The sequence below is a fragment of the Thunnus maccoyii genome, chromosome 7 (assembly GCF_910596095.1).
Source record: "Thunnus maccoyii chromosome 7, fThuMac1.1, whole genome shotgun sequence".
NCBI lineage: Eukaryota > Metazoa > Chordata > Actinopteri > Scombriformes > Scombridae > Thunnus > Thunnus maccoyii.
Window position 1 is genome coordinate 16,684,241 of NC_056539.1, and position 59,481 is coordinate 16,743,721.

General features: G+C 41.3%; 6 protein-coding genes across 9 annotated transcripts; 2 read left to right on the top strand and 4 right to left on the bottom strand.

Moving 5' to 3' along the window:
* Positions 1–5,190: 5,190 nt before the first annotated feature.
* On the bottom strand, positions 5,191–17,346 carry enc3 (ectodermal-neural cortex 3). Its single transcript, XM_042417428.1, has 4 exons — positions 17,043–17,346; positions 14,754–15,788; positions 13,869–14,644; positions 5,191–6,738 (listed from the first exon to the last, which is right to left on the bottom strand). Exons 2-3 carry the CDS (start codon positions 15,774–15,776, stop codon positions 13,898–13,900), a joined length of 1,770 nt encoding a protein of 589 aa, XP_042273362.1. The 5' UTR covers positions 15,777–15,788; positions 17,043–17,346; the 3' UTR covers positions 5,191–6,738; positions 13,869–13,897.
* A 3,954-nt stretch (positions 17,347–21,300) lies between these two features.
* timm13 (translocase of inner mitochondrial membrane 13 homolog (yeast)) lies at positions 21,301–23,711 on the top strand. The gene is made up of 3 exons (XM_042417578.1): positions 21,301–21,553; positions 21,939–22,007; positions 22,372–23,711. Exons 1-3 carry the CDS (start codon positions 21,434–21,436, stop codon positions 22,468–22,470), a joined length of 288 nt encoding a protein of 95 aa, XP_042273512.1. The 5' UTR covers positions 21,301–21,433; the 3' UTR covers positions 22,471–23,711.
* On the bottom strand, positions 23,571–31,940 carry tmprss9 (transmembrane serine protease 9). Of its 2 annotated transcripts, none has more exons than XM_042417577.1 (16): positions 31,838–31,940; positions 30,379–30,605; positions 30,064–30,191; positions 29,915–29,982; positions 29,649–29,824; positions 29,453–29,497; positions 29,085–29,198; positions 28,828–28,993; positions 28,376–28,650; positions 27,629–27,771; positions 26,863–27,148; positions 26,639–26,752; positions 26,395–26,563; positions 25,936–26,201; positions 25,137–25,273; positions 23,571–24,488 (listed from the first exon to the last, which is right to left on the bottom strand). In XM_042417577.1, exons 2-16 carry the CDS (start codon positions 30,521–30,523, stop codon positions 24,327–24,329), a joined length of 2,394 nt encoding a protein of 797 aa, XP_042273511.1. In that variant the 5' UTR covers positions 30,524–30,605; positions 31,838–31,940; the 3' UTR covers positions 23,571–24,326. The 2 variants fall into 2 exon arrangements, with proteins under 2 accessions (XP_042273511.1, XP_042273510.1); XM_042417576.1 differs by lacking the exon at positions 31,838–31,940 and adding an exon at positions 31,413–31,807.
* A 1,294-nt stretch (positions 31,941–33,234) lies between these two features.
* lsm7 (LSM7 homolog, U6 small nuclear RNA and mRNA degradation associated) lies at positions 33,235–35,042 on the bottom strand. Its single transcript, XM_042417468.1, has 4 exons — positions 34,950–35,042; positions 34,600–34,690; positions 34,411–34,482; positions 33,235–33,438 (listed from the first exon to the last, which is right to left on the bottom strand). The coding sequence occupies exons 1-4, from the start codon at positions 34,953–34,955 to the stop codon at positions 33,296–33,298; spliced, it is 312 nt and encodes a 103-aa protein (XP_042273402.1). The 5' UTR covers positions 34,956–35,042; the 3' UTR covers positions 33,235–33,295.
* Positions 35,043–35,154: 112 nt separating this feature from the next.
* Positions 35,155–39,243, top strand: LOC121900885 (kelch-like protein 23). Of its 2 annotated transcripts, XM_042417465.1 has the most exons (4): positions 35,155–36,265; positions 36,405–36,816; positions 36,991–37,153; positions 37,462–39,243. In XM_042417465.1, exons 1-4 carry the CDS (start codon positions 35,296–35,298, stop codon positions 37,570–37,572), a joined length of 1,656 nt encoding a protein of 551 aa, XP_042273399.1. In that variant the 5' UTR covers positions 35,155–35,295; the 3' UTR covers positions 37,573–39,243. The 2 variants fall into 2 exon arrangements, with proteins under 2 accessions (XP_042273399.1, XP_042273398.1); XM_042417464.1 differs by having other exon boundaries at positions 36,991–37,554.
* Positions 39,214–52,783, bottom strand: cers4a (ceramide synthase 4a). 2 transcript variants are annotated; one of them, XM_042417466.1, is made up of 11 exons: positions 52,703–52,783; positions 51,719–51,895; positions 48,869–48,986; positions 47,139–47,257; positions 45,728–45,785; positions 45,471–45,521; positions 43,628–43,720; positions 42,672–42,800; positions 40,277–40,383; positions 39,712–39,868; positions 39,214–39,624 (listed from the first exon to the last, which is right to left on the bottom strand). In XM_042417466.1, the coding sequence occupies exons 2-11, from the start codon at positions 51,892–51,894 to the stop codon at positions 39,424–39,426; spliced, it is 1,209 nt and encodes a 402-aa protein (XP_042273400.1). In that variant the 5' UTR covers position 51,895; positions 52,703–52,783; the 3' UTR covers positions 39,214–39,423. The 2 variants fall into 2 exon arrangements, with proteins under 2 accessions (XP_042273400.1, XP_042273401.1); XM_042417467.1 differs by lacking the exon at positions 52,703–52,783 and adding an exon at positions 52,606–52,694.
* Positions 52,784–59,481: the final 6,698 nt, after the last annotated feature.

Consider the following 59,481-nt stretch of genomic DNA (forward strand, 5'->3'; position numbering starts at 1 on the left):
ATCCCAACCTTCATCAACCCCCTCGTTCAGCCTCACTCCAACCCAACTGGGAATTCATCTCTGTTTTATTAATGAGAATAAGAGGAAGTGTCAATTATGTTAAAAAAAAATCTCAGTTCCTGCAAAAAAACAAAGGGCTTTGTGGTGGCTTTGTGTTGAAGAGGAGGAGAAATGTATCTATTTGTACCACATGAATCCAAATATGTCAGGCTTGCCTGGAATGTCCGCTGGCTCGTCTCTGTTTTGCCCACAGTGCTGCTCATCGGCTCGGTCAGCGGACGAAGCTTTTGTGTGCTTTTCCTGTGAATGAAGCTGTCCTCGTGTTGGGTGATCACAATGGCTCTTCTATCAAACAAAATATTTCAGATAGTCCCTCCCACCTCTGTTTGCGAGAGAGAGAACACATGGGAGGGAATTTAAAAATGCCATTTGTCGGAGAGGTATGTGACTACACATTCACAAAATCGTTGGCTGCTTACATCAACAGGAAGAGCTTTTCTTGTTGTTAAATCGCAAGGCAAATAGCTGTAAAATAGCTCGATGTGTGGTTGCATGTTTGTGCCTGAGTGTGAGTACAAAGCAGATAACACACACAGAACTGACTGAACAGTGGCTCATCAAAGGCCTGAACGCTGAACAATCAACTCTCTGACTGTCAGATCCATTGTACGCCTGCCAGACCCAAATACTAAGTCTCCTCTCTTCTGTTCTTCCCCCTGCAATTTACTGGGTAATTATTCCATTGTGTAAACAGCTATTACTGCGGCTGAATCCTGGCAAGTCTGAGAGCACTCTCCTGTCACAATGCTCATGTTTCTCACTCTCTCTCTTTTCTTTGTACAAAGCCACAGGTCTTCACTGCACAGACACTCGAAAATGAAGCCGTGAAATTAATCTGGTGAAGAGAGAGAGAGAGTCTGTGTCAAGTTATAATGGTAAAACGCTATATTTAATCATAAGGCTGCTTGAAAGAATGGGGCTGTATTTTTAGAGGTGAATTCCATAGCAGCTAATAACTTAAAGTTACCTATCCACCATCTGTTTGCTATTCTGTTATGTTGTCTGCCAAAGCAGGATCAATGCATGTCCTTAATTTAGGATCATGTTATCAAACTGTATGATCAACAGGAAAAATCCAATACAAAATCAAATCCCAGCTTTGCAAGGACACACAGTGTCAACTGGACTGAGCATGCAGCATCTGTAGTCATATGAAGCTTAAAAGTTAAATTTATTGTACAAATACCGTTGAGGGTATAGATACTACAATAGATATTTGGCTATAATACCACACAGAACTAGCATAGTTACTCTCTCATGTGTAGAGGGTGCAATTAAATGTCACCTGATGAAGGTTTAAATTATAAGGCTGCATCAAACTTTTATCAACATATTCATGGTCTTAAAAGGTGGAAAGTGTGAGTGCAGATTCAATATGGACACTTCAGGTCTCCTTTTTCTTCTTGGTGCTCCCCCTCCCCCCCACAAACACACACACACACACACACACACCTCCTGCTTAGACAGCAGAGACGAGACAAACTCTGCATTCGCTCCAATGGTTAGGCTGTCTGACTGGCTGTCTCTCTGTCTCACACTCTGTTTACTCCTCATTTGCTTACCCAGTCAGCTCTGAAACCTCAGAGTTGCTGCCAGCAGAGATGCCCACAGTCGGAGAGAAAGAGGAGAGAGATGCCACAACCAGCATAGACACAAAGGAGGGCAACAACATTGTTCAATAAGGCTTGCAGTGTCTTTCTTAGTATTCACAGAGAGAAGACAGAGAGAAGATTGATGTTTGCTGACAAGAGCTTTGCAACACGGGAGACTAATGTAACATTGAGAGTCCACTCTCAGACAGTCTACTGTTTTTTTAGATATGGCTCCTGGTGGTATTTCAATCCTAACACACGCAAAAAACTCAAATTTCAGAATTGAATTGCTCATCTCATCTTTCTATTTGTGATCACAATCCCACATATTCTATGTTTGTAGTTACAGTGGTATAACCAAACATAATATTTCAAGATTTTGTTGGTTTATTTCTCCTTGCATAGTGTTTTAAGTTCAATAGCAGTTTTTTGCTGTCTGGTCTGATCTGATTTGGCCAGAAGGTGCATATTGATCTTCCCCTTTGCTGTGAGGTTTCCTGGCCTGAAGGGGAGTCCTCCAGGCCCCCCGGGGAAGGTGAGAGGAGGTCGATTCTGGCCTCATCCAGGAGTCTTTGTCCCAGTCCAGAGCAGGCGGAGGCCCCAGCTGGGGGTCTCAGGCCAGCAGACACACGCCTATATTTGGGTGGAGAGGCAGCGTGCATCGTCCCTGTCCCTGTTCCACCTCGCTGCCTCCTTTCTTATGGGTTAACAAGAAGCCTTACTGCCCCCCCACCCCCGACACACACACACAAACACACAACCGCACCACCACAGACACACATGCACATCAAGCATAAATTCACATGGGCGCAGAAACCACACACACACACACAACCGCACCACCACAGACACACATGCACATCAAGCATAAATTCATATGTATACAGAAACCACACAAACACACACACACACACACACACACACATGCGTGCACGCACACACACAAACATGCACAGAGACCCCACATATCCTTCAATCCAGGATCCAGATTGTTATGGCGGTTTGTCCTCTTTCGCTCCCTTTATTCTCCTCCCTCCCTCCTTTTTTTTTTGTTTTGGCGGCCTCTGAAGTTCTTTTGTCTCCAGCCGACTTTCAAATGACTATTTATTCGCTGTGGTTTAATTGTGTTGTCGGCAAGATCTGTTTGAAATTACTCGGTTTGCACATTTTGCATTACAATAGGAGCCATTGACCAGCCTGCTCATCCCGCTGTCCAGTGCCAGGTCCCCTTTCAGAGAGGCGTGTTTCATCTTTTTATGCACTTCTGCATTGTATTTAAAAATCCATAAATTAACCTTTGATGAATCTCTGTACTCATACTGGCACAAACATGTCCACATGCTTGACTGGACATAGCCTGTTACAGGCATGATGTCATGGCTGCAGAAGGGGATTTTTGGAGCCGCGTCTTGTTTACATCCAATTAACGGCATCCTTTGAAGTTTTTTTGCGGTTGGATTTGAAAAGATTCAATAACGCCGTCGCATTATGTCACTCAAGTGTTTGTTTTAGGGCATCTCTCTCAAGATTTTTATGTAATTTGTTTCACAAATCCTGTAATTTATAGACAAATCAGTTTGTGTGTGTGAGGCACTTTTGAGTGGGATATTTTCTGTTTATCAAACATGTAGATGTTTAGATCATTGTACCCCATGTTTAAATATTGAGAACACGATGTTACAGCTGCCAACTGAAATGTTAATTTGATATTCAGATCACTCAGAGCACAACTTGCAAACAGCTTGCAAAACATTCAGCAGGCTGTTTCCCTCGAGTCACTCAGTCTACATTTTATTTTGCTCCCTCCTTCTTGCCATCACACACACACACACACACACACACACACACACACACTGATGTAGGTAACTCATCTTCTTCTTCATCTTTTCCGACCAAAGCACAGTGGTGAGTGGAGATGGAGATGAGTGGTGAGGAAAAACTGAACAAGAGGTTCAAAATGTTAGTGATGGCCTAAAAGGACAGTTAGTACGCACACAGTAACCTTTAGTAAAGGTTAAACTTTATTTTTAATCCTGTAATAAAAAACAAGTGTAGGTCTACCAGAGCAGATGTTTCAGTGTTTTTCATGAGCGTTCAGTCATATTGTCAGATTTCTCCTCCTCTTCCCTCATCTTTTTTTAAACCACACTTTGCCCAAAGTCACTCAAAACAGCCACATAACATGTTTTCAAATCAACCATTTAAGGTCCATTTACTAGCTTTTTTTGGAGCTCTCAACTGAGCTTTTAAACTTTCTCAATCTGCTGAGGAAAGATTGCCGAAAAGAAAGTAAACGGACCCTGAGTTAAGATGTTTTTGTTGTTTTTTGGTCAATTTAATGTTTCCAAGGTCAAGAATGAAAATCCAAACTGAAAGAACAGTCTGTATTTCATCAAACCATGACAGTAAACGATGTTACATTACATTTACTGGGCAGACGCTTTTGTCCAAAGCGACTTACAATAAGTGGTTACAGTGTAATATATTCAAACTCAAAAGGCACAAGAACCTTAAAACTTGAAGTGCAAACCTCCTAAATAAACAGTTAAAAGTACATTAGAGAGCTACAACTCACTGTTCAAACACCAAAATAGATTTATAACATGTGCAGGGCCTCCATTAACATAAGAAGACTGGTGATGGACTTTTTTTAGTAATAATTTTTTGGCACTTTATATCCATGTGGATTTCTCTTTTGATTAGTAAAACAATAATTTCACTTATAGCCACTTCACCAGACCTTTAAAGATTCCTCTACTTGGTGTTTAAATAATCTGTTGTCAGATCCTCTGAGGGACAAATGCTCTGACCAAAACAGCAGTTTGCTTTGCTTTCCAGAAACTCAAATTTAATGAAAAGTGAGAGAAAGAGCCGTCAAGTGATGCCCGATTTCAGACTGGAAGTGGCTTGTTTAAACACTGCAAGCAAAGATGGCTCAGTAGCAGCTCAGACGTCACAAACATCTCCCAAACTATGAGCCTGCAGGCAGCACATCCAGAACCACCTCCCTGAACCTGAGTGTGGGTACATTCCTCTCTGGCTTTCCTCCCTGCCAGTCTGTACAAATACGCCAACCAGACTTCTTCCCATCCAACGCCCAGTCTGGACTTCAGCGGTTTCTCACGTAAACCTGCAGCTGCGGAGTGAGAGGTATGAAGGCGCATCACCTGACTTAACACTGTGTGGCATTATCACATTCTTCAAGCTTTGAGGGTTATAATGTGTGTGCACATCTTAAAATGGTGAGCAGCAGAGGCTTGCACTTCACATACCACATAACCATGATGTGTGATATTGCTACGACAAGGGGGTATTATAAGATAGAGCGTGGACTGTTCATCTGACTGAGTCCTCAGCTCACAGACAGACAGGAGGAAAGAGACGGGTGTTCCTGGTAAAAAACCACTCCTAACCTGCGTTTGGAAACTATTCAGGGCACGTTAAGAGTACCTGTGATTATATGGCTGCCCACGCTGTTTTAATGACACAGCTGCCAAATTCCAATCATTCCCTGGAAAACAGAGGAAAAACAACGGAGTACGTTTTCAACAAGATGCCATTTATTGACACGATGAACTGTAGAAACATGGACAAGACGTGAACTAACAGATGGTCTATCAGTAATAGCTTAATATATCAGAATGTTTGATACATCGGAGACTTGCACACAGAGCAAATGAAGTCTGTTGAAAGAGAAATAACTCAATTATTTGCTACAAAAAGGCTTTGATTATTCACACTACCCGTGCTGGGCTAAGACAAAGATACAAAATTAAGACCATTAAGAGATTTCTTTGTACAAATTGTGCAAATCAAAGGCTTCTAGAAATTAATTACAAAGCAAATATACAAACTACACACAAGAGACTTCTATTTAAAAAAAAAGGTACTCAAATATGAAATGAAGCTACAAATTATTTTTTAACTACTTTGGGCACACTTAACTTGTGTTATTTCAGTCCAGAATAACACTAAGGTTAGCTATTCAGCTTTTGGCAATATTTGTGTTTTAAATATGACCGCTGCAGTGAAGCGCAATCATACAACGTACGGATGTCTTCTAAAATAAGAGTTCTCAAAAATAGTATATTCACAAAAACATTTAAAAACAGAAAACTAAGAGATTACCTTTCCTTGAACAAATACAGGCAATGCCCATCTATACAGAAAACAAACTATACATAACCCTGAGACACAAAACACAGAAAGAAAAAATGACACGACTGGCAAAAATCATCTCTTGAAATAACATCTTGAAACAAAAAAGTAACTTCTTCAACCGTAATCGGCCACATTCTCTCTCTTGCGAGCGTGTATTTTAAGTGGAGGAGGAAGATACAAATTTAGCTCACCAAAATTGAGGGAAGCCCAAGTCCAAAAGTTTAAAAATACAGACAGGAAGATTGTTTCTGTGCACAAAATCATACACTTCCCCAAATGTCTTCTCTCCTTCCTTGTACGCCTGGCAGAGCAAAGGTCTAATTCAGTCTATCAGCAGTCCAAATAAATTACACCTGAGTACACGCCCTGTGTCGGGAGGCCAGCTGACTTTCCTTTTTAGTTAACTGTAAAACATCGTGTCGTTAAACTGCTAATCTAGTGGCGGGATGATGTTTGATGTTGGGAGTGAGTCAGTTGAGCAGTACAGGGCTGACACACAGTCACAGTAGCTTATTCGCCCCAGGAAGTGGAAAAAGAGAAAGTTTCTGTGCAGAGATCACTCCAAGGCAGACCAAACATTCCTAATGCCCAGAGCACACATCTCTGCTATCGCTGTGTCTCCCGGCTGTGCTTGGCATGTTATACAGAGACGACCGTGAAGGCCCCGCAGTGGCTACATGGGAAAGTTACACAAGAAGTATGAGTAAACAGATCAGGTGGAAAGAGGCCGGGGGCGGGCAGGCGAGGAGACTTCCAGTCTCTGGGCTGTTTCCAGGAATCAAGCCTTCAGTCCACTGAAGATACTGTGAATCAGGCTGGATAGACCCACAGCAGGAACACACAGACCCTTCCTCTTCTTCCTCCTCCTCCTCGCTGCAGCCAGTGTAGGGAGACACATGCCTGCATACCAGACACCACGGCTGATCTAGGAAAAGAGACAGGGTGACAGAGATAGATTAATGCTCCAGTCCTTAATGTTCAAGTCCTGTGAACTGCTGTATGAGGACCCTGTGAAGGCCGATCACATGACCAGAGGGGCGGCCTGGATATTCTCAGGGAACAGAAAAAGGAATGCAGAGACTTCTGTCCTCCGGGCTACACATCAGCTTATCACCATGCCATTTTATCAGGCTTACCCACATAGCGTTAATAATGCCCCAGGACGGCCCGTTATTTAACCAAAGTCCTCCTGGCATGTGGGATTAAGCTGCTCAAGCCATTTATGTCGCTTGGTAATAAATATCTGAGGGTGGCAGTGGAGAGGACTCCTCTCTGTAGAAATAAGCTTCTCTGGATTCAGAAGAGGCGGTGATAAAAAACACAGACATTCCTAAACCATCTGCTTCATCCGGATATAATTCATACAGAATGAGGCCTTCTTATGGTTCAATTTTCAAATTCCTGCATGTGTTAAGCACCTTTTTTTTTTTACTACAAACACTCCTGAATTCTTTGGAATCTCTCGTCTCCGGCTTTCTCTGCAACCTCAGATACTTCGGTGTCTAATTTGGTGGATATTTGGAAAGAAATGTGATGTTTATCTCTGATTTGCATGTTTTTGATGATAACTCAGGGTGTGTGTGTGTGTGTGTGTGTGTGTGTGTGTGTGTGTAGAGCAGAGGGGAAGAGAGTTGACAGTTACAGGCAGCCTCTGCTCGGGGCTTGTTTGGATAACCTAATGAGCTCTAATTTCCATGGCTGACAAAGCCGGCCGATACTACAGAAGCCTTCACTGATCCATATGCATCTGCTGCTGTTGTGAATACACCGCCCGAGGCTTAACAGTAGGACACAGCCAGAGCACCACACTACAGGAACCACAACAGGGAGGCAACAAACAAGCTTCATATTGAGCAGCAGAAGTGAAATATTGTCATATAGGTTGAATTAAATATAGGATCTTGCATTAAACCAGCTTGCTAAGCTTTGCATGACTTGTTTGTACATAGTAAATGCAAAGAAGGTTGCACATTTTCAGTTGAAAGGCCTTACGGCAGAAACAGACTAGGGCTGGATATAATCTGTAGTTTTTTGAACTAGGGCCGATGCATTACTCCAGTTTTGGTACTAATACTAAAAGTTTTCATGACAAAATCCCATCATTTACCTCCTTGAACTCCCCAACCAAACCCCATTCCTTTAACAAAAGACTCCAAGTCCCAAATTGTCTTAACAAAAGCAGATGCACAAGAACTTTGCCTAAATTCAATCGTCAAAATTTGGAAACATTTTTATTTAAAGCAGGAACTGGCTGATGAAGGTAAACAAAACAAATAAACAAACTTATAAATCTGACCATTCAGTGTCATATTTCAGTACTTAACAGTTCAGAAAAGGTATTTGAGTTTGATACTCGGCCCTAAAACCGACCGGTTAGCGTACATTCACTGCAAGACAAACTCTGCTCACCCTTTCTGATCAAAGCCCGAGTGAGGCAGCAGCACTTATCACGTGCAACTGCAAGCCTGATGGAAGTTTCCACTGCTGCTCTGTGTGTACATAAGCATGGGTCACTGCCTGCTCTTCTCCAGTTCTGCTGCTGCTGCTGCTGCTGGTCTAATCTCTCTGAAGTGCAGATAATGAGGAACATGCCTCTGAATCTTAAATACTCTCTGCTGAGCTCCAACCATCGCAATATCACTCATAAGAGTTGCAGCTTTACCTTTCAGTCGTCTATCTCTGTCTACATCTATGCCGTCGAGCCAGCTGCATGATCTGAACTCAGGTCAACGATGTGAAGAAGGTGCAGAGTTTATTACAGTCAGTATTGCACAGATTAAAAAGACTTCTTCTGTAATTTCTTGTGCATTACTGAACTTCTTCAACATGAATAGCAGTCCAGAGAGGTCAAAAAGTTGGACTGTCAAAAAGTATTCCACAGAGATACACTTTGACCTACAAAGGTTATATGTCTGTCATCACTAGTGCATCCATCAAACAACACCATCCCTGTCTAACATCATCATACTTCAGCTCTGTCAGCCACAACAAGGCTCCTGTTGTCACCAGAAATGATCTCCGGCCCGTCTCACCGTTCCTTCATTACTACCCGTCATGTCAACATCAGTTATACACTGGACACACTGTTCACCTTTCACCCATATTAGTGACGACGGTCGTTTGTATAGACGTCTCATCCTGATTCACATTGAAACTTTGTGTTTTTACATTCTCGCTGTAGCAAAGTAAGTAAACTGACCTTCACAAATTAAATGTTTTGAGTGAATAAGAGTTGGATGTGAACAGGTGGCGGGGTTAATAACTGTCACCCAGATGCCCTGTGTGCTTCTTCGGTCTGGCCCGCTGCAGGAACCACAGTGTGCTGCTGGGAGGGACGGAGGGAGTCCATGTGTCCTTCAGCAGACTGAACAGATGGTCTGGGAATGAAGTGATTGGATCTGGTTCTCTGAGATTTAACCTGACTCACTCTTGTCTGCTCCCATCATATATCTTTCTCCTCAAATATTAAGCTTTTGTACGACTTAAAAATTACACACCGTCCAGCTGAGATGGCACACAGACCATGACATTAGATCACATTTATCAAATGAATGACACGTGTATCGCGCCATTCATCTCCATTTTCTTTCAGCTCGGTCGCGGCGTGGACTGCATCTGCGTCTTCCAGAGACCCAATTACCCACGATACACAGAACCAAAGCTAACTCCCCTTTTCTTAATCTGTCCCTTGTGTCCAACATGGCCTGTGCCATGTTTACTAATGACCACCTAGAATTCCACTGTATTGATTCATGTGTGAATAACAGTCACTTCATTTACATGAGCTTGTATTATTTTCAGGGACAAATAAAAGACTCTGAGATGAGCTCAGAGAGAGAGACACACACACACAAGCGTCTTGGTACAGCTGCAAAGCCTAATGAGCCACGTCTTGATGAATTCTCGCAGAAACGTTAGTCTCCGGTTTTAAGACTGGAACAAAGAGGGCCTCTGTAACTGAATACGCGCCACTTCAGTACTACTTCAGAGGCGCAAATATTACGTAATTCAGATTAATTACCAGGCAGACACACTCTGTCCCATCCCAGCTGGCTTCCTGAAGAGGCCCCTGTAACTGTATGACAGCTCGTCTCTTTTTGAGAGTGTAATCAAATTAGTCTGGGTGATTATTCAGCCATTTTAAGCATCTTTCCCCCTTTTCCTTTTTGTTACTCGCAGCATGGAGAAAAGACCAATAAAAACTCCATTAAGTTTATGCATATTCAAGGAGTCGCGCCGAGGGCTGTAATGTGGCAGATTGATTACTCGAGGGACTGGAGACGAAGTGTGTGTGTGCACGTGCTACCTCTAACGGTGTATGTGTGTGTGTGTCGTTGTTGTACACAGATGCCACAATAAAAGCTTCATTCAGCTTGTGTTCCTGGTGGCCCTCACAGTGAGGCATTAATAAAACATTAGTATTGAGTGACTGGGGCCTCTGCACTCCTCCTCCATGATCCCACCGTGACCTTTTCATTTTACAGCAGCTGTCTGGGGATGCAGAGAGCCCGCCAAGGACTCCCTCGGTGACCCATGCCCTCTCCAGGTGTACCCTATCACACAGAGCCGTGCCCACCTCGTGAGGGCTTCGGTTGAAGCCGTTAAAAAAAGGAGAATGCTGCTTATGTCTGTGAGTGGAGAGAGGTGACGAGGAGGGAGGGATGGAGAAGGAGAAGGGAGGAGGAGGAGGGGGCGCTGAGAAAACAAAGGCTCAAGCATATATAATAGTCATTTCTGGGGCCGCCACAGTTCAGTGGTTTAAAGAGAGAGACTGTGCTGAACTTTGTGCAGGGATCTCCGGTTACATCCTGGTACCAACAACTGACCAGATTACACCCTGACGCTACTCTGCCAACTACCTCCAAAACACACACTGAAATATAATTTGAAGCCTTGCTGGCAACTGTCAAGACTGTAAAGGAAAAAGTCAAAATATGGAAATTAAATCCGCATGTTTTTAGTGCGTTTGAGAATGTTAAAAGTTTATTTGCCTCTCCCCCTCCTGACCATAACAAATACGAGCCATAATGCTTTTACTTTTACAAATACTTTTCCATCAACAGCGGGTTCTGGCTTGGCCCTGGAGTCTGTGGTTAGTCACATCTGGTGGAATAGCACAGCAGGGCTACAAACTACAGTAGGTGGTGACAAAAAGACCAGAAAGGCTGGTAATCCCATACAGGATTGAAATGCCTCAACCGCAAGGCAACATTAACAAATCTTTACTAATGGGAATGCAGGCCACACCTTCATTCCTCCCAAATTAGAGTAAGGATGGCTGGCTGTTTAAAGGACAAGCAATGCCAGCAATGCAACTGCCTGTGTGTGTGTGTGTGTGTGTGAGCGTGTGTGAGAGAGACTAAATAGTATGCGTGGAAAACGAGTGGTTTCACAACTGTGTAAAAACTCAAAACACTACTAGTGAATACTTGAACAGCTGACTGGTGGTTTTCGGCCCTGTACACGTAAAAGGAGTGCATGCACACACATAAACACACACACACACACACACACTCGCAATTATTTTTCCTCTCTGACCCCAGCTGAAAGTTGACAGCCTCAGGAGCAAAGTATTTTTAGGCAGGCGTTAGTCTCGGCTGCCAAATGGTGCAAAATATAGCTTAGCTTCTTCTGGTCTTACTCGCCCTCCACTTCTTCTCCTTCTCTCTCTCTCTCTTTCTGTGTGTGGGTGTGTGCGCACGTCTTGTTGTTCCCTAGATTTTTGCCACTTCAGCCCTCCTCTCAAGTCCCACTGTTGCGGGCGAGAGAGAAACAAGCAGCGTCAGGGTAGGACGCCTGCTTAACAAGCGAGACTTGTGGAAATCTGAGCTTTTTCCATCTCTGCTGTAATTAAACATAAAGGCAGTCGGCAGTGGGATGGGAGCTACGGTAACTGCAAGCGTTCATAGGGATGCAGCGCCTTGATCTTTCATAGCCAGCCTGTCTGTCTCCATCCCAGCCCCAAAAACCTTGGCTACCATGGAGACAGTGGTCCATACCAGCAGCCTCGTAACACTAAGTCCCCAGCTCCATCAGATCCAGCTGTTTACTGTAGACACAAGTCACACATAAGCCCTCAGCTTCTCACTTGCTTCCGCTCAGCTTCAGAGTTCTTGGCAGCATAACAAAGAGCTCATTTGGAGACACTTCCCTGTTTGCCAGACAGAAAAAGCAGTTGTTTTGCAATATAGAGGACAGTGATCTATTCAAATCTCAGTCACGGACGCTGACCAATCTACCAAACTGAAAATAACTAAGTATGGATCAATATAGATATATATATTCATATTTACATCAGCGTCACTGATGGAGTTTATTTCTTGATAACTAAAAAGCCTTTGAAAGTCAACTGTTAAGGGGGCACTGAAATAAATGCAAACACCACAAGTTTTTATAATATGATCATGAATTTGCAAGCCAGATGTTTTCATGAGTGTATGATTCACATTCATGATTTGTATTCATGTTGTTGAGAACATTTGCTAACAAAGGTTGTTCCAGTCTAGTTTAAAGCAACACTTTGACATTTTGGGAAATTCACTTCTTTGCTTTCTTGGTGAGTTATTGATACTCTAAACTTCTCAACTCTCAGTAGAAAAGTGAACAGACTGGAGCTTTATGTCAAATAGACTGCATTAGACCAGTGACCCTATTAGACAAAATAATAGGACAGACGTGCATTGTGAAAGCTCAGTGAATCTAGTTGGTGTAATAAAACCCTGCCCTGTTCTTTCTTTGAAATTTCATTGCTCTAATAAAGATAAAACCATAAACCAACAATAAAGATGCAACAGAGTCTGAGCTTTTAAAAGCAAATCCAATGACTGGCGCAGCAATGAATTATTTTCCATTGATTGCATCAGGGCTATAAGATAATATAAATACGATCAAAGGACGGGCTTTGTGCCATGAAACTTAAAACTTCCTCTAACACCATCGGGCTCACTCAAAAACAACCAGCAAATCTTCGAAATATCAGTGAATTTCCAGTTCCTTTTTAATCTCCTAGCCCCTCCGTCCCTCTGGCCGAGCTCACCCTGTGAAAACACCTCAGGAAAAATGTATCATCTCTTATCTAACAAGAAGCTGTGAAAACTGCCACCTGTCGTTCCTTCGGGCAGATTAGGCTGAGCATTTATTCACTGTTATGGCATGTTGCATTTCAGTCAATCATATTTTCATACCCCCCCCTCCATACCTCCCCCCTAAAATTCTTGATAAGATCTGATCTAACTTTTTTTACTTCAAGCAGATTACTCTTCCATCTGAACATATGGTACTGAAATAAGTTTTTATTATCCTGTAAAGCACTGTGTAAACATAATTTAAGAACAGGTGCTCTTAGTGTAAAAGTATATTATTTTTATTGAGAAAAATGGGTTAGGATTAGTTAAGTCTTTAGAAGTGCATCTATCTTTTTGTGGATACATATAAAAAGCCAATTAAACGTATTTTTAGGTTCTTTCTTTCTCACCAAAACCTCCTCGCCCTCCTCTGGCTCCAAGCTCCTTCATATGTCAAACACCATGTGTCACATCCCCTTATATACCTTGCAACTGTTTCAAGGTACTGACTGACTCATTACAGTTAACCCTGCGGAGCGTCCTTCCCTCTCGCCTTCCCCGTGCTACAAGCACAGACCTGATCCCCGCCTCTCCACCTCGCTCCCCTCAGTGACAGAGGTCTTATGTTGTAGCTCTCGCTCTGTAATTACCAGCACCGCTGACATTCCTCTTGTGCTCTAAACCAGGACTCCACCATGTTTATCCAACACCCAGCCGTCACAGCAGCTAGATAATGTGTAACTGTAACCACTAGCAACGCTGAAAACAGTCGGGGGTTTCAAACTGGCCTCGTCCAGTTTGGATTGACCTTCGTCTGGGTCTGTTAACTAACTGACAGCCTGGTTTGAATTAATTGAAAATATTCTGTTGTTTTTCATAAAGTGAGCTCCCATATATAGTATTATCTGAAAATAGGAGGGACACTATGAATAGCACGTATAATTGACATCTTGTTTGTTTGCGTCAGTTTAAAGAAACTGAAATTACTCACCGATGAAGCCTTGAAGAGTCAGTGTCTCTCTAGGCTGGGAGGTACTTCCATGTGCTGACGAATGCGGTGGGAATGAGTGAGTAGGGCACACTGGTCACACTGTCCCAAGAGTCCGATGATGGATCATAACAGTCTAATGTCTTACACCTCTGAGCCCCAAAGTAACCTCCAACCACATATAGTCTGTTTCCTGACGCCACTGCATGACAGCTGATCCGTTTGGCCGTTACGTCACCAAACTTTGACCACTGGTATGTCTCGCTGTTGAACCGGTACGCAGAGCTGGCTGAGAACTCTGTGTCACCCCCGATCACAACAACATGATTGCCGACCACGGCCGCTGCTGTGTAGCGCCACAGCTGTGGACAGGCAGCCGGTACTGACCACCGGTTCTGGCAAGGGTCAAAGCACTGGACCTTGGGATATTTGTCTCTGTTTACGCTGGTCCCTCCAAAGGCAAAGAGTTTGTTTTTCGCACCAACGACGGCAGCGTTGCTCACGCCTTCTCTGAGCGGAGCCACGAGGGTCCATTTATTTGTCTGAGGGTCGTACTGCTCCACCTGTTTGAGAGACACAGATGGAGAGGCAGGGAAGGATCCTGCAAGAGAAGTGTGTCCTCCCACAACAAACAGCATGTGGTCGAGCTCCGCAGACCCATGACCGAACCTGGCTACTAACATGGGTGCAGCTTTGGACCACTCATCGTGTAACGTGTCATAGACCCAGACATCTTTGGAGGCCCCATTCTCTGAGCCACGCCCTCCAGTAACATATACCTGAGACACAGGGAGAAAAAAAAAAATCACATTATAAGTACAACTGTAATATATATTTTTTAATTTTCATATAATCATTTTCATATCCAGATGTACATCACATGCGTACCTTGCAGCCAATGGCACAGGCGCTGCATTCTTTTCTGGGGCTGGGGATGTCTGTTTTGGGGGTGATCTCCTTGGTCTTGTTGTCGATCACGTAGACTTTGTCACACATGAACGTCTGTCCTCCCAGCAGCAGCAGGGCCTGGCTGACCTTTCTCGGTCGGGCACAGAACCCTGTTACGATACCGTCGTTCTGGAGGATCCTCATCTTACACCGCACAGCATCTTCAACGATCTCCCGGCCCACTTTGTGACACATGACCAGCTCCTCTGAAGCAACGTTCTTCAGCAGGTACGTCTCGGGGAGCAGCGCCAGACGGACACAGCGCAGCAGCTCAGGCAGCTCGCTGTGCCTCTGCTCCATGTCTGCCTTGACCCAGTCGATAACCGCCTCGTACACCAGGCTCTCATCCTCCACCTCCAGTTCCTCACTGAGGATCAGCTCCTGGACTTTATCTCTGGGCAGGTTCAGGAAGTCCTCTGTCTTGTAGAGGGTAGCAAAGTTTGCCAGGCACATTCGCCATGACAGCTCATACAGTCTCTGGCACTGGTGGGCATCTGACAGCAGCATCATCCCCAGACAGTTGGACTGGTGGAGGTTCTTTTCTAGAAAGTCTGCCGCTGCGTCCCTGATGTCGTGGAACTGAAGCATGTCACCGGCCTCGAGGAGTGACTCTGCGTTTTCCTCGTTAATGATGATTCGTGCTGAGTAGGCATAGTCAAGCAAGAGCTCCAGCACCTCCGGATGGAGAGAGTCGTGGAAGTTGACTTCAGCATCACGGCTCTCCCTGAGTCCGCCACTGAACATGGCCTCAAAATATCGACTACAGGAGGCCAGGACGGCCCGGTGGCAAGGGAAAGCCCGGTTCCCGGCTTTCAGCAAAACATCCGTGAAGACTTTTCGTTTGCGCAGCAGGTTGAGTTGGGTCAACAGGCTGTCAGCATGGGACGTCTTGTGGAAGAGATGGATATTCATGGAGCCGGAGCTAGAGCGAGACTTTCGGTTTTCGTGGTTACTGACGGACATCTTGACTTTGACCTGGGGAAGGTAATACAAAAGAATATATTTAAAAACAAGTGGGAAGAGCCACTGCTTCATATTTGTTTTATGATGGTGGAACCTGAGGAAGACATTTTATGAACGTCACACACCCTTCTTTTGATGTGAACACTCAAACAACACATTAGCAACACAGTATGCCAACAGCTGGCGAATGGTCTGCTCACAAATAAAACACTCATATCAGTCCGCTGTTTTACAACGGAAATGATCTTCGGACTTTCGGGAGATGAAAGGCGATCAGATGAGGAGCACACCCACAGAAAGCCACTGGGTGTACACTGTGTGGCACAGCCATTTCGAACTATAAAACATACATCAATGTCAGTATTCAAGCATGTGAGAACAAATCAGCTACATTCATACAAGCTCACTGTTATTAATGACAAGCGAAGAAGCAACACCTGGGTGTGTTGCCCCATATCACATCTTTCCACCCCTATAAACATTTCAGGGTTGTGAGTCACCTCCAACCACAGCGAGAGCTAATAAATTCTTGCCAGCTTGTTCTGTTCCCTTGCTGGATCTCATACAAGATGGTGCCAAAGGCAAAGCTTTCAAGCCCACATAAGATCTGACACCTCAGACCATCTCCTTAAGGATAAAAATTATGTAACCACTGTGCAACAGATTAAAAAAAAAATCTTTCTTTTGATCATCTGCAGTGGGGTTTGACAGGCTGTGTGGGATGCTAATCTGGGGGTAGAAACATTCATGCTACATTTACAATAAGATTAACTTTATTGCATCTTGAAGATAAATACTGTGCACAACTTGAAAACGACCAAATAAATATATTCGCTTAAAGGCTTCCATTGTTTCATAGCAGATAAATGTAAGTCGGCTATTCAATCCCACTGAAAAGGGGGGGTTGGGGTTTAGGGGGGGACTTCCGTGGAGGGACTCAGCGTGAAATCCAATTCGTTTTGTGCAGTAAATGTGAAACTACGGTCAGCACTTCAGCATGCGCTCAGCTTTCCTCCCAAGTTAGCAGCAGCCTGCAAACATCATCCAGGCTGCTACAACACACACACACACACACACACACACACACACACACACACACACACACACACACACACACACACACACACACACACATCAAAGGATCCCGTGTTTCAGTCTGTAACCAAACTTCTCACATTTCGGGAAGTTGCACAAATGTCAAACAAGCGTCGTTGATCGATGCTTCAGCAGGATTAATTAACATGTAATTAATTAATTAACGCTTACCTTGATAGGAGCAAAGCCGATCCGGATTCTTTATCTCGGCTTCAACTTGTTCAGCCGTTGGTTTTTGTTTGAAGTTGTGGCACAATTTAGACCAAATCCGCCTCCCGAGTTTAAAACTGTCCTAACCTAAACCGCTGGAAAACCGACGAGCCATTTGTCTCCGTGGCGAGTTTTGAGTTTACGCGATCAAAACAATGTAACAAAAGAAAAAAAAAGTTGGTGAGCTGTGTTTGCTCTCTGGAAGCCACGCAGCCTGCAGCAGAGCAACGAGCTGAGCGGAGCGCATAGAGAGAGAGAGAGAGAGAGAGAGAGAGAGAGAGAGAGAGAGAGAGAGCACAGAGCTCAGTGTGGCTCCTCCTACTCCTGCTGCTGCTGCCCAATGAGCTCAAACACATAAACATTGCTTTATTCTTTATCCCACTGCAGAGCCAGTAGTGTCACATATTACTGCCATAAAAACACAAAAACACCTGTCACCATGTTTCACCTGTTTCTCTTTTGAAAGAGCTCACAGAAGAAATTGTCTCATTTGTCACCATGGTGTCAAGGCAACAGGAAGGTAATTTACAGAGCTTTGACATTAAAAAGACTACATATAAAGGAAAAGAAATGTATATAAAGGCACATATAAATAGAATTAGTTTGTATAATAGAAAATAAGCTAAATGGTAATGAGATAAAATAGAAAGAATAAAAAAAGTCCAGTGGGAGATATGAATGAAAAGCCCCAAATTAGAAACAGAATATATTTCCTTATATTCAGAATACATAACATTGTCACGACCTTGTCTCGGGTCTGAGCCCCCACAATGCAGGCGAGCATCTACTGTGTCGAACACTGATTGAATCTCTAACAGTCTGCTCTGTAGCTGTGTGCAGGGTCGTGGTCAGGATTTTAGAAATACAGAGGTCATGAGTCCCTCCAACAAAGTGATCAGCATCTCTGCTCTGCCAAGCACCAGGATCAGCGCTGCCCCTGCTCAGCTCAGGGTGCCAGCTCCACATAACAAACAGTCTTAATGATCATATGATGGCAGGTTAAAGTCCATCTGAGGGACCATGAGATTGTTTCTTCAGCTGAATTCTTCACATTTTCTGTAGGATTTATGTACTCGTGAGGTTTACAGGAATTTATCAAGAATGCTCCTCGCTTCAGAATAAGAATCAGCCAAGTCAGCCTGCACAAACAATGAACTTCATGGGCTGCTTAAAAAAAGGTATAACACAGAAGATATGAACAGCAGGATAACAATAGTGAAGTAGAAACTTGAGAAAATAGTTGTGTATGTAACTTTTATCTGAGTAATAGATAAAAGTTAGTAATGGAAGTAGAATTTAAAGAAGTAGAGACTCAAGAAATAAATGTCTTCTCTGTGAAAGATACAGCAAAGAGTTCTTTGTTGAGACATGTCCAAACATGTCAACATGTCTTGCAGGGATAATTAATAACATTAATGATGGCTGTATTCCATTTAGATGTGCCAATTGCACAAAACCAGTTTCTGGTAATGTCTGTGCAGGCTGCTTTTTGGGGTACTAGGACACTTAAATGGAGCAGAGCAATGGTTAATGTTATTGGTTGCACCTGTGCTTTTCCTGCTGTGACAAGTTAAGCGTCTCTGCTGTTAAAAAGCAAACAAGAAAGAATTGTAGTCAGAGATGTCACAGATCTACTTATATAATTTAATGGATCACAGATATTTGTAATGTTGTAAGTCTCATTTTTATTCAAACAATAGAGACTCTGAGGACATTTGGGGGTGGCGGGGTTTGATGGGGTCATGAACAGCTGCTTTTGAAGATTAAAAGGTGCTGCTGTGTGTGTGTGAGTGCAAAAGAGACAGTCAGGGTTCCTTTTTATCTACTATTTGCTCTTTTTTCCTTAAAAGAGATTTAAATCTGAGAGCTTCTTATATCTCAAGTTATCAAATGTCTTTTCTTACACTTGAACTAACCACTCAACTCAACCAACCTCCAAATTTGACACCGATAAACACACTCATGGGTAATTCACCTTCTCGTAACCATTGTTGCCGGTGCTCATTTAAGCCTCCCATGAAGCTGATGGGGCCAAATGCTTTCATACACACAAGTGTGCCTAAAGGAGATTAAGAATTTAAGAAGATTAGATTAATGAACTCATGATTGTAATCTAGGGTTAATTCATTTTACTGCACTTTAACCCAACCCCTCCCCTCCCTCCTTTCAAGCCCTGTGGCTTGAAGCCAAACTGGTCAAAGGACTTATGTGTATGTGTGTGTGTTTGCATGTGAGTGGGTGCGAGCATTGTGTAACCGGTCATTAATTACTCTTAGGCCGGCACGCCACTAATCAGACCCCCCACAATTATTCCTCAGTGCCCCCCTGCATCGCAACAAGCCACTCACAGTGTCTGTTTAGATGACGGTAACCGTCACTCCATTGTTGCCTGCAGACTCACTGTACCACATATTTTTTTTACTCAAGGCAGGTGGTCTTCTCAGTGAGGTCATCCTATCTGAAACATAAGGAGAGGGGTCCTCAGAGGGGGTCATCCTCATGCCTCCTCATGGCCTCATGACTAAAAACAATGCAGAGGTTCTTATGTCTTTCTATTTCTGTAGTCAACTCCTGCTCTTCTTGTTATGTTAGTTTGAGGTAAATGTTTTATTTATTTACCCTTTCACCCAGAGCTAGTAGACAAGTTTAGTCTCTACTGAAATTTTAACTAATTCATCCATTTAAACAGAGCAATCGTACAATAACAAACTTGGAATGACTGACTATGAAAGTATAGATTTAAAATGAATTAAAGAAAATATGTCATATTTTAAATTATGTACTGTCTCTGCATGTATTATTTAATTTATCTTCAAATAGCCTGCCATGGAGAATCAGAATATAATACATGCTTGCTGCAGATTTATTTATTAATTTTATTATAACAAAAATTCAGCCAAAATAAACAAGACACAAAAAGATGGGTCGAAAACATAAAAATTTGAACGGCTAACCTCTGGCTGTAAAGAATGTATTAGAGGTAATTTATCACAAAGGCAATTAGCTTGCTCAATTCCTAGAGACTCAATCTCAATCTGTAATCCTAATCTCTCTTTTTTTTAATATAATTTGTATATTGTATTTTATTACTGTACTTGGAGTATTCATAATGTCAGTGTTGTTCTGTGGTTGTTCTGTTTTCCACTTTTGCGGACAATCAAGTCTATTCTATTCTATTGGAAGACAGAAAACAAACAAAATAGTCTATCCAGTAATTTCACTAAAATAATGCAATCTAATTTTAAAGGGTAATTGAATAATAAGTGCTGGACATAACCAAATGCTATTGTTGCTACAATGAAATGACTGAATATGCTAAGACTACTTGTTGAAACTGTTAATGGAAGATGGATGAATGATGGATGGATGATCATATGTATTGAAAATATACTTTCATCATTTGTTATATGTATCTGTTGGTTGCACATTTCAAGAAAAGTCTCCATTAGAAAACTTGAGTGGAGTGATTAAGTAGAGCATATCGCCACCTTGTGGCAACACGTGTACACGCAGGTTTTTGTAAAGGAGGGTGTGTGTGTGTGTGTGCTGACCATAAATGCTGACAAGCCATATATGTCTCTTAAAGTCCCCTTCCACTCAAATATATGTTTCTCTTCACGTTCCTACAGTTGAAGGTTTGAGCTTCACTGTGCAGAATGATGTATGTGCAGAGTTTGACCCATGAAGTCTGTTTCCACATTCATCTCCTGAAAGTGGAAAATTTCTCTGTGCTCATTGGAAATCAGATTTTTAGGGGTGGGCCTACAAGCAAGATGTGTGACATCACAACTAGTTTGGAGCCAATCCTGGTCCAATATTCAGCTTGGAAACCTGAGGCCTCTAGTGCACATACACTGAGAATGGACATCACAGTGAAATACGAGACCTCTTGGGTCCAGCAGTTAAACTTTAGAAATGAAAAAGATTAACATATTCATAGTTTCTGGAATTGTTAATGAGGAGATGCCGTTTTAAGGATTTTAACATTTTAGTATTTTTTTGTGGAAAAAGCATATCAGACAAACATTATTGTTCCAAGAAGAGTATTTTCATATGTATCAATATATGTCTGGAGGGGATCTTTAAGTATTATAAACACATGAGTTCAAAACATATATATCCCAGAAAGTGTTTTTGGCTGTAGTATATTGACTGCACTGTATCCACTCACCAAAAAAACTACATTTCCCATGTCGGGATCCTGCATACGGAAATGACGTATGCACCCTTCCGCCGCTCTCAAGGGCACAGACCACTAACGTAACGTTAGCTAAAGCTAGCAGCGGCGCACCACACGTGTGTTTACAGAGGATCGTCTAATCTTAAGAGTTTAGTTAACGACTCCGGTAGAAATGGACGGATTTGGTTCTGACTTCTCAGCAGGAGGATCGGGCGGCAAAATGGACACCGGCACGATTATGGAGCAGGTCAAGGTCCAGATCGCGGTAGCTAATGCTCAGGAGCTGCTGCAGGTAAATCAATGGACACGGCTGCTAAACTAGCAGCACTAACCTGACACTCAGACCATGTTAGAGTTAACTGGAGTGGCGTTTATTAGGGATGATATGACCTTTATTAATCCTGTCATAGCGTTACACGCAGATATGGTTATTGATTTATTCCCACATTTATGAAACGTGACTCGTACAAACACAACATTAGTCACTGAAGTGCTGTTGATACTAAACCTTGACTTTTCAAACAGCTGCAACTTGGTGTTTTGAGTTTTTCTTACTCGCAAATTGTCATATAAATGTGCACACGATGATGTTGTGAACTTGTGGTTGTAACTAGAAATTAGCTGTCAGTTATAAGTTAGTTATAATAAATTTAATTATCTCTTCATTCATGTTCCAGAGGATGACGGATAAATGCTTCAAGAAGTGCATAGGTAAACCTGGAAGCACGCTGGACAACTCAGAGCAGGTATGTGTTGGGCCGTAGAAAATGACAAGTTTGCTTTCAGATGCAAAATTTACAGCAGAAACAATTAGTCCGCCTTAATGACTGCTTATATGTTTGTTATTTTTAAGCAAAAATTACAATAATCCACGGGTTTTAGTATCTACCAAATGTTAGGTTTTGCTGTTTTTCTTAGTAAATTGAACATATTTGGGGTTTGGACTATTGTTCAGACTAAACAAAGCAATATGAATATTTCAACTTTTGTTATGGGCATTTTGCATGAATTTTAAGATATTTTTAGAGCAAATAATGAATGGCAGCACTGAAAAAGACACTTTTACTCTTTCTGGGTCAATACTTCACCTCACTGCTTTTATCCACACAGAAATGCATTGCCATGTGTATGGACCGGTATATGGATGCCTGGAACACTGTTTCCCGAACATACAACTCTAGACTACAGAGAGAAAGAGCTCGCATGTGAGCATCGGTCTCTTCGCCCTTTCCCTCCTCGGGCCACCGCTTACCCACAGAGGAGCACAGTGCACCACCAGAGGTCATGAGGTGTGCACGGGTGTGTCACGGCAGCAGCACACCATCAACTTTTGTCATTTTACCTCACAGACAGGCTAGCAGAGCCTGTGGACTCTAGCCATAACAGTGTCTCTGTGTGGACGTTTTCTTTTTGCTCTGAGGAAAAGTTCAGTAACAAAGATTAACTATTTGTGTTTTTATGGTATATATATATATAATTAATCTTCTGGTTAACCATTAAACATGCCATGATAAAAGCTGCAGGATGGACCTGCATGTAGGTCAGGAGAATTGGAAACTCTAAATTGCTTATTGGAGTGAATGAAAGTGTGACTGTGTTTGCGTGTGTGTGTTAGCCCTGTGATTGACAAATTGTTCTGGCTGTATCCCAATATTTGATATTGTCAATGGGGCTGTCATTGATTAGTCAACAGCAGAACTATGGCCTTTGTTGTTTGGAGTAAATGTAAGAGTTTATTAATGTGACTTCAATAGAAACACTGTATTTAACCTGACATCTTCCTGCCAACAGACTAAGCTTTAGTCTGTATAATTAGGACACATGATACTGATAAGGGTTAATGGGACTTGAGTCTCTCAGTTACTAAAATTGCTCCTTAAAATACTGTGTCAGCAGTGTTCTCATTCTTTCCTAGTGTGTACATACAGAATATTTGTGCCTACCAAACATGCAGCACAACCGGAGCCCTGAAGGGGAAACGCAACACAGCTTTCCTTAACACGCCGTGTGAGGTGAACCTGCTCTGTAGACCTACTTAAAACCAACAGAAAGAATTGAGGAGCAACTTTGTGTTTTCACAACCGTGAACCTGACATTCACAAGCCTCCAAACAGTCCTATATCAAAGTACGCCTGGAGAACAAAACTGTTTTGTCTGACCTGTTTTCTAGTTGTCACACTATCTGCCGCCCTCCACAGTAGTGGGCTTGTTTCAGCAGGGTCTGCCATGCTGTAGATGTGGTATTGAATCTTTCTCAGCTTTGTGTGTGCGGTTTGTCAGATGTCTGGGAACCAAATTTCTTTTTAAAAAAAAAAAAAAATCTTGCTGAGGTTTTGTGGGGAAGTACAAGCCAAATAAGCCTGCGAACATTATTTGCAGTTTGATTGGAGGTGTGCATGTGAGCAAGTGAAATGGTTTTCCTGAAAAATAAATAAATCATGTCAATCAGTTTTTTCCTCTTGTGTTGGTTTTAAATTTCTCATCAAAAAGAGTGAAAATCTGTCAATGAAGCAACCTGTTGTGTTGCCTTCATGGAACTCAGGCAAAAGGTGAATTCCTTTATATATTTTCCACAGAAAATCCTCCTTTCAGTGACCATTACTACATTGCACCCTAGTCTTACTATTTTTCTAAAACACAAAAACAGACAAGGAAATGTGCCCATAAATGAACCACATATATTCAGAACCCCACACAAAATGACAAAAAATACACTGCACCATGTATGTTTACCAGTCAGGAAAATAAATAACTGAAATAAATACTTTCAATCATGCATTTACTTGCAAAATGTCCACTTGCCAAAGATCAGAATTCTCCATATTTCTTCAGCACATGTTGAAAGAGGATGGTCCCAGTTGAGATGATTGCACAGTATTACAAACAGCACCCGTGACCCAATAGGTCACACAGGTCAATACAACACTAAGTGTGAGTGTATTGACTGTGTTAGCATGACTTCAGTCCTTGTAAAGTATAATTTTGTGGAGAAGAGGAAAATCCGCTGTCCATTTGATGTATCATCTCTCTGGGCACAGCTGCTTTTTTTTGCTTCTTATCAAACTTCAGAAAGGCAGGTATGTAGATATCCATTTCCTTACAGATGTCACTCGAGTGTAAACCCCTGGAAAACCTATTCGCCCGCATCCATGTCCCCAGCTGGTCACTCCAGCAATAAACCATTGGCCAGAGAGCTGGCGACAGGTCAGTGGCCCTCCAGAGTCTCCCTGAATGATGGAGAAGAGAGGCAAGAAACACCAACAGATCTGCAGTTATTATTTTGCTAAAGGTAATAATTTCTTCTATGTTCTTAAGTGGGTACAAAGAGAATGTCACTTGGATAGCTGCTGAGATGCCAGGTGCTTTGACCGAGACAGGAATGCATGTGGGTTTCCTTACATAAGAAGATTACAGAGAGGGAGCAGGTGAGAAGGGGAGCTCTGTATTTTTAGGGAAAGAAACTCCACTCTTTCCCATTAGAGAGATTTGCATCTCTCACATACAGTAAGTGTAACAATGTTTTTGAATTAGCAACACTTGTTTTCTCCGACATGTTAGCATTATAATTGTAATACCCAAAGTATTCTTAAACCACAATTTATTTGTATGCTTTTACTTTTTCAGAGACAAGTCCTAGAATTCTCTAAGGAGGAAAAGGGCAACACTTACTTTGCTCTGACCTGGTTAACCAGCCACTGTAAAAAGAATTATCAAAGCCATGGCCCTATTTCCCAGAGTCTTTGAGCACTTGTTTAATCTCGGCCCACAATCTTACTGCTCAGACGCTGCCAAGACTGTACCACCCAGATGTCTGGCCCATTCCCAGGCTTTTAAAAAAGTTTTTGTGTCACACAGTATACTGTACTACATCTTACCAAACAAGTGTCTCTGCCTCCCTCCATGTATCCAGCACACATCATGTTAGGACTCAGTATGTCTCCATATGACTGCTGGCAGTCTGCCTGGTCGATGATGTTCACTGCAGCTTTCTGCAGCAGGTTGGTCAATGAACCTATGGGAAGGAGAATGACATCTATACTAGTGGCTTATGCATTTTCACTAAGATAAAGCCTGATTACAAAACTGTTTCTGGAGAGACAAGTTTCTGTTACATTTTTAACATTGTCATTTTTAACTACTCTGAGCACTAAAAACCTAATTTCATTCATCTCCATCCTGCTGGTCAAGCAGTAGAAGTTTCAGTGGGAAGATAATTCAGGAGAGTGTGAAACTATCTGCATGGCTGCAGAGTTAAATGAGAAAATATCATATGTACTGTAATCTAAGTGCCCATTCATAGTTCATGTAATATTCATAAGAGGATAAGTGGATGGCCATACAGCCCAGGGATAATTTGCTGAGCGCAAGAACTCTTGTAAATGTAAAATAAGAAGGATTCTGTTAAGTCTGTTTTCCTGTTTTTACTGTAATAATAATGTTGGAACTTCACTCCACTGATGTTTTCTTGCCTCTACCCACATTTCTCAACCAAGATGCTCCTCATAATTTCTTTTTTTTTTTTTTTTTTTTTTTGTGTGACCATAGAATTCCATGTGGAGGATGATTTCTAAATGGTCAGTTTGTTTTAACATGTTAATATCATTAATGCACTTGTGCAATGCGTTCTGGGAAACTATATGTCATATCAGTGTGAAGCAACACTACATTTCTCACCTCCTTCCCTCATGGATCCCCAGCCTGTGATGTAGCACTCTGCATTCTTCAGGAAGCGGTGCACCGGTGAGGGGAGACAGACAGACTGGATGGTGTAGGACGTCGGGGCTGGGAGTGCTAGCTCCAGCAGAGCCACATCATGGTCCATGCTGGTGCCATTAAAAGCTGGGTGGATGATGACCCTCTGGATGGGTATGACCAGTGCTCCTACCCCTGAGCGCAGCACAGATCCCAGGCTCACAGCCCAGTTAGTAGGGCTCGAGTCACTGTGGGTGTAGGTTATAACAGGGTCAGGACCACTCTGGATCTAATAGAAGAGTTATTGAGTATATAACTGTGTGTGCTAGTGGTGTGATTTTTAATTTTGCTGCTGTGCTAAATCACATAGCCTCTGTTTGTGTGAAGTGATATTCCATGTTTTAAAAAGTAACTCTTAAAATTTAGCTAATACAGAGGAACCTTTTGAAGCAGTGTGCTGCACTCAGCAACCATTTGCTGTGAATGAGTGTGGCGCCACAACGGTGAAGTCTCTGGTACTGGAGACTGCCAATCCAAGGCCACTCCCCCCTACGAGCTGTTACTCCACCCACAATCCTCTGGGAGCCCAACGCAGGGCGCACACCGCAGTCTGAAATAAAAACACATGTCAGAAACATTTCTTTTAAAGCAAGTCACGTTCTCTGCTTTACGCATATAAACTAACCACAGTTTCTTTCGTCAGCCTGGTTGGGGCAGTCAGGGACTCCATCACACTCTGGATTGACCTTGCCGATGCAGGAAGAGGCACTACACTGGAAGTTCCCACTGCAGTTCAAGACTAAAAGACATGATGAAGAGAGAAGCATGTGTAGTAGGCTACTAACTGGTGAATGAGCAACTCATTTATAAATTATTTTAGCAGTGAAGTTGCTTTCATTAGGACAATACCAGGAAGTGTTGGTGCAGGCGACACATCCATGGCTATTGTCCTGGGTGCCGGTGGGTTATTAAAGGTCTCTCCTGGAACAGTACCTGGCACAGTAGGAACATACTGGGAGTAATCGTGGACCAAGCTGGGATCTGTGTGGCTTAGAATCCAGTTGCGGAGCCTGGTGATCCGAGAATAAACCCCAGGCCTGTTGATCTGGGCGCAGCCCACACCCCAGCTCACCACTCCAGCCAGGAAGAACCTCCCCGGGGCCCCCTCACACACCAGAGGCCCTCCAGAATCACCCTGCAAGAAAAACACAACACCTCTGATTATCTGTACTCAGGGCAGTGCTGTTGTTCCGCAGAAAGCTTGTGTCATTTTGCTGATTTTCAACTGTGTGTCAGTTTAGAAAATGAATTGACGTGTCTATGATGGTCAAACTGAAAACAAATAGGACAAAGCTTCAAGTTCCCACATATGATATAATATTCACTAGGGAGCAATGCCTTGTTTTCTTCTTGTCATATTAACAGCACACATCATCATGTTAAGCTGGACTGAAAATAACAGCAACAGCCTACAGGCCTCTATTTTTAGGGTGGGACCAGTTTTATCACACAGTTTCAACACCAAGTATAGTTTCAAAATAGCAAAAGAAAACCAGATCATCATTGTACGTACACAAACTTTGCCCCAAGTCAAGAATCTATTGTAAGAAGATGTAAGTTGATAGCTCATGCTATTGTAGCTACATTATGTGAACCACATAAAAACAGCACTGACCTGACAAGAGTCCACCTTGCCCTGCAGGAATCCAGCACACATCATGTTTTGAGAAACTGCTCCTCTGTACACAGACGATTTATTGCAAACCTTGGAGTCAATGATTTTCACCACCGCCTTCTGCAGTGTGGGAGGCACTTCAGCTGAATGACAGAAGAGCACAAGACAACTGAATTATTCATTACTGATCATGTTTGAGCTTGAAGTCCAGCTGCACAGCAGTAGAAATTTTTGATATGATATTATAATTATATACAGTATACACACAAAAGCTATTTCATGTCCTTTTCAATGACAAGGGACAACAGCTTTCAAGAACATTAGGGTGTACTGTAAGTCTAGAATAACTGCATATAGAGCTGGATAATACAATTCTGAAATATGAGAGAGGATGTTATGTAGGACTTTAGCTGTCATGATGTAGCTTAAATGTGTGTCTAAAAGCCTGCATTACTGTTAATGGATACAATTTTCCCATACGACTGACTGTTGTAGCTGAGCCATGAAATAAACATTGAATGCCTTAATTATCCTGTTTGTTCCTTGTCTCTGCACTATGAATGATTTATTTTTCATTATTATGTTATGGGAAAATATCATCTGAAAACTTCAACAGACAATGTTGGCACTCAATTGACATCATAGTGGGTCAAGAAAAAAAAAGGATGAGAAATCTGTAAATGAGCTCCTTTTCAGTCTAAATCCCTCATCTGTTGTTCTGAGGTGAATTCCTGCAGGCAGACTCACAATTAAACATGTTTAGTGCGCCCCACCCCGACACCACACAGCTGTGGCCTGGAGCAAAGACGTGAGATGTGGAGGGCAGGCACACAGGCTGGATGTAAGGGCTGAAGGTGAGAGGGGTCTCCAGCTCCAGTACAGTCACATCATTGTCGGTGGTCATGGGGTTATAGTCTGGAGACACAACCAGCGACTTGATGTTAATCGTTTTGGACTCTGACTCCTCGCCGCTCACCAGGCTGGCCCCTACAAGGGCCGTCCACTCTTTGGGGTCGTCATCCCTAAAAACAGAGAGGTAGACAAATTGTGGTTTCAATTTATTATATGTTATTCCATGAATTTCATAATTTAGTGTCTAATGAAATCGTCCTTAAACTTCTGATTACTAATGTAGCAGGTTGTTAGTAATCACCACTTAGGAAATACAACTTGGTCACAGGTTGACAATTGCGGCATACCTCTCAAAGCAGTGTGCTGCGCTGACCAGCCACCGTTCGCTGATGATGGAGGCTCCACAAGTGTGGCGTCCATGGTGCCTCAGACTGACCTGCCACGGCAGCTCCCCTTGCCGAGCATCTTCACCACCCACAACCCGACTCCCCATGGCAGGACGTGTACCGCAGACTGAGAGGGAGAGTGTGATGAGTGGATAACATGGAGGGTGGGAGAGAAAGAGGGATTGAGGTAATAATTTATAGTTTGAAGAGTCACTCACCGCAACGAGCTTCATCAGATCCATCTGCGCAGTCCGGTATGAAGTCACACCCTGGATTTAATTTGGTGACGCATTCTCCGTTGTCACAAGTGAAGGTGTTGTCAGGACATCTGGCTGGAGAGTCCAGATGTTAAATGGAGATGAGAGTTAGAGAAAGGATGACGTAAACAAGTCATAAATAACTCAGAGAAATAAACAAAGAATTAGAACAACCTCTTGAAAGGAAACTTCAGATATGTATTAAACAATATATAGGTAATATTCCTTTAAGATGTAATTGTTTAAGGTGTTTAGGTGCAAGAAGGATGGCTGTGCTTATTAAATATTTTCAAATACCATTGGATGTGGGTCAAAAAACATACACTCACCTATCATATCATCTCCAATCGCATAAAATGACTTCCCGCTGGCCCCTGGGAATAGAAAGAAAGCATTATTAGATCCTGTGAAGACTGTTGCAGCTTTGAGACAATGCACTGCTGTGGCCTATTTTCATAACTCACACTACACACATCCACTTGTAAGGCCACAGACAGTCAACTGATGACAGTATTGTTTTACTACCCAGTAAGATGATAGCGCTGATCTGTCCAAACTCAGGCACCTCTAGTGGTTTCCCGTGCATGACTGAGCTGAGCCCTGCTCTCAGCAAGTCCTGAACAAAGTTGTCTGAATACTGCTGGACCCTGGAGACCCTGAAGACCAGTCTGAATGTCGCCATCACGTCACCATTAATGTTACTGGAAAAAACAGGGGAAAAAACACAATGTGGTTGTTTCAAAGACCTCAGATGTGATTTTTTTTAAATTTGTGGTTCAACTCTCACTCACCCATAGGCAACAATACTACAGTCAATGTAGTGATGTGATACTGATGAGGCAGTGAAGACGTTTTTAATCTGTAAGAAAGTGAAAATGAACAATTTAGCACATTTTAAAGGAAATATTAAGCTCTCATCATGGTGACTGTCAGGACCAACCTTTGATTTTAAAACTGAAGACAGTACTATGGAGAAGCCAGAGTTCTCATCCTGCAGAACAGGGTCATACTTCAGACCCTTCAGCTCCACTGTCTCCATGAAATAATGCTGCTCCTGCACCAGGTATGCTGGCAGCGACAGAGGAGAAATAACACAGATGGCAACAAAAATGGATCAACTTAAGAAACTGTTTATAACAGAGTGGTCTAAAGAGCTTAGAACATGTTACTTTGTGCTTTTATGGTACGTTAAATGTCTCAAATTAAACTTATGTGATTGTGTTGTGAATGTGATATTAACTGTCTGCAAACCTACCAATAAGCAGGCCTACAAAGACTCCTATAACGAGGAAGAAGAGGAGGAAAGCTACGAGGGTACTCCTGTAGCAAGCAGGGTTGGAGGGAGCAGAAGAGGGTCCTGGAGAGGACCACGACCCTCCTCCATCCTTCTTCACCTCCATGTTGGATTCACAGCACCAACCTCACAACTCACATTCCACTGTCTCCAGTATCATATTGCCCAATAGACAAAATTATCCAAGCCTGGGAAAAAATACAATAGCAGTACGACCTAAAATGTTTGATGACACACTGGGATATAATATGAGATGTAGATGGTGACACCTTATAAATAAGAATATGGTTATGACATTGATATAAATATATCACAATATGGAATATTTATGTCAAATCACATTTACAGTATGTGCTCTTTTTGCATGGCATTATGCCAGACAAGTGTTTACACATGTAAACCAAAACCTTAGATAGCTATTTTTTTGTAAAAAGTTTATCAGCTGTAAATTTGACCAGCAGAAATATGTGAAATGATTACACTATGTTCCTATCATCAGGTAGGAATCCACTGAAAGTCAATAATATTTAATAATTATTTCCCCCCTGTCCTTGTTATAGGTAGTATAATCTCCATTTGACGATTCACACACATGACCCTGCACAAATTCATAATACAATATTCACCAATGATGGGTGTTCAATAGGATAAAAAGGTTATAAAATGTTCCAAACCAATGGAAGGTAGCCTGCTGGAAATACTAATTGTTTTGAGGAATATGAACTCGTCAAGTCTACATAAAAACATCAAGCTCCTGGATCGTGCAGACGTGCTTAAAGCCATGTTACTTCGAGATTACAAATCAGATGTGGAATAAGGTCACAGCACAAAACAAGAAAACTTTCCAAAAGTTTTACAGATAACAAGAATTAAATGAATTTATAGACTCGATGAGAATTTTCCCCGCAGCAGCCATTTACGCACCGTGACTCCAGGTGCACCTGTGCGGAGCATTAAACAATACAGGCTTTATGTTCTGAGGTAAACTCACTCACCTCTTTCTTCTCTCATTCCCCTGAACACTGACATTTACGATATCCTGCCGTTCTTAGTGCATGACTTAACGCGCACAAGAATACATACATGGATGGAAGACAAGGGACAAGACCGAGAGGTCCGCTATTTGTTCCACCTGCCAAAGGGGCGTGCCGCGTCTGTCCCGCGAAAGTAACTCCCCTTTTCAGTTTACTTTAGGAAGTCGACTCGGCCTCAGAAATCCCCTTCCGACCCTCCTCCCTTCGGTCTTGATCCCTCTGAGCGCAAAAAAACGCTTTTAGGTTACGCCTCGATATGCACAAGCGTTTCTGCTGTCACCTCAGAGCTTCCATTATATCCAGGTAAACATCCGGTGCTCCTTGACGCAACTCACATTAAAGCAAATTTAGTAACGCTGGAAAAAACAAGGAATAAAAAAATCTACCTGCTCTTCAGTGCAGCCCAGTACTCCCTCAAGTTGCTGCCCGTCTGTGCTCCACTGACACAGTGACTGAGCAGCAGAGGAGGGGCGAGGACTCCTGGAAATTTATTTTACTTTTGGCTGCAAGTCCCGGACTCACACCTGGCAAATCTTTAGGGGCCTTTTTTTTTTTTTTTTTTTTTTTCATTTTACCTCCAATCAGTTCAGTTCAGGTGCCTTTGCTATGAATTTATTAGCCTATGGCACTTACATTTAGAGGGAAGAAGTGACATTATATAAAACTCCATTTTAGGGAGATTTTTCAAAATTCACAATATATATTATACAAAAACATATTTTAAATTCACAAATCTATTAAGTGAAATTTGGAACATAATTCAGGACACAATGTTGACAAGAAAAATACCAATACAAAGTTCACAGGTGAGATGTAAGCCCCTCATTTTACATTACTTGGGACAAAGAAAACAATACATTTACTTGTCTTACTTCCCTTTAAAAAGGTACAATCCTACCTAAAGTGAATGTAGTTTACTTAAATGATTCCCCCACCCTGTTAAAAGCGCTCCTGACTTAAAGCAGTTAATACCACAATGTGTCTTTGTCAGTGTGCCGACAGGCTTGAATGGCTTATCATCACACACAACACACACTCCCTTTATCCCTATGAACACTTGAGGGTGACAAATACCTTTGTTACTGTTTGAAAAAGAGGATGGAGCTGTAGCCAGTTTTCCGCAGATTAGGTGGACAGGTGGCCTGTGATACATGACATAATCTATTAATGTGTGTGATTGTAAAAGGACCATAGGTGCAAATTAGCTGTGACTAAGCCAGGTGAAAGTTAGATTTGAGCTTTTATTTAACCAGATGATTGTTTTTTTCCTGGCCAAATTAGGCAGCAATGACTGAATAACTATATCATACACCAAGGGCCACTGCGCACTGCTGAATAGGTTATAATCCAGCTGGAAAAGTCTTGAATCAAGACGTTCAGGGTTCTCTCAATTACATTTAAAATAAGCGTAGTTTCTGCAACTCAGTCCTCAATTTGTCCATCCAAAATGTACAAGTGCAAAGAAGACAAACATTTACAAGACCCAACATACGTTTTCATTTTATTTTCTTATCAAAAACAAAGAGGAGTAAAAAGTTCAGTTATTCTGGATAAAAAGAAAACGGTACTGTTAACACTTTCCAAACTTGTGGGCTCTTTACAACTCAAATCTTTGCAAATTTGCACACCACAGATAGAAACAAAAGTGCGTTCAAATGTCCTTTTGCTGATCAACTTATGATTTTTAACAACAGAAATTTGCTTTGTTTTATACATCACTACTGTTACAATTTAAAAAATTAAAATAAGAAAAAAAAAACTTGCAAAATATTCAAGTGTGTGCATGTTTGTATTTGTGTGTGTGTGTGTGTGTGTCTGTGGCTCAGAGAGTGACAGACTGTGTGTTAGCCATCCTGCTGCTGTATGAATGGATTTGGTATAGCCTCCATGCCATCCTGAGGACAGATAAGCACTACGGAGGTCCCTCTGCAGACCACCAGTCCCAGCTGCCTGGTGTCTTCTGTCAGCTTTAGCTGGTCATCTGGATCTGGATGGACAAGGATTGCAGACAACAACAGTTAAAGTTCCAAGTCGAACAATTATTCAAATCAATCAATTGTCATTGAATTACTCCTAAACCAAGCCAGACACATCTCCTACTGTACCATGTGTTCAAAAGGAGACAATCTGAAGGCAAACTTTGGGTTAATTACCAAACGTGGCTTTTTCTGCATGATTAAAGGGTTTTTTTTTTACACATTTTAAGCATCAGAGTCTGATTACAGGTCTTGATGAGTGCCACTGTATATGTGGAAAAAGTTGTATAAAGCATTTTGTGGCTCCAGAGGGAGCAGCTCGAAATTAGAGTCAGCGTCAATTGGGGCTGTAGACAACAAATTTGGAAGGGAAAAAAAGTGGGGCCATGATGTTAGTGAGGCATGAGGTTACCAGACCTCTGAAGCCCACTCCTAATCTCTGCTCAAGGCTAGCGGCTTGAAGCTTTTGTTGTTGATGATTGTTACGTCTGCAGAGCAGAGCTGCAGTGTATTATCAATCATCAGATAAAACCAATCTAATCACAGAATGCTGCTGACTCACAAATTCAGCATTTATACACATTGAGCTTTTAGCCACAGACTATAAAGTTCAATAAAATCTCTAAACTTTGCTTGCTTTTGCTACTATTGTTGTTCATCTTTCCATCAGATGAGGACACTTTTTTAAAGATATAACTTGATTAATTTCAGTCAGAAACATTTTTAACTGAATCACTTTATTTGTAGATTTCTATTTTATTTATATATATTATATTTTGATTATTATGCACCACAACACTAAGGCAACATCCTTGTATGTGTAAACCTACTTGACAATAAACCTGTTTCTGATTCATGTAGAGCAGTAGGTGGTAACAATTTCATGTTTTATATCTGACAAGCTGTCGAAATTAATGAACCCTCGCGGTGTTTAGTGTATTTCTATTCTCATTTTAAACAGACACATTCATGCCGTCTCTCACCCCGCATGTACTCGATGGTGCCGTCCAGCACCAGGTTCAGCAGAGGGTCGAAACCTTTCAGGACACCGCTGGCTAGATGGGAAAAATACAAAGTGTAAAGGTTCATTTAGGAAACTTTCACTCCAAACAAACAGTCGCTGGTGTTTGTACCGTTTCATCTGGTTAAGCCATCACAATAGATGCACCTACCCTCTCGTCCTCCTTGAAACTTCACACGAATCGGCTTGTCGATGTATTTTGACAAGTCGAAGATACTCTCCTTTTTCTTCTTTTCTTTATCCTAAAAACATGTAAATCGACATTGTTTTTAAGTCACATGCAAGCTAGCCGCACACAAACATTAACTTAGCATTACGTTAGCTTTGATGGCTAAACAGCGAATTACAGAACAGCCGCGTGTTAATTACACACAAGCATTTATGGTACATATCAACTTATGTTCAGAGTAAACACTTGCCAGTAAAGAATATAACTGGGTATGTTAATAAGTACTATGGTAATGTGATGTTTGAATGAAAGCGAACACCATACGAACTCACCGCCATGTTAGCTGCGTGACACGGAAGTTAAACTTTGACCTCAGAAATGTTCCACCAATCAAATCGTTGAGCGCCTATCGCCGTGAGAATGACGTGATTAGTTTGTAGTTTATTAGTTTGTTGCCCCCACGACAAAAGTAAAATGATCTTAGTTTATTTGATAAGACAATGTGTGCTCATTTTGAATCCCTGCCCAGCAGATGCTCTCTGTGTTATAATTAGCATCTGTTTTCAAACTGACGACCTTTCCCTGCATTGCATCCAGCCAGCAGGCAGCCGGGGGCAAATCTATTAATAACACTAGTTGGTGTGCTGTAAACCAGAAAGAGGTGCAGTTTGTTGTGACATGGCCTGCAGAGCAGACACCGAGCTGAAACCTCAAAGCTTTAAATTTACAGTTCCCTTAGAGCAGGAGGATGAATCTGCTTTACTCGAGGAAGACTCTGAGCCTGAGGTAATCCCTGATGCCGTGCTACAGGTAGAGGGAGAGTCTTTTTATGTCAACCGTCAACAGCTTGCTCTCCAGAGTCCTTATTTCAGGGCTCTGTTCTTTGGCTGTGGCGTAGAGAGCAACAAAAGGCATGTTGAGCTCAAAGGTGTGGGCCTGCAGCATTTCCGGGTCCTGATGGAATACAGCAAGACATCCAGTCTAGCTTTGGACAGAGAAAACGTTCTGGGGATCCTTGAGACTGCAGACTTCCTCCAACTAGAGCAAGCCAGACTGCTGTGCTGCAAGTTTCTCGAGCGTGAGCTGCACCTCAGTAACTGTTTGGGAATGATGGCGTATGCCTGGCAGCTGGGCTGCACTCAGCTCTACGCCGCAGCACGACAGGTGGTGCTCACACACTTCTCTGCTATTGTCGCTGAAGAGGACTTTGTGTACCTGTCTAAGGAGACGGTGGCACACCTTCTTGCCAGTGATGACCTGGCCATCCATAAAGATGATCTGGCTGTTGAGGCTACCCTACGCTGGGTGTCATTTGACCCTAAACGAGAGGAGCACTTTCTGGAGCTCATTGAGCTGGTGAGGCCTGAGTCACTGTCTTTACCGTTTATCACTGTACTTTTGACCAGAATGAAAAGCTCTGATCCCAGAGCCAAGCTCATCTGCAAGATGAATGAACATTTTCCAGCTTCTTGGTCAGTAGGCAGGTCAATACCAAGAACCAGGGCCAGAGAAACACTCTTTGTCCTGGGTGGACCTCACGATCAGGAGCAACAGGCACTGTACCAGTTTCATCCTGTCAGTGGTAGATGGCAGAGCTGTGCACCTCTGCAGAGGAAGAACCTCACACAGTACTCGGTAGCTGCAGTAGGTAATGGTTGGATATTGCTAATTATGATGTTCATGATGATGAAAATTAAGATGATGATGAGTTAGGGGCTGAATGGACATTAGAATTTTCATGTGGTTGTTTTTTTTACCATTATTTTGTCTTTTTTCTCATCATTTAGGAGACTGTGTGGTTGTGACAGGTGGCTACTTCCGTGATGTGTTGTGGTTCAGTGTGGACTGGGTCAGGATGTATGAATGTGGGAACCAGCGGTGGGTGGATGGGCCGGCCCTGCAGAAGTCCAGGCACAGCCACTGCTCCATAGGACTGGATTCAGTACTGTATGTCTTTGGGGGCAGTATGGATGAAGGGCTTGTGGATGATGTAGAAAGGCTGGTCTTGGGGTCAGAGGAGGGTTGGGAGGGGGTCAGCCCCATGATTATGGCTGTGGAGAGGGCAGCCACTGCCACTCTGGGGTCGTGTATCTATGTAGCGTGCGGTCTGGATGAAAACGGGGAGGTGTATGGTGGAATTCAGAAGTATGCAGTGAAGGAGGATCAGTGGGATGTGGTCTCCTATTCTCCATTTCCAAGGTGAGTGTGTCTCAGCAACAGCTCTTTATGAGTAGCTCTCAGCTTCACTCGCTGACACTGTAAACCTGACATTTAATTATTTAGATATCAATGTCTGGAAAACCTTCATCTTTCAGCCTCAGTTTGCAGGGAAATTATGTGAAAATGTAATCTTTTTATTAACCCCTTCCCTAGATATGACCTGGTTGCTACTGAGCTCAACGGTGCCCTCTACCTGTTTGGAGACCAAGCTTTGCGTTTTGATGAGGAGACAGATGAGTGGACTGCGCTGGAGGAGGAATGTCTAAGAAGAAAATTCTTCTGTGGCTGCACCACAGTCAGCGGACAGATATACCTGGTCAGTGAGAAAAAGAGTAACAAAGCATTCCCAAATATGGTGTTGCTGGACCCTTACATAGACACTTGCATTGAGGTGGATGATGCCATACCCTGTCCAGTGCCCCTCAGAGGGTGTGTCACCATGAGGATGGTCACATGATGGTGTGTGATGTAACTGAATGAAAAGTAATGTAATGATGAAATATAAACATATAAACACATGAGACAAATTGAATTAACACATATTCAAGACTAGTTTATCTTCCACTTTAAATAAGACAACATTGTTGTGTTATTTAATGGATTTCATTTATTAAAACTTTTCAGCTGACCACACAATCAACAAAGCATCCATGTGCACTCTTGAGAGAACAGTCAAGTGTTACTTCAATGGAAACATCACATTTTTCCTGCTATGAGTTTTATATCTCTTTTTGATTAAAAAAACTATTCTACTGTGGGTCTAAGTGTGTTATTCTGTGGATCAGCCCTTTGAGTGCTCTATAACTTTGTTGTTTTAAATCCTACCTTGTATTGTGGGCCTGTTCAGACAAAACAGTGTTTCTACTCCTATCACATTTGTCTGTCTATAAAAGATGAATAGATGCAGTATGTGGACATAGCAACCAATTATCTTAAAGAGAACCTATGAAAATGTAACACTAGTTTCTGGTAGTGAATGACATGAGTGTAGTGTGTTTTATGATTGTTTTTGAAAAATATCTCTGTGCTGTACTGTTGACAATCACAAACTTATGGTGATCCACCTGAAAACAACAGTTTACAGACACTAACCAGTACACTTTGTTGGGTAAATACATATTAAATCTGAGTAAAATACAAGTATTTCACTAATTACCTCCTGTTCCTAATAAAGTAGTAGAGTCTAGTTTATTCATATGAAAATATGCCATCAACCTTTATGAAAATCATTACATCTTTACATTTCAATAAGACTTTTCTTCATCTGAGCCATAAAGCATTTGACCTTAAAATTTAAAATATCTCACATTTCACTAATGCCCGTCTGCAGATATGTGCATAATTTTCATGGCTTACCTAGGCACTACCCAATTCACCAAATGTTTCAGCAAAACATTAAATCCACTCACAGTAAGGCCTGGCCCATGTGTTTGTTAAGTAAAGTTAATCCTACTTGCACACAGAGCTTGATATCAAAGTCACAGAGTAGTGTAGAAAACAGCAGCCAAGGCACAAAACAAAAGTCCAGTAGAGCAAACCTCACCAAAAACCTCGTGGAGAAATAATGCTGCCTGTCAAAATGATATTCAAAGTAGAAAAAAAAGAAACAAACAAACACACAGACATATTTCTAGGAGCAACACATTTTCTGCAAAGGCATCACTTTTATCAGACACAGGGAGGGCCTTCTCTACAAGGACAAGTTCTTCTTTGTGCACCAGGGGGCACCATATCTCTTCTAAGAGGTGAGCTTAACTGACAAAACCAGCTCCTGTCAATGGAAAAATATAACTTCTATCATCCCTAAGGGGTTTCTGCAGTAGAAGTTTGTATTCTGTCACAGATAATAACATAAAAATTGTCTGTTGACTAAATGGTTCATAAAAAATAGTCTATAAAGTGGTTTATCAACAGATTTCCTACAATCAAGGTTATTAATAGTCTATGTACAGTCAATCAAACAGTGTATGTGGATACAAAGCTGGGGGAGTGAATTACTATTTAATTCTAGCTTTAGTTTCCTTTGTTTAACACATATTATACAATATATTAGATGATAGTTTTGCGATTCTGTATAAAAAACATTCAGTTTTTCTTGTTGACCTAAGAAAGCATAAATGTATTATAGCACAGTCCGGCTACTTGTATCCTTATGTATTTACAAACAACTTATTATAATACAATGAAAAGAAACAGCATAAATACAAAATCAAAAAAACAAAACAAAACATGATTTTATGTAATGGGATTTTCACTGTCTCCATGTTTTGCCAAATTTATTTTTACAATACACAGTAGAGTTGGTGACAGTAGTGATAGCGTTGCTTCCTAAGCTCACACTAAGTGTGTGGATTTACAATCATTTGTGCTTCTTCACCCTCTTTTTTTTTTTTTTTTTTTTTTTTTAAAGAAAAGCAGAATGCAAACTTACCCTGATCTGAAATCATCAATGGACCGTGTTGGATGTACACAAGCCATACTGTATGTATGTATCATATGTCAGAAATTAGTTCATCTTCGATAGGCAGAAGGGAAAACAACTTTTTTTCCAGTGAGGCTTGGTAGATGTGGAAGAGGGTTTCTCCACTATCTGGCTTTGGGTAGTCTGCTGTTTATATTCCTCTGGTTGGTCAGGTTGTTCAGGACACAGTTGTTAGCCAGCGATGCCAGTTTGGAGTTGATTGCACCCTTCCTTTGCTCCCAGCTACACTCATCCTCTTCTTCCTCAGGCTCCTCCTCTTCCTCATCCACCTCACTCTCCTCATCACTGCGCTCATCACGCTCCACCTATAAAGAAATTAAAAAAACATTAAATTAAAATGTTTGATTCCCTACTCCCCTTCATTTGCTGGTTTAACAATGCACTCCTCTCACCTTGCCCAAGAACATGAACTTGTAGACCATGCGCAGGATCAGGTAAGCCCAGAAGACGTGCAGTGCTTGCAGCACTAACAGCAGTGTGTTGAAGAAGTAATAACCAAAGAAGGGCTGGAAGAATTCTAGAGACACCACCAGGGTTGTATGGACCACTCTGGAAAACAAACACAGTAATACAGTTTTCACGCAGGTCAGGCGTTAGTTGAACGCTCTGGACTCTTGAAAGATTTAGGTCATTTTGAGGTAATACAAGACATGGACACAGTTGGGTGATCCGACACAAAGGATCCTTGACAGGTCGAACAAAACATTAGCACAGACTAAATGGACAACAAAAACAACTTTCAAAACGTGGCACTGGATATATAACAAAAAACAGAGTGTATTTTGAATCAAAAAATTGGTGACTCCTAAATTTGAGCCTATGTGGAATTTACTGGATTTGTTGCTGGGAAGTTCCAACATCTGGTAGCACAACATCAATTCCAAATAGGGGAATACCGGGCATAAATCCGAAAACCCCCTCCACAGATTAAGTACCACATTTCCCACAATGCCTTACCTGCCAGGAAACACCACCAGCCTTGTGACCAAAAAGACCAAAGCAAAGATGACAAACAGTGAGTCACACGTCCTCGTCCACTCGGCATAGTGAAACATCTTAGCAGACTTTTGAAAGAAAAAGGAACAAAAAGTCCTTGTTAGTTATCATGAATGAATATTAGTGACAAACACTCCTCAAGCTTACATCTATAATTAACTATTTTCAAGCACCACACATGATAATCTCTACATATGACAAATAATAGTTAAACAAGACCTGTAGTTGGTGCTGTTTTCAGAGCAACTAACAGTGAGTAATAAAGAGAGTGTTCTGTTAAACGATGCTTTGAGAGAAGTCAATGGATAGGACAGCTTTTTAGGGGCTGGATAGTCTCCTTAACAGTTGAGGTATGATGACTGTATTTAATCAATTTTGATTTGTGGTAATATAGAAAATGTCTGGCAATAACTCAACTACGTAAATGTTCAAATGTTCAAAGGAAAAATGTAAGGACTGAGACCATTTTATTCTAAATATAAAATATACTTCAAACATGCCTGCCGAAATCTATGTAGCCCCTCAAAGGTCACGGCGAGATTTCTTTTTTGCGTTCCCTCACAATATGTTTTGCGTTCCCTCGCAATAAATTTTGCGTTCTCTTGCAACACTTTTCTTTTACCATTCTTTCTGAGCCATATGTCTATTTACGCTCAGTTTCTCTCAGCACAATGCCATAGTGTGGATCAACTCATTGAATTTTACTTTGAACAGAAAGAGGCGGAATTACTTCTCAAAGGGACCAAATTTCATCTGCTATATTGACTCTTATGATCTTGATCTTATCTCTGGAGACATCTCCTTTTCCTCCGTGAAACCCCTCTGGGATCCAGCATAATCAGGTGGACATCCTCTTTTCTTACTTGAAGGCCATATTCTCTACATTTAGAATATATCCATCTGTATCCATGCAGTTGTCCTGAGGACAGTAACTGGTCACATATGAAACCGAAAGCATCCTGCAGATTACCGTACTGCTTTCTTCTGGAGAGACCTCTTGATCTAAGAATTCGTTTAAGTTTACTTTCACTTATTACATAACCATGCCTATTGAGCAGTAGTACTATATCAGCATATCATTGCCCAGTTCAAAGTAAAATTCAGTGAGCTGATCCATACTGGGGCGTTGCGAGTGGAAATAGTAGACATATGGCTCAGAAGGAATGGAAGAAGAAAAGTATTGCGCGGTAACACAAAAGTATTGTGAGAGAACGCAAAACATATTGCAAGGGAATGCAAAAAAAATCTTGCCTTGACCCCTGGGGGGCCTCCGTAGAAATCAGAGTAGCAGTGTTAACAAAAAAAGGAAATTGAAAAATCTTTCTTCAAAATTAGATGTCCATTGTTTGAATGTGATTATAAAATTAATGCCAAGACAGAGATGAATTAATTCAGACAACTGGTTTCAGAATTGACTTTCAAAGGCCAAATGTGATAAATAATCAGTAACTATTAAATACATTAAGGTTACTAATTTATAATCTACCAAACAGTACTCTTCACAGAAACACATGCCTGGCTGTGATGAGTTACTGGCTGAATACGAATGATTTATGTTCATTTTATGTCTTTTTTGATGTGCAGCACTTGGTGCATGTAATTGCTTTTGTTGTAAAGCACTTTGAGCTGCATTTTTTTGTATGAAAGGTGCTATACAAATAGTTATTCTTATTATTATTACGCCAGCCGACACCCAGTCACGCCTGAGGTCACATGACTGGCTCGACATATTTCCTCTAACTCTGAGATGACAGTGACAAGATTGATTTTCAGCCTTTATCAGTGAAACATGACACCAAGGAAAATCAGCCTGAAAAACAAGGACAATGGACCTATTGTCTCACTGTTGGACTTGCAGGTAAGAATTTTAGCCACAATGGGCAGGTTTTATGTTTACTGTGGACCATAATGCTTTTCTATGTACAGCTTAGTTCCCTGAGTGAGGGGTTATAAAGTGTTAGAGTAAGAATGGGAATACTTCCGCAATAAATACACAATGCCTGTATTCAAGTCAGGTTCCCTGTGACCTTTGTCCAAAATGACTATCAGGAGAGTTGAAGAAGAATCAGACTATAGAACAGCAAGTGCAATGTTTTTTCATTCAACTTTGAATACATATTCTGCTTTTGTTTTCTTTTTTTTGTATTTCCTCCTTCCTTTTTCCCAAACCTGAAATGTACACATGATTTGTGAAATTCCGCCCTGCTGCCTTTATTCTTCCTTGAACTCATTCATAGCAATGGAATGAGGAGGTGTACGGTGGAAAAGAGGTGGCTTGGGTAAATCCATTAAATATTACTCAACATCGTTGAAAGAATCAATTCACACATATTTAATTTCAGGTGTTGTGTTTTACCTCAAGGAGGAAGTCAGAGGAGTCATGCAGCAGCATCACAAGTGTGCCAACCCTCACATAGTTGGAACAGTAGGAGAAACCGATGAGGAATATGGTGGCAATGTGATGAATTACCTGCTCCTTGAAATCCTGAAACACACGAGTACACACACACACGCACACAGACCACACAGTATGAGAAACATGTTCAGTAGCATAACCCAAACTTCAGCAGCTCTCCATCTGTGGTCCTGTAAATCAGTTTTGTGCAAGGATTTTAATGACAGATTTGTCTGGACATGCTGTCTGGAGTAATTTGTTGTTACGTTCGAAGCTCAAATATCATTAATCAGGAGTTTGGAGCAAATCAGTGAATCAGTCCCCAGCTGCGTAAAACATTTTTTTTTTTTGGATAAAATTTAGGAAATAGAGCCTAAAAAAGCTGCAGGATCAAGCATGAAACATGGAACACCGGTGAATTACAGTGCTAATTTATTGTAATTTATGTGTAAAAATACAGTTTAGCAATACATTAAAGTCCAACTGGTCCGTTTAGAGCACATAAAAGTTTGTTGGATATATGTGTATAGAACTAATGCAAATAGTGAATTTTACACAAAGTGCTAACATGTATTAAATATTCTAAATCCTGCAATGTTCAGTTTTAAAATGAGAGCAAATGCAAAGTACACAAAGTTATGATGTAACAGGAGATAATCCAGTGCATAATCTGTTTGAGTTTAATCGTGCAAGAGAAAAACAACATTTGGATTACACTAGCAGGGGAAAAAAAAAAAAACAAGACTGAGTGGTTGAGTGATGACATTTAGCTTTTGGTTTTGACCATTTGGCTTTCAAATCTAAGTCCCAAGATAAGAGGAAATGCAGAGGAAACCATGTGAAAAGCCTCCATTCTGAAAAGCATGTGTGTGTGTGTTTGGGGTGGGGGCGAGGGTTGGGGGGGGGCTCACACTCACTTTTCGCTTGACATCCACAGAGACACACAGCAGCAGCGACAAATAAAAGCCCATTTCCAAGATGTAATACCAGTGATGAACCTCGGCCACAGGCTAAAAGGTAAGAGGAAGAGAGAAACAAGGAGTCAAAATTTACTGCAGATACATACAGTGGTATGTGACTGCAAGACAAGCATTTCCATCATGCTGCTTATCTGAAGTAGCCTCAGGAAAACATACTGTAGACATATGCTGAAGCATTAGATAACAAAGAAAAACACACATTTTTGCCAGGCGCCTTAACAGTAAATTACTGTGATAAAATATTTATTTCGCAAAAACATATGTTGTTCAGCTGCATACGGTTCCAGAGCTTAACATGTAGAGTGGACTGATATTGCAGACTGACTGTCCCCTGCTGCATGTGTGTGCTAAGAAAGATCTGAAGATTTGGGGCCTTGGAGTTAATGGGACCCCCAAAAGAGCCTCTTTGTCCTCAAACTATTCCACACGGCTGAGCATTTACAGTCTCACGCTGTCTGAGGACATGTTTGTGTTTGCTAAGCTCTGGATGGCCACTTACTGTAAAAACTCCTGTACATTCCCATATAGTAAATATATCAATAAACTGTCAATCTGCTCTCAAAAGGAGGAAGCTAGAGAAAGTGGTGGTGTACTATCTGGAATCAAAACACACAAACAATACAAAGTCTCCAGCAACACAATGAAAGGAAGTTGACTGAAGAATTTCACCTCTAAAAACACATCCTTTCTCTCTGACAGAGGCCACATGACCCCAGAAAAGGGAAAAGGTCAGCTGCAATATTGCCTGCAGGAGCTGTAATCAGTCAAACTGCAGATACAGAGAGACGGAGCTTTGCATTTTTTCTAGTGTTTTCCGTTTGAGGCCGAGACCCTGCGAGCAAAGGATGGCTTCCCCGGAGGAATGCCGACCTGCAGGCATACCTAACTGTCATCAACACAGCAGAGTTATTAGCTTGCCAAACTCAGGGGGAAAAAAAAAGAAACACAGAAGTGTGCAGCCAAACTCTGCTGTAAAGGAAGTGAAGGAGATGAAAGTTAGCAAGTGGGTGGAGTGTACTGACCAATCTGTGTTACAAAGCCAAAATCTGCAGAGGACAAATTCTTCTACATGGACTAAAGGCTTTGTTTTGTTCGTCCCCTTGCAGCTATTGTTTTTTTTTGTTTTTTTACTCACTGCTTCATAAAGGGTGTTGTCCCAGAATGCTAGATAGCAGAGACCATGTAGAATCTATTTTGTATTAGGCGTGCATATAAAAATATTTCTATAATCAAATAATCTGTAGTTTCTTTTTTGATTAATCAACAAATGATTTATCATATAAATTGTCAGGAAATAGTGAAAAATGCCCATCACAAGTTCAAAGAGACCAAGGTGATTTTTGTTTGTTTGTTTTGTTTGACCAACAATCCAAAGCCAAAGATCTTTAACTTACAATGATATAAAACAAAGAAAAAGAGCATATCCTCACATTTGAGAAGCTGGGAACAGCAAATACTTGGCATTTGTGTTTGATAAATAACCTGAAGGATTAATCAAGTATCAAAATAGTTGTCAGTTGGCTGACTAACTTAATCAATGAGTCATTTCAGCACAATTTTGTATAACTATGTAATTTTGTATAATCTCACCCTATTCTGTTGAATCTACATAAAAAAAGTTTCAACAACAAGTGATCAAGCATTTGAAATGACTGACGCCTCTTAATGGAATTTTTTGGAAAAGCACATATTGTCTCATTTTTGAGGTTAGATTGTTCCTTGAACATGACATGGCAGTTTTTTTTAAATCAATGACAAAAACTTACTGTTTCTTCCTCACCTGTTTGGGATAACCCCTCCAGCACTCTCTGTGATCCCAGAACCATGGCGTCTAGAAGATCAAAAGAAAAACCAAAGCAGAGTCTTAGCAAATAGAAATAATACAGTGTGTGTCAATGATATCACACAGGACTATGAAATAAATACTCATTATCTTCACATCTTACAAGAATCTATCACATTCACACCCAATTACACACTGTATAAATTGTTTGGCCTGTTTAAAATAAAATATAATAAAGTGATTAACAGACTTACATTGATTAAAGAGCCGAGCCCTGCTGTGAACGCTACAAGGTAGAAGACAAAACGCCAGCTGCATAGATAAAAATAAACCATCATTTGTTAGTGGCAACAGTATAAATTAACTTAACACATGAAGAAATATTAAAGATGCATGTTGTACATTACATCTGTACTATATTCACATGAACATGAAAGGTTTCATTCCAACATGTTGAACTTTCACTGATGTAATTCCCTTTTGGAAATAAAGTACTTCCTGAAAATCTTTAAACAATAGAAAATCATCAAACAATAGATGGCTCAAACTTCAAACAGAAATTTGTGTACTTTGCTTTTATTAAAACAGTCACTCTGTAAAAGTAAACCTCATACTTTGAAATAGAGCCTCTAACATCAGAATGTGACTTTATAAATCATTGTTTGTTCAATTTGTTAAATCAAGTTCCAAGTTTAGTAAAAACATAACTATACACCATCCACTGTGTAAAATGAATGAAAGAGACATTAACCCTCCAATAACAGATTTTTTTGACCACTTTGGGGCAACGAAACAAGTTATGGAAACAACACTTAAGTATATTATCACCTTTGAAGTTGAAATGACAAACTTGTTAGCAAACAGCTGCCTATTCACACATCAAGCAGATACAGAGCAACATTTGCATTTATTTGGAATAATGTTTGTGTCTTCCTGATGAATTTAAGTCCCATATTTACTGTTTTGCTCTCTAACAACACCTGAGGGAAATATCTGTAAATCTTCAGCCATTAACTGCTTTGCTATCTTCACCAGCTAGCGACTAACTTTGTTTGTCTGCTGTTTGGGGCTGGACACGTACGGTACAGTTGATTTTTAGAGCTAAAAACAGCTGCCTGCTGCAGCCAAAAACAATAATTTAAGAGTGGTGAGAGTGAACCAAAACAGTTGTGGGGCAGAAAACCCAAAACAATGAGCTGAAAGTCGCTAAAAGGTTCTGTAGGGCTGAGGGAAGGTGCAGAATTGGGTGATAATTCTGTAGGATTTCTCACTATGAGTGACCCCTTTCATATACCAACCGTCAAATATAATGATTATTGCTGCTTTAAGCAGTGTGTGATGTGAAATGTGCAGTAGGCTGTTTGCACATTGGTGGCAAACTAGGTAGCAGCATGAGTTTAAAACTGAAGAGAGACATCATGTAACAGGAAAGCACAAAGTTTCCATTGCACAAAGCTCTCACTTCAAGCTGTTTAGTTTTATGGCATTTTGCCAAACAGTGCAAATCTACACCATCTCAAACTGAATGGTTGGGCACTCTGCTCTGCTACAGCTCCAGTTAATGTTGCCTAGAAATATGAACTCTTCCGAAACATTTAGCCTACTGCAGCTTTTATTCACGTGCAAAACAACGTTTGAGGAAAAAGAACAAAGAAAACAACTCACGAGGCCTCGCAGAACTTTTTGGTGTTGCTGGGTCGGTCCTGGTTTCGTCTGTGCCTGAACCAGGTCTGGATCTTTCTCTGGGAGAGTCCACACTGCTTCCCCAAACTCACCACCTCACTCTGAATACACACAAATACAAAGACATATTTACACAAACGCAGGGTTCAAATGAATTTCACACTTGAGAATATTTTTATGATTAAGTTAACAACACTTCATTTCTTGGCAAAGTAGTTTTTTTACAGCCTGCTGCTGGCTGCACTCTCACTGTCTGAGATACAATATTTCAGATTTGATATATTACAAGCCCAAACTACTTGCTGATCTCTCTGACAGTTATGTTGCTTCTTCATTAGAGGAAAATGCAGATTGTACCAGGTTCCACCTGTCAAATGGAAGACTCCTGCAATGTTAAATGTGCTTAATCCAACCAATTGTTCTGCACCAATGAGTCTGTAACAATAATACAGTTTGTCTGATGTTCCCTGCTCTCTCTTTCTCCACCCTGATACTTTACACAGGGCTGTGTTTCTCTTGAAGAGATCCTTGTGCTGGCAGAAACTTAATTACTTAAGAGTGTGTCAATCTGAGTCAGAGCTAAACAACATTCTTTCTTGTAGCTATGCTGGCTTATTGTATTAAAAAATTAGGTGGTGGTTATTTTAGCACAATCAGTTCTTAGAGGATCAATCATTTGGAAGACTGTGACCTGGTATTTGGCCTTTTGCTACTGCTGCAGGTTGTTCAGGCCACAAAGAAATTTGCAAATAAAGTAAGTCAGGACACAGCGACAAACATGGTGGTGTGCATACATGCACACATGCATGAAACATACACAGACACATGACATAGATAAGTGCAAATGGATTAGTGCATTCTCATTTGATATGCCAAGTCATGTCTTGTCCTGACAGGCAAGTCCTGCTTGTCTGCACAAGAACATCAATGTCGTAACATCAGACCAAAACCAAAAGGAGGGTGAGAATTTCCATGTGAACCTGAACTTCTCTGTTACATGTCTGCACCTGCTCACTGACGAGGGACAAGAGCAAAACTATCTCTGCACAAAGGAACAATTGCAATTATATAGTAATTGCTGTACATTGTTGTGCTATTTTTTGAAGCAGACGTTATCTAGCATTTCTGATTATTAGTTTCATTAAAGGAGGCAATGAAATGTGAAATGTGATGATAAAAACTGAGAATAGACTTTTAAAGGAAGAAACATTTTCTCAACCCTGTAGAGCAAACAAACCTTCCAAAAAACATTTTAATTTCCTGTATCCAGCACTTAATCTCTCTGGGACCTTTATACAGACTTTTTTAAACAGTTCCTTGTTCCAAGAAAGTTGACAACTCATCCAAATAAAACTCCCAATCAATCATGGTCTTTGCAAATTTATGCAAACTTCCACATGCATTCGCCCTTCTTCCGTCAGTGTTCTCATATATTACAAAAACACTTGGCACATGAGTGTGAGGCTCAAGAGTTCTACAGGTGAGAACTCCCTTCAGGCTTTGCCTGTCTGTTCTACAAAGTTAAACAGTATATCTGTCAAAACATGTGCTAGTTTCACACATAGAACTGTTATGAAGGGCGTAGATTTGGTTTCAGAAGTGGTGAGACGCATTGATGTCAAGGTTGTGACTTCATTGTCAAAAAAAGATGCTTGCAATCAACTGAACCTAGATATTTTTGATATAAGAGAGGACAGAACGGAAATACAAACTTGTGATGGCTGCCGACTGTTCTGTTTGTAGAAGGTCTCCAGCTTTGGGACAGAAGCAGCTCGAATCCGAATCCGGTCCTTCACACCTAAACGTTTGCTTAATGGGACAGCGATGAGCCTGAGAGGACACAGAACACAAGAGACAAGGAAGAAAAACTTTTATTCTTGATAATATGATAAATTCCAAAGGGATTCAAGTGAACAACTGTCCAATGTGATCCTACAGAGTACAGTACAGAACAGTGGCAACAAGATAACTCATTATACTGCTCCTGACAGCCTGTAGACCTGCTCCCATGGGTGCATTGTGACATTTGGCCACGCAGCCTTTGTCTTTAGCTGATACGGCATCAAGAGACACTTGATCTGTGTGTGTGTGTGTTACAGAGAGATGGAGTCAGACAGAGTGACAGAGAAGAAGAAGGACAATGTGAGTATGAGCACAGGAGAGATGCTTTGATAGATGTGTGTGTCTGTGTGTGTGTGTGTGTGTGTGTGTGTATGCACGTGCATAAACACATGTGTGTAACTCTATCTCAGAGATAATCATCCTGAAACGGGCAGGGAGGGACAGATCAGAGAGAATGAGAAGGTCAGTACAGCTTTACTCAGAGACACAAACAGTCTCTGGTTACAGGAACCATAAAAACACATACACACCCCCACCACCACTTCAACATAGGAAACAGCTGCGGCCCGAGACGATCAAATGAAGACACACCTTTTCACCTTCCAGCTGACTGAGAGCCACTCAGACGTGAGCAACACCTTCAAACTCAACTTTGCACATCCACAACAACAACTAACAGTAATACTACAGAATACACAGACACACACACACACACACACACACACACACACACGCAGGTGCATGCTGGTATTCAGATTCCTCCTCTGCTACTAATACATCTCATGTTAAACTTACTACTCTGCTAATGAATAGCTGATGAAGGTTCAAACAAAGCTTGAGCATAACAATCGTACCGATCTTAGACAGGTCTTGTCAAACAAGCTCACAAAACTTGTGAGCATAAGGACAGATAATATAGTAGCTGATAAGGAAAAGCATGCAAAAACAGGACTCCTATCAGTTCATCCATCACATGTCTTTACATCCTGCCTCCGTCATCCTCGACTCTTGTCCTGCTACCAGCGATCAACCAGCAGAACTAGTCAAGTGTCCAGGCGAGTTTCCCTGTTAAGCTGCCTTGCTTGAACTTTTTTCTGAACTTCTGAACCTTGAGAAACAGAGAAGAGAGCATTAACTCATTTGTTTTCTGCCAATTTACAATCTATGTGAATTCCAAAGCCACTCGGTCCTGTTTTCAACACTTGCTGCTACTTATAAGAAAAGCGAGCAGCTGAGTATGTGATGAATAATTTAAATGACATGACAAATGTTGCATTATTTCCTGTGTTATGTATTATATGACAGCACCTTCTATCAGTTAAATGGTGCAGAAATGTGGCATGGCCTGAGCAGAAAGTGTCTTGAAACCAAATGATCACATATTTGAGTGCTGTGATTTTGTCTTAACATGTGTGAGCAGGACAATGAACCTGTACATGCTTACCCATTTTAAGTAGCTCTGGATTAGGGAAACAAACCATTGTTTTCATTATTGACTAATCTGATGATTATTTTCTAAATAATCAATTCAAATCAATTTATTGTTTGGTCTATGAAATGTCAGAAAGAAATGAAAATTGGCTTTCTCAATTTCATAAAACCAAAGGTGCAATATTCAGTTTACTATCATATAAAAGAAAGAAAAGGGTCTAATTCTCATAATTAAGAGGCTGGAACTATGACAAATCTATTATCAAATAGTTGCTGATTGATTTTCTCTCAATTAACACATCGACTTATTGTTTCATCTCTACTCTGGATATGAGCATAACTTTAAAAGGCTTTTAAGTGCCTCATAAAATGAATAAAATCCACCTCCTGTCGCTCGAATATTCAAAAACTAAACAAACACACTTTTATCAGGTATGCCTGTCATGTCATTATCTCATCCAGAAGACAAGATTCAATTCCCTCTTGCCGTCACCACAGACATGTTTTGACCTTTCTAAGCAGTCTCTAGATGGTTCACCAGAATCTTTATAATAAGCACAACTGGGAATATACATTAAACCTTCCCATCACTTGTTTTTTTCTCTAGTCAGCACTCAGTGGCTGGTGTCTCTCTATAAGAGCTTGCAGAGGCCATCAGTTTTTCTGGCAATTAGTAAAGTGAATCCGCACAGCATCAGTAGCACATTAGAGCAACATCTGAAAGTTCAGTTAAGTCTACTAACTAGAGTTTGCTATAGCCCTTCATCCACTATAAAGAAACTACCACCATCATTGCCATATCACTGTTATTATCCTCTTTTTCCTCAAAAACACAAACACATCACATTTTTATAAGGTTGGACCCCGTCCATCTAGGAGGAGAAACAGCTTTCACACATTCAGCAGCTAAAACTGCCTACTCGTAATGCCTGCCTGCCACTGCATGTCTGATCTACACCCTCCATCTACTAGGAACACTAATTAAGCCATTATCCTGAGCTACGCAGGCAGCATAGCAGGCAGCAAACCAGACAGCATGACCAGTGAAAGTCAACAAGGAAACGAGACGCAATATTTCTAAACATTTGCTCTGACCCAACAAAAGACTCCAACCATATAATTTAACATCATACTTGCAGGTCTGCTGTGAATATATTGAAAACGTATTGCTCCAGCGAGTCAAGCACAGCAGTAGTTGTCAAAGTTAATGGCAACAATGAAAAAGCAGATCTTGCATCTGTGATTTCACGGTCCAACTGTGATGGAGTCTGGGTTATATCTCCTCTCACCTCTCAAAGACATATCTGAAGGCTATGAAGGCGAAGGCCAGCGGCAAGGTGTAGATGAGATCTCTCGGCAGAGGAAAGCGGCCCTCGTCCTCCTTCATCTCAATGTCCTGCCAGCTGATGCCAGGAGGAAGCCAGTACTCCTCCTGCCACAACCACTCATTCAACAGGGCTTCCATCCTGAGGAGAGGAGAACAGTGTTTCATGTGGGTTTTTGTCAGGAGCAGACCTGACCTGTTAAATCATTGATGCCTTATTCATATTAATGCCAAACAGCAGTTGAGACCCTCAAGATTAGAAATGAAAACAGACGAATGAGGCAGCATATTGAATGTTAATATTTAACAATCATCTAAATGACTTGTGGAAATCCAACAAGAATTATGGGCTCTGATCTATGCGGGATTGTTTGTGTGTATCCCAACAAAACCTGAACCACACAGCCACACAGCCACACAGCCACACACACACACACACACACACACACACACACACACACACACATGCATCCATAAACACACATACACATTAACACACACTTCTTTCCTCAATTATGAAATCACATGCTCAAAGCTGATCGGTTTGAGTTTAAAAGCTGCTTCCTATAGCGTCACACTGATTGACATATTGATTATAGCGGTGCAGCATGATAGCGTATGTCAAAGCCTCCATGCAGCCTTTGGCAAGATAAACCAAAACACCCTGGGTGCAGCCAGAAACACAGTAGAAACACTACCTCATTACAGACAGAAATAATGACGTTATCAATTAATAACACGCAACATATTAGTAATAATAATCACATGAAGTCTGGCAGCGCGCAGCACCTCTCACATCCCGCTACAGCCAAACAGCCTCGGACTGGACAGCTCCATCAACAAACAGCCTACCTTTTTAATCAAATGTATCTATTGTATACTCCGGAAATCCAGTAGAAACGCTTCATTGTTGTGTTATACGAGAATATAAGTGCGACATTGCGGTTACCTGTCCGCGCTCCAGTGATGGGGATGGGAACCGCACAGCGACAAATGGGAGAGGAGGAGCGTTTTGACGCAACCTGCTCCTGCTGAGGGCGGAGAGAGGGACGCGCTGTCATCATCATCATCATCATCATCTGATTAGATTTTATGGCACCCTGCGTGAGATAAGAATGAATGGCTTTATTTCCTCCCCGCCAAAACATAATCTGTGAGCCGATCGTCATGATAATGACAATAGGCAAAGTTTAATAGTTAGAGCGTAAAATGTGACAATGTGCTGGTGTTTACAGCAAAAAAAAATCCCCGAATAGTTTGTTATAAACAAAAAATCACAGTCTTCTGAAAAAAAGAAAAAAAAGTGTTTGGCTCATTAATGCAGTTGCACAATTCTTCTTGTCATTTTCCAGAGAACATTTGAATGTAGGCCTGATAAAAATCTCCTGAAGCTGCTTTGGTTGGGAGCAGTGAAGTAAGGCTTCTCACACCACTTGCAGATTTTCCGCCTCTTTAAAGACACTTTTATCAGTGTTCAGTGAATCACTAATTTGTGTTTTAACCTGCTGAAACTGCATGAGCTACAAAAGCCCCCCCACTCTTCCCTTTAAAAAAGTTGATTCATTTACGTATTTTTGATTATTTGCAATACCTTGGGAATTTTCTTGAGAAAATCACAGAAACCCGATTTATGTCCTGCTTTCTTCTTGCTCGACTTCCTAAGGTGAGCAGACGGAGATGAACAGAGAAATTGGAGTGCAAGAATATAAAGGAAACAGTAAAGATCAACATATGTTTGCCCATCCTCAAAGCTTCTCCTTACTGTATGGTGCACCGGCAGATGTAGGAAAACTTAATAACTCTGAATATCTTTCACCCTTCAAAGAGTGGACACAGTGTATTAGGGTTTTGCAGAACCAACATACAAGTAACAGAGAGGAACATAATAGGACATAGAGCTTTTAGCTGTGCAGTAGATAGATTGTACACTTACAATAGACATATTTATGACAATAGGAAATATTACCTGAACATTTACAAGGACATGGAACTTTTAACAACCATGCTTGTCATAGCCAGCTAATTTATTGTTATTCATGGCCGTAGGGAACACTGGCACACACTTCAACAAGTAAAGTTAAGTTTGTTCAAAGTATTTATCACCATAGAGGAAACATATGTTCACAGTACTGGGTGGTTTCCAAAAACAAGCCCAAAGTTGGGGCAGAAAGAAATGCTATATGGGGATATTTCCTGTCACTGATGTCATTCATTACGTTGAGAAAGCTGATAAGATTTAGAGTCGTGCTCACATGACACTGCCTTTCATACCAGTCATACTCTAACAACACCAACACATGACACACACACACACACACACACACACACACACACACACACACACACACACATACACACGAAGAAGGAAGGAGGAAAATTTACACCCAGCAGTTGTTTATGTAGATAAAATACATACATAGATACATAGATGATATACTCTCCTGTTTGCCAGGTATAGTCCTGGCTTGCTAGTGTCACATATTGTTCAATCCATTCACTTGAATGTCTATATGAATGTGTAGATGTAATGATCTTACTAAATAAAGCCCTATGTCACATAATGTTTGACCCCTTTTTGACCCCTTGATACAGTTCTGAAGTGGGAGGAGTTATCCCGGGGATCAGTCAGTTAAACTGCTATAAATCTCTTTACAGGCAACATTAGGTGGCTGCGTCTCTGCCCGATTTGCTACTTTGTATAGAACCTGGAGGACAAAGCCTGAAGGAAGTAGAGTCAAGAATATGCCCTGTAACCCAAGATGTGTGATTACAGAGAGATCCTGTAACCACTACTTACCCAAGTTATTCACCTCAAACTTCAGAGAAATGCTCTGCAGGGGTGAATGGGCAACTCTGAAGTAGACTCATAGACCTATGGTTGCAATGTCTAACATTTGCTTTAATTAGAATGCATGGCTCCCTATTTGTGATCTCTCTAAACCCTCACATGTCTTTCTTTTTTTCCCCCTCAAGTATGCTGTTGCGTTTGCAGGACTTGTTCACATTTAAACATGTGATGGGGTTGAGTATGATGCAGACAGAACATGTGACTGAAGAGGCAGCTATGATGGAGAGATGGAGAGATTTTTCTGTCTGCTGTGGTGGAATTCTTGAGATAAGTGTGACAGATCCTGCAAGAGATCGATAATATACTGTAATGTTGGCGCCAACCAGTGAGCGTACACTCTATACACACAAATACACACAGCTCATCTGGCCACAAAGAGTGATTTACAGTCAGAGATTTACAGTCAGGAAAATGATTAATTCAATGTGTGTTGTTTTTGCACCACGGAAACCCTGATAAGTACTCTGGCTGACAGGTGTAACTATGTTGCCATGACGATATCATCAAGTGAGGGTAAGGACATTCCCCCTCCCCACTTCCTCCAGCTGGGTGTGTTCTGTTATCACTGCATGTTTGTTGTGTTGGCCAGCTGTTGACTTTTTCACATGCTAGAGCTAGTGCTTTTTTATGTTTTTATACTTGAGGGACAACATGCTTTCCTACATGCTCGCACAAGCACACGTGCAGGCCTGTAACATGTTTTGATTGTATAAATGTGTATGCGCACGCAAACACACATATGGGGTCATGCATGTATATGCATAAATGCAACACATTTTTACATCCTTGTCATATACGTCCTTTGGTTTACCTTTTTTCACTGTGTGCACTGTCACCACAAGGTAATGAATTTCATTAAAGTTAGCCATCAGCAAGTCAGTGAGATGTAATTTTGTTATTAACACCAGAGATGAAATGTGTGCTGTCTTGAGTAAGAGCAGGTTACTGCATTTAGACGAGCACAACATAGAACAGACACCCTTTGAATTTAATGAATATTGCAAAGTAATGCAAAAAAAGTGAACCCAGTGTTGGTTTTGAAATGACATCATATGATTTTATAGGGCTGTTTTCTCATGGAGGTTGGTGTCAGTATGTGTGTGTGTGTTTGTGTGTGTGTGTGTGCGTGTGTGTGTGTGTATGTGTTGGATAACTGCAATATAACTGTTGTAATGAGTGGAACATTGGTGTCCAAACCAACAAGTATGACAAGCAATGAGTTCATTTCTTGTTTTACAGCCAATCACAAAAACAAATGCACAAACACAGCACAGCAGGTAACGTGCTAAATATTAATCAACACTGGACATACAGAACAACCCTTTGAATTTGTTCAAAGTGTTTATAAAAGTTGCCTAGTCTGCATGGGTAAAGTATTTGTGTACATGTTCAGAAACACTGAATTCCTTCTGCTTTTTCTTGTTCCCTACGGAGTCCTTAACAACTTTATTTTGTGCCTGTGTTCAATTCTGGCCTTGGCTCACCTCTGCTTTATACACTGTGTGTACGCAGTTTGTTCTTGGCGTGACCAGCAGCAACAAGGGAGCTACAACATGCAAAAACAATGTGTTTAAAAATACAGCAAGACAGAGTGATCCCTGGTAAATAAAGTGAAACAAGACTGAGACAGATGTGAGAGGACAAGATAAATGCTAACATCAGCATGATAGTACTAACAAGCCGACGTTTAGCAGATACAATGTTTACTATGATCACCATCTTAGTTCAGTGTGTTAGTCATAAATGAGTATTGGACACATTGTCATTTTGACCCGATAATGGATAAAAAGTCAGGGGATCACATCCTATGGGGAACATGAATGTCTCAAACAAAATGTTTATGAAAATCCATCTAAAATAAGTGAAAGTTTTCACTCAACGCCACAAATGTCAAGAGAAAAGGAGGAAAAGAGGGAAAGTCAAGAGATCACCAAGTCAGTAGGGATCACCTGGGGAACATGAATGTCTGAACACATTTTCATGGCAATCCATCCAACATCTGTTTAGATATTTCAGTCTGTACCAAAGCGGCAGACAGACCGACTGACCGACATTGACATTAATAGAGCATAATGGCTACAAACACGACAGAAGATCCACCACGCACACTCAGCCGTGTCTCTCTGGGCTCTTCAGGCCTTGAGGAGTAAGGACAGCGAAGGCCTCTGCAAGGCCCCTGGTTCGTAGCTGTGTACCCCTCTGTTTGGGCCAAAAATAACACAGCCGGGGAGGTGGGGAATGTGCACAGGAAACCAGTGCTTCACAGCAGCAGTGGTGGTGGCTGTGAGCCTGGCTGAGCTGAGCTGAGCCGAGCTGAGCTGCTGAGGACCTGGCTGGAGTGCAGTCACGTTTCAGTCAGGGCCAGGGGGGCTCCTCCAGGAAACACACACACAGAGCTTTCCCACGGGACCCTGACTGAGGATTACAGTGTGCACACAAGCACACGTGTACTGTACCTATACTCATGTCTCACATATATGACACACAAGTTAAATAGGTTATATTTATAGGTTACACACATGCTGATTTTCTTATTCTATTTCTCTCTTTTATTAGCACACACGCACACTCTCCTAATCCTTCTTTTTGTCCAATGTCCCTGTGGTCTCTCTGAGCTCTGACACTCCCTGTCATCCCCTACTCCTTCTCTCTGCCAGGTGTTTTGTTGGCACCCTGTGACTGTCCACACAACAGGGCCTCTGTTCTCAGCTCCCTGTGGAACACTGCTGGGAAGCTCTCACATGCACGCTCTCTCTCTCTCTGTTTCCCTGGTTTCTCCATCTCTTTCTGTCTCTCCTTCTATTAATTTCTCTCTCTCTAAGCGTTCCTCTGGTGCTCTGCTGTTGTTTCTCATTCTTTTGTGTGTTGTTTTTGGCGTCAGTTCTCCCACGGACCCCCAGAATGAAGCGGGTTACTCTCCAGCTCTAAGCTCTAAAGACAACAGTGTAAGGCCTCAACCTCTTAAGACACACTCTATCTGAGACCAGTTTAATACAATAACTGGAGGCGTACAGTAAAAATGTTACTCCTGAGGTAATTGGAAGTCTCCCTCATGGACAACGTTTGACCTCATTCCTGCACTGGTCTAAAAAGAGATACCTATTTCTTACAGCAGAGGGCGCCAGATATTGTAGCATGTTCAGATGCCAAACAGTCTACATAAGGTGTCTAATAATTTCTGCTGCGCAGGTTGAGGTCACTTATATAGTCCCATATACTTTCACCTCAAAATGTCATTCAAACTTTGAAATGGTCAGCATAAAGGACATTTGTGCATATTTTACTCAAAGATTTTACCCAAAAAAATGTTTTGCTTATTATACTTTACTTGGATATTTGAGCTTCACTGTGCAGAATGATGTATGTGCAGAGTTTGACACTGGAAGACTGTTTTCACATTTCATCTGCTGGAGGGGGGAAAGTTTCTCTGTGCTCACAGGAATTCTGAGTTTAAGGTGTGTACCTTTGAACATGATTTGTGACATCACAACTAGTTTGGACCCAGTCGTGGTCCAGTATACAACTTACACAAGTATGATGTGAAAACCTGAAGCCTCCAGTGCACAAATACTGAGAATGGACTTCACAGTGAAGTAGGAGACATCTTGCGTCTAGCAGTTAAACTTAAGAAATGAAAAATATTTGCATATTCATAGATTCAGGATTTTCCAATGAGGGAGAAGTAGTAGATGTAAGTTTAATGATTTTAATAAGGCAATTGGACTTTCTTGAGAAAAAAAACTGTGTCAGGCACAAGTCATTATTCAGAGTATTTTCTTAAACTGGAGTTGTTGTTGTTCTCAGTTCCAAGAGTATTAACTGTTCAACCACATAAAAATGTTTCCACGAGTATCTTCTCTCTTACAATGTAAAACCTACAGTTACAGTTACAGTTTTGGAGCTCTAACCTTTAATTGATGAAGAGATCACTGTCAAAGTCTGAGACTAAAGCCTGAATCCATTTTAACTTGAGAATCCTCCCTTATGTATCAACATATTCAGCCTCAGTTCAGTTTCTTCTACTGAAATTATTTATTTTTGATGATGACTAAATAAAAACTGGGATACGATAAGCTGTGAAATTTTCTCTCAGACTAAGAAATAGTATAATACTGTGGCCTACTCATTACAAAAACTACAACTTAACTTGTTTTGTCTTCTTGTTTTTGTTTCTCTTGTGGTTGCCTTCTAACTATGCATGAGGCAATAGTTATTTTCAGGTGTAATATGCGTGCCAAGTGAATAATGGAAGTATTTTATTCAATGAATCTCTGCTGTGGGAGCAACAAAAGAGCAGGAACACTTGATCTCAGCACTTGAGCATGGGTATTCCTCACATTGTGTGTGTGTGTGTGTGTGTGTGTGTGTGTGTGCGTACGGACGTATGTTTGTGTGTTTGTGTGTTTGGTGAAAGGTGCATTTCCATCCTTCAAGGGGACCTTAAGAAGTAAACATCATTAAACTTCAAGTGAGGAAGTTTGATTGTCAAGTATAAAGTCAGCTACAAAGCCTCTCTCACCCACCTGTTTACAGCCTTAATTAACAGGCAAACTTCAAGTCAGATGGAGACTATGTCATCTGTCGTGTCAAGCTGGGGGTCAGTCTCTTATGGCTTCACTCTGGAAGTATTTAAGAGGCCCTGGGGTCATAAGACATAACCTCCCAGAGAACCAACCAACACTGAGTATTGGCATCACACTTCGACAATAATGGGACACAGACAGTTTCAAAAGTAATAGTTCTAATAAACAGAGAAATGTAGGAGATAAAAACAAAGAAACACAGCGCACATGTCTGATTTTGCTTAAAACAATTAAAATTTTTATAAAGGTTAAATTGTTTTTTTTAATTGTATTTGCAGGTGTGCCCTTCATGCCAGA

Coding starts and splice junctions, on each gene's coding strand:
- timm13 (XM_042417578.1), top strand. CDS start 21,434: ATGGACGGATTTGGTTCTGACTTCTCAGCAGGAGGATCGGGCGGCAAA. Junction 21,554..21,938: donor ATGCTCAGGAGCTGCTGCAG/GTAAATCAATGG, acceptor TTCATGTTCCAG/AGGATGACGGATAAATGCTT. Junction 22,008..22,371: donor CGCTGGACAACTCAGAGCAG/GTATGTGTTGGG, acceptor TTATCCACACAG/AAATGCATTGCCATGTGTAT.
- tmprss9 (XM_042417577.1), bottom strand. CDS start 30,523: ATGGAGGTGAAGAAGGATGGAGGAGGGTCGTGGTCCTCTCCAGGACCC. Junction 25,274..25,935: donor GGGATCCATGAGGGAAGGAG/GTGAGAAATGTA, acceptor TCCTTCCCATAG/GTTCATTGACCAACCTGCTG. Junction 24,489..25,136: donor GAGGCAGAGACACTTGTTTG/GTAAGATGTAGT, acceptor TCCATCATTCAG/GGAGACTCTGGAGGGCCACT.
- enc3 (XM_042417428.1), bottom strand. CDS start 15,776: ATGTCCGTCAGTAACCACGAAAACCGAAAGTCTCGCTCTAGCTCCGGC. Junction 14,645..14,753: donor CCTGTGCCATTGGCTGCAAG/GTACGCATGTGA, acceptor CCTGTGTCTCAG/GTATATGTTACTGGAGGGCG.
- LOC121900885 (XM_042417464.1), top strand. CDS start 35,296: ATGGCCTGCAGAGCAGACACCGAGCTGAAACCTCAAAGCTTTAAATTT. Junction 36,266..36,404: donor GTACTCGGTAGCTGCAGTAG/GTAATGGTTGGA, acceptor CTCATCATTTAG/GAGACTGTGTGGTTGTGACA. Junction 36,817..36,990: donor TCCTATTCTCCATTTCCAAG/GTGAGTGTGTCT, acceptor CCCCTTCCCTAG/ATATGACCTGGTTGCTACTG.
- cers4a (XM_042417466.1), bottom strand. CDS start 51,894: ATGGAAGCCCTGTTGAATGAGTGGTTGTGGCAGGAGGAGTACTGGCTT. Junction 42,801..43,627: donor CTGTGGATGTCAAGCGAAAA/GTGAGTGTGAGC, acceptor CGTGTGTTTCAG/GATTTCAAGGAGCAGGTAAT. Junction 39,869..40,276: donor CTGGTGGTGTTTCCTGGCAG/GTAAGGCATTGT, acceptor TTTGTTTTCCAG/AGTGGTCCATACAACCCTGG.
- lsm7 (XM_042417468.1), bottom strand. Junction 34,483..34,599: donor GTTTCAAGGAGGACGAGAGG/GTAGGTGCATCT, acceptor TTTCCCATCTAG/CCAGCGGTGTCCTGAAAGGT. Junction 33,439..34,410: donor CACCATCGAGTACATGCGGG/GTGAGAGACGGC, acceptor TTGTCCATCCAG/ATCCAGATGACCAGCTAAAG.